This window comes from Macadamia integrifolia, chromosome 5, assembly GCF_013358625.1.
Source record: "Macadamia integrifolia cultivar HAES 741 chromosome 5, SCU_Mint_v3, whole genome shotgun sequence".
Lineage (NCBI taxonomy): Eukaryota > Viridiplantae > Streptophyta > Magnoliopsida > Proteales > Proteaceae > Macadamia > Macadamia integrifolia.
Window position 1 is genome coordinate 46919183 of NC_056561.1, and position 70823 is coordinate 46990005.

General features: G+C 37.5%; 7 protein-coding genes and 1 pseudogene across 12 annotated transcripts in view; 6 read left to right on the plus strand and 2 right to left on the minus strand.

Annotated features, from left to right (window-relative positions):
- LOC122079664 (ribonuclease J-like) overlaps positions 1-7297 on the plus strand; it is a 15383-nt gene extending 8086 nt beyond the window's left edge. For 2 of the 3 annotated variants that reach the window (XM_042646321.1, XM_042646323.1), the window contains 9 exons: positions 865-930; positions 1020-1112; positions 1628-1753; positions 1997-2110; positions 4114-4209; positions 4368-4465; positions 4571-5004; positions 5919-6385; positions 6798-7297. In XM_042646321.1, coding sequence (XP_042502255.1) covers positions 865-930; positions 1020-1112; positions 1628-1753; positions 1997-2110; positions 4114-4209; positions 4368-4465; positions 4571-5004; positions 5919-6385; positions 6798-6896 — 1593 coding nt within the window. In that variant the 3' untranslated portion in view covers positions 6897-7297. The remainder of the gene's footprint in view (positions 1-864; positions 931-1019; positions 1113-1627; positions 1754-1996; positions 2111-4113; positions 4210-4367; positions 4466-4570; positions 5005-5918; positions 6386-6797) is intronic. The other variant, XM_042646322.1, reaches the window with a different exon arrangement.
- A 4898-nt stretch (positions 7298-12195) lies between these two features.
- LOC122078235 (receptor protein kinase-like protein ZAR1) lies at positions 12196-15503 on the plus strand. Of its 3 annotated transcripts, none has more exons than XM_042644133.1 (3): positions 12196-12455; positions 12495-14045; positions 14639-15503. In XM_042644133.1, the coding sequence occupies exons 2-3, from the start codon at positions 12521-12523 to the stop codon at positions 15292-15294; spliced, it is 2181 nt and encodes a 726-aa protein (XP_042500067.1). In that variant the 5' UTR covers positions 12196-12455; positions 12495-12520; the 3' UTR covers positions 15295-15503. The 3 variants fall into 3 exon arrangements, with proteins under 3 accessions (XP_042500067.1, XP_042500066.1, XP_042500065.1); XM_042644132.1 differs by having other exon boundaries at positions 12196-12421; positions 12455-14045; XM_042644131.1 differs by having other exon boundaries at positions 12196-12421; positions 12461-14045.
- Positions 15504-19195: 3692 nt separating this feature from the next.
- Positions 19196-23003, minus strand: LOC122079004 (protein LYK2). The gene has a single exon (XM_042645216.1). The coding sequence runs from the start codon at positions 21556-21558 to the stop codon at positions 19495-19497; it is 2064 nt and encodes a 687-aa protein (XP_042501150.1). The 5' UTR covers positions 21559-23003; the 3' UTR covers positions 19196-19494.
- Positions 23004-24824: 1821 nt separating this feature from the next.
- On the minus strand, positions 24825-32209 carry LOC122078961 (annotated as a pseudogene).
- A 9003-nt stretch (positions 32210-41212) lies between these two features.
- On the plus strand, positions 41213-45771 carry LOC122080221 (uncharacterized protein At3g27210-like). Of its 2 annotated transcripts, none has more exons than XM_042647156.1 (3): positions 41213-41922; positions 44375-44458; positions 44907-45771. In XM_042647156.1, the coding sequence occupies exons 1-3, from the start codon at positions 41721-41723 to the stop codon at positions 45338-45340; spliced, it is 720 nt and encodes a 239-aa protein (XP_042503090.1). In that variant the 5' UTR covers positions 41213-41720; the 3' UTR covers positions 45341-45771. The 2 variants fall into 2 exon arrangements, with proteins under 2 accessions (XP_042503090.1, XP_042503092.1); XM_042647158.1 differs by having other exon boundaries at positions 41214-41922; positions 44378-44458.
- A 1994-nt stretch (positions 45772-47765) lies between these two features.
- Positions 47766-53627, plus strand: LOC122078134 (triacylglycerol lipase 2-like). Its single transcript, XM_042643995.1, has 9 exons — positions 47766-48080; positions 48293-48406; positions 49307-49447; positions 49548-49658; positions 49752-49895; positions 50929-51002; positions 51120-51199; positions 51681-51776; positions 52685-53627. The coding sequence occupies exons 1-9, from the start codon at positions 47766-47768 to the stop codon at positions 53326-53328; spliced, it is 1719 nt and encodes a 572-aa protein (XP_042499929.1). The 3' UTR covers positions 53329-53627.
- Positions 53628-56159: 2532 nt separating this feature from the next.
- LOC122078271 (triacylglycerol lipase 2-like) lies at positions 56160-61806 on the plus strand. Its single transcript, XM_042644181.1, has 9 exons — positions 56160-56416; positions 56654-56770; positions 57457-57597; positions 57698-57808; positions 57916-58059; positions 59046-59119; positions 59240-59322; positions 60084-60179; positions 61028-61806. Exons 1-9 carry the CDS (start codon positions 56207-56209, stop codon positions 61354-61356), a joined length of 1305 nt encoding a protein of 434 aa, XP_042500115.1. The 5' UTR covers positions 56160-56206; the 3' UTR covers positions 61357-61806.
- A 3322-nt stretch (positions 61807-65128) lies between these two features.
- On the plus strand, positions 65129-70312 carry LOC122078135 (triacylglycerol lipase 2-like; the record flags this gene model as incomplete). The annotated part of the gene is made up of 9 exons (XM_042643996.1): positions 65129-65374; positions 65597-65710; positions 66164-66304; positions 66413-66523; positions 66612-66755; positions 68044-68117; positions 68221-68300; positions 68985-69080; positions 69993-70312. Coding segments are annotated over exons 1-9 (1326 nt in total), but the record flags the coding sequence as incomplete, so codon positions are not given.
- Between the last annotated feature and the right edge of the window lie 511 nt (positions 70313-70823).

The window sequence follows — 70823 nt, forward strand, 5'->3', positions numbered from 1 at the left end:
AAAAAAAAAGAAGAAAAAAAGTATTGTGCAAGAGTTCAATGAGTTTACCCATATTGATGTTTCTTGTCTTTGCTTCTTGGGGTGGGTACATTGATCGATGAACAAGCATAGGTGGAATCGTTAGGGAAGGGTTTACTTTGCCGCTACAAAACTTACCAGCTGAATGTTCTTTCCACTTTGGATTGACCAGTATGTCATACGATTTTTTTAATCAGATTTATAGCATGGCAATTGCCAGTTTCATGGGGCTTGTATGCCACTCCTGGAGGAAGATTTGTTCATCTCTAGTTGCAAAAAGTGGTTTAGGAGTTGGAACTCCAATGGATTAGGGTACTTGAAGGTGCAGACCAGCAGTCTCGAAATGAAGAATTCAATTTGTCTAGGAGTAATGAACATAATATTAAACCTAATCATACATCCTGGGTAACGGGGTAATTTTTTTTGGCTTGGCTTCATATCAGAATGCAAACATGCAACTATTATGCATTTGACTAAGGGCAGCCTTGGTGAATTTTCATTGTGGTTTTTGATGATGTCACCAATGATTAGGAAGCTGGAGGGTAGAACATCCTGTGTCAAATAACTTTCGGATTTTTTCCCCCCTTTCTATTGTACTTGTACATGCAAGTATGACATATTACTGTGGAGATGTTGCTTGAAGCTGGGGATAGTCTATTTGTCTATCCTTATTTGATAATATCCTGACGTCTGCTTACTGTTCTTTATTAGCTTCCAATTATGCAATTTTCTTTATATTGGACCATATTTGCCATGAGCCATAATTCTGCAAACATGGTATATGTTCTTCTCCTTGTTTTTTGTTCCTCTCTCTCTCTCTCTCTCTCTAATTAGTATTTTGCACAGGTGAAAGTGGAAGATATTGATACTTATGCTCCAAAGGATTTGCTTATTGTTACAACAGGCTCTCAAGTAAGATAATCTAAATGAGTTAAGATCATATCCATCAGTCATGTGAACAAGCGATTTAGCTTGCATATATGACTCTAATATTGTGTCAGGCAGAACCACGTGCTGCTTTGAACCTCTCATCATATAGAAGCAGTCACTCTCTCAAATTGAACAAGGATGATGTAATTCTATATTCAGCTAAGGTAAATGTCTGTGTAGATGCTGCAAACCCCATAGTGTTAACTCAACTCAACTAAGCCTTTTCTCAACTAAACAGGGTCATCTGCATGAATTGTCATCATCACTAGTGTTAGTTATGATGGATAGTTTTTCCTCCGTCCAAATCATATCCAAATATTTCAGTTCATATGGCTGGCCTACACGTAATAAAGTGGTAATTTTGGGCTTCTTTTATGTATCATGGGTGCTATCTCTTTATTTATCTTCTGTATGGATCACCTTATTACTGGTAAAGAAATGCAATTTATCTCCAAACTGGGGAACACAAGCATTTGGCTTCCCACATTCAAATTTGATTGCTGGTATTCTTTTTCCCTGTTTGACAATGGTTATCAAGGCATTTGATTTATAAGTGAACATATTTTACCAGTGTAGTCTTCTGTGATCACATGGTTGATTATGTTATCCTGTATAATGCAATTTGAAATTATTGTGCTAGTATGCTGTAGAGGTTACTTATTTGATTTTTGCTTCCTAGGTAATTCCTGGGAATGAGAATCGAGTGATGGATATGTTGAACCGGATAGCAGATATTGGTTCAACAATTGTAATGGGAAAAAGTGAGAACCTGCATACATCGGGCCATGGATATCGTGATGAACTGGTGGGTTAATTTGTGCATTCTTGGTAGAATCACTAGTGTTCCTGCAATTTTGTTTTGTGATTAGACTTTCTAGTTACTAATGAAGACGAACAATTAGCTGGCTTTTGGTTCACTTGTTGGTTATAAGCCTCTTTATTTACTTGCGTTGTTCATAGGCCACCCTAGTTTGTGATCTTCCATTATATTTAGTTGACATTTTCTTTGTGGTGAGATTTTTTCTAAAAATAACATATACTTTTGAAGGAGGAAGTACTTAAAATTGTGAAGCCGCAGCATTTTCTGCCGATACATGGAGAACTCTTGTTCTTGAAAGAGCATGAATTACTTGGCAAATCTACTGGCATCCGGCATACTACTGTGAGTTCTGCCTTTTAAATGAATTTTCCAGATTTGGTTTGGCATAAATTCAATTAATTTGTGCCATTCATTTTGTTAGGTTCAAAATTTTAATCTCCTGTGTTCACTAGCTTGATCTTCGCAAATAAGTAAAAAAAAAAAAAGCTTGATCTTTGCTATACAGGAATGTAAATTATTCATAACTTGGATCTTTGTGGATCAGGACCCATAATGAATGGCTCATGAATCTTGGTTGAGTCAAGATTTGGGTATCTAATGAAATCCCGCTTTTTTTTTCTTCCTGCTAAAAGGTCATGTATATTAAAAGAGAAGAAAAATAAGTGTAAAGATTGCTGCTAGAAAAACCAGAAATACCAAACCTCAATCTCAGCCAGTTCCACCTACCTTTGGCATGGGCATCAGCAGGGGAGCTAACAGAGAACATAAAGAAAAATGTAGAAAAACTAATTAGACAAGTGGGATCTGGATCTTCCGAGTGCATCTGCTTGCAACTCCTCTAATGATATCCTGCTTTTGAGTCAGTAAATTGTCACATTAATTTGGAGGATTTTCTGCTGGGTAACCTGCATAGTATCTATGTAGGGTCAGTAGAAAGAAATCAAATTTAAGGAGTCTAGGGTTAAGGTTCTATAGAGAGTTGAGAAGTTGGGGGCATCAGAATTGAAGGATTCTAGGGTTAGGATTTCTTCATTATTATTATTTATTTTTATAGAAAGGGTTAGGATTTAGATTCTAATTAAACTAATATTTTTCTTCTTTTGGGAGGGGGGGTGTTGGGTAAGGGACTATTGAAGCTTAGATGTTTATGGCTGGCATAGGCTGGATAATTGGTGTATGTCTGTATGAGGCATTTCTACTGCTTTGTTGAAAGGTCCTATGAACTGGGCCAATTGGCTAAGCTGAAAGGTAAGGGGATGGGTTTTTCTTGTTGCTGAATAAAATAAAGTTGGTAAGGGACTTGAAGGCTTAAAGGAAACAAGGGTTTTGGGCCTTTGATGAAAGCTGGTTTTGGGGTTAGAACACACTCAAAACAGATTGATGTAGCACACCTTGGGCTTAATTTTTAGGCTGAACTACAAAGGGTAGGTGGTGGGAAGGGGTATGGTTGAATAGGGTTTACTAAAATAGAAGAAAATAGATGAATAATAAGATACTATTATGGGACTCTGAACTTCAAGCTTGAAGAAATAAGAAGAAAAGAAAGACGAGATGAGAAAGAGTAGAGGAAGCATGTAGCAGCCACACTGCCCAGATGTATGGTGAGCAGCCTCACAATCAAATAACCACTTTATGTGGGATGAACCAAAATTTGTCTGGGGTTACAGCCCTACTTATAGAGACCATCAACTCACTTTAGGACATCTAAACTAAACAACTGCCCCTTTAAGTTTTCCTAAAAACTGACACGTAAGAGAAAACCAGATAAATATGAAAATTGACCTAGTTGGCTGACTAATTGACTCAATTAAGGAATTCTATAAGAATAATAAGTATCCATATATTCTCCTTACAGAGTAAATACAGACTCGTCTAGATACCTATATGTTAAATTGTGTAATATATGCCACTGGGGGCATATTGGGGTTTTTTCCCTTCTACGAACTCTAATTAGTGGAATAAGTTAGAGGGGGGACATATATGTAATCTTTTTTCTCCGTTGCTTTATTATAAATTAAAGACTTGGCTGGAGTGTAATCTTCGTAGATGGGCTTCCAATTTTAGATCCTTTGATTTGATTTGGAATGTCATCTTCTTTGATGTTGGCTCCAAGTTGACCTTTTCCCTCACTGCCACCACCACTGCCCTGTAAGAGATTCTCCAAGGAATAGGCTCATAATTGTGTCCTGGGGTCTTCTCACTTCCGTCCTCTCCCCACCTGCCTAGAGCCTTGCTGTTTTTGCTTTTGTATATTCCCCCAGCCCTTCTTTTTTCTTCTCTCCTTTGGTAATGCATTTATTATTTACCAAAAAAAAAATCTAATACAGTATACTGACATTTTACAGGTTATAAAGAATGGTGAGATGCTGGGAGTTTCTCATCTTAGGAACAGAAGAGTGATGTCTAATGGTTTTATTTCCCTGGGAAAGGAGAATCTCCAGGTTGGTGATTGGTAATCCTTGAATACTCCTTTGATCATTGCCTACCCTTGCTGCAGCGCCCTCCCACCCCCCAAAAGGGGGGTGGGATGTGAAAAGGGAAATTATGCTAAATGATCCTAGTATTGAGATAGATTTAAATTGATCTTATCTCCTCACAGTTGATGTATAATGATGGTGATAAAGCATTTGGCACATCTACAGAACTTTGCATTGATGAGAGACTAAGGATAGCATCTGATGGTATTATAGTTGTCAGGTAGGCGTCTTAATTCTTGATGGATCAAACATGTCTCTTATGCTGGATATATTTAGGTAGATTTGATATCAGATATGATCTTGTTTCTCGCATTTTTTTTTTCAGCATGGAAATTTTGCGCCTAGAGAAAGTAGATGGTCTGGATCAAACGAGCCTAAAGGGAAAAATAAGGATTTTCACACGTTGCTTATGGCTTGACAAAGGGAGGCTTTTAGATGCCCTTTACAAAGCTGCTCATGCTGCGCTATCAAGTTGTCCTGTGAACTGTCCGCTGGCTCACATGGAAAGAACTGTGTCTGAGGTACTGAGGAAGATGGTGAGGAAGTACAGTAGTAAAAGACCTGATGTGATTGCAATAGCTGTTGAGACAGCTGAAGTTCTGTCTGATGAGCTAAATGCAAGATTATCTGGCAAGTCCCATGTTGGCTTTGGGTCATCATCATTGAATAGAGTTGTCAGCCCACGTCATAGGAAGAGGAGGCCAAGCAGGAAGCTTGAAGAAGCAGGTGGTGGTAACCCCCACTCAGAGGAGATTGCAGGTTGTACAAGTATTTTGTTTGAAGCTTCTGATTTCCTTGTTGATAGTAATATTGCACACATGCACGCACAAAGAGGGACAAACTCAGTACATACCTCTTGATTTAAGACACATGCACTATGTGGTAAAACCAATAATTGGTGGATATGGTACCCTATAGATTGGCCGCATGTCAAGCATTGTGGCATAATTCTAACCATATGGTCCACCATGTATTTTCCCATATATAGCCTTCTTCGCCATGTTTCAGACCATTTTGAAAGCCTTTTGTAAATCAATTTCTTTGGAACAACTAATATAATTTATCACAAGACTGAACACACAGCGAAGATGGAAGTAATTAAAAAATGATAATTTGAGTCATTAAATTTAAATAGAAAATGGTAACTTTTGAGAAAAAATATACGGCAAATGAAGATGGAAAAAATTATTTTAAATAAATTTGTGATAATTTTAAGCATATTCAAGGTTAGAAGAAGACTAAAATGATGAGAAAATGTTTACCACGTGATTTTTGTAGAATCCTTTTGATATTTGGGCCATATAATTTTGATCTGACCCCCAAAATTAATACTTTGCTGATCCGAGATTGCATCTGATTGTCAATTTGACCGGAGGCATATTATTCTGTGGCTCAAAAGGCTGGATTGTTGAGGAAAGGCTTCTTTGATGGCTGTGTAAGGAGCTTTATTGTAAAATGATATATCAAGCCTTAAATGTTGTTTTCAGAACATTGTTTTGTATTTTTGAAGCACATAGCCAACATTTTCTAGATTGTCAAGCATATCCATCACGTGCTTCACATTGGGGGTGTCAGGTTTTAGGATTTTAGTGTTGTAGCATTTTGCTTAAGCCTGCCTTGGGGTGTAAACCTTGCTTTCCTTTAAAACGCTAATTGTTGATCTGCATGTGCAGATGAGAGTGTTGAATTGGAACATGTGTTATCTGAGGAAGATGCAACTGCATCAAGTTCTGGCGAAGATGACCCATCTACGCTACTTACAGGAAGCTCAGATGCTTTTTTGAAACCATTTGTAGCACTGACATCATCTGCTGAGGACCAAGTAAGGGAGGACAATGGTTCCATTCCAGAAGAGTGTCCGGATATTAATAAAGATGGCACAGAAAGCATTGGGGGGGATTCTGTTCATTTGTCAAATCCTCAATTGACATCTCCCAGGTCTGTAAAACAGAACAAATGGGAGCCTGAGGAAATTATGAAACTAATCAGAATGCGGGGGGAATTGGATAGCAGATTTCAAGTTGTGAAGGGGCGAATGGTCCTTTGGGGAGAGATCTCTGCAAATTTGTTAACTCATGGGATAAATCGATCTCCAGCACAGTGCAAATCTGTTTGGGCATCCCTTGTTCAAAAATATGAGGTTTGTCCTGTGTCTTGCTAACTTAGTTTGCTTCTGATGGAAATATGGGGTATTTTAAAAATCCAGCGTTCAATGTTAGAGGATGACATATCGTTGGGAGGACATTGCAAAAAGTCATCTGCATGTTTACACATGCTTTGGTGGGTCTAAGGGGGATCTGTTCCTGCTATAGGAATCTGCTTTGATCGGAAGATTGTAGCTATGCAGCTTTCTGATCTGGCTGGAATGCCAAATTTAGATATAAAGTAAGTGATGGTTAGGATCCGATTTGTGGCGTAGAAGATATTTCTGATACCGCTCTCAAATCTAGTGCACCTGTGGCAGGGGCAGGGGAAGGGGAAATTTTCATCCGTTCTGTCTGGATGCGAGTACTTGTATTAATGATATTGTTTAACATCTACTCTTTCTGCAGCAGGAAAGCAAGAGTGGGAGGGAAAGCAAGGAGGATTGGCCCTATTTTTCTGAAATGGACAAGATTTTATCTGATCGTGAGGCAGGAATGACAAAATGAATGGACTTTGTAGAAACAGTTTGTCTTTTCAAAATTTTGGCAGTGTTCTTGGTCTTCTTGCATCTCTGGCTTGAATATATGTGATGATCTGGGATGACGAGAAATGAATGAACTTATTCTGAAGACAAAGCGCCTTTTAGCATATTCCCAGTTGGGAGGAATCTTAAATACTATGATGGATGGTGGCATCTGTATTGGATTTTGAGCAGCAGTTCAGGTTCGTGACATTGTTTTTCGGTGTACTGTTCAAAATTTTATAAAGATAAAAAGGCAAGAAGATATGCCAGAAACCAAGAGTGGCATAATTTGGCTTGAAAATGTCCTATGGTTGGTCGTGTCACATGGAATAACAATTTTGTTGTCATAATCTCTATTACTTATTACCCTTCTAAAAGATCAAACCGCGAGGTCAAGTGTATAAATGCATTAACCTTAAGAGATCTGTGAGGCCTAAGAAGCTTCATGTGTTCTGCAATCTGTAGGGATTACTCCTAAATTGCAAGAGTGAAAATTGAACTGAGGAATGGACTCTTCAAAAAAAGAATCATGGAAGGACATTGCTAAGCTTACACATTGTTGGATGCAGCTCACATTCCAATACAATCATACATGATCTTATGGCATTGGGAACACTTCACAATTGGGAGATGGGGAAAGAAAAATAATTTCCCAGCAGCTCTGCTTGCCCATGTGACACATCTAGTGAGGTTAGGATTTTGAATCATGGGATGTTTTGGGGTATATTCTATGAATAAATTTGATCTAAAAAACCCCATATCGGTATTTTGGAGAGAGATGATCTGATCTGGCCCATAAAGGGCAATTGGTACCGTAATTTGTCATCGACTACCGGCACCGGTGCTGATACAATGGGTTAAGGCTGTTATTTTCTCTCTCTCTCTCTCTCTCTCTCTCTCTCTCTCTCTTATTTTTCACACTCAGTCGCATTACATATGCATCATCATACCTTTCGGTGAGGGTTGGACAGAAAAGTGAGTAAAGCTTATGGCTTTGTATTTCCTGTTTTGGCTCAGCATCTGCAAATATATTTTGTGCTTACACACACCTGAAACCTCAAGTCATTGTTGGTGTCGTCTTCCATAAGAGTAAGTAGATGCAATATTCTGTATCACAGCATTAAATAAGTCTAAATTGTCAACTAGAGTCTGATAGTGAGGTCCAACAATAAATACCTACTAATACCTAGGTTTTGGTTCCTTTTACACATCCAGCTTACCTGTGCCAATAGCATCTCTAAATCCCTATACCCTAAATAGAGGTGCAAGAGAAGCAGTCAGGAAAGGATAATTATAAAGGTCATATCCAAAGGCTAAAAGTCAACAATACCCTTAGCTAACAAGATTCTGACTTGGACGTCAGAGTCTTCACCTACCAAAAACCTTTCAGGGGAGCTGTTAAGTTGGAGTTTAAGTTAAGCATTCAACACATGTCTAGACTCTAGAGTGAAGCCCCTTAAAAGCCGATTAATTGGACGTAGATTTTGAAAGAGATTTGATGTTAACTCGTATGATCATGGTTTTAAGTATCTCCGATACCGATACGATACCTTTCGATACGTATCTTAAATTTAGCCGACCGATACGATACACATCGATACGATACATGAAATTTTTAAAATCCTTTCGTATCGATATATATCCTACAATACATATCGATATGCATCAATACACCACCAATACACATCGATACGATACGATATGCCTCGATACGACTATGAAAATTATAAAATTGATGTAAAATATACGTTTCGGTATGTATTGGTACGTATCGGTGAGTATCGGTATGTATCGATCGGTACGTATCGGTATATATTGGCACGTATCGGTGAGTATCGATATATATCGATACGTATCGTTTGAGTATCGATACGTATCGGTGAGTATCGATACGTATCGGTGAGTATCGATATATATCGGTACGTATCGGTGAGTATCGATATATATCGGTACGTATCGGTGAGTATCGATACGTATCGGTGAGTATCGGTCATATAATGGCCAAGATGGGTAATTTTTCAGAAAACACACGATTTTTTGAAGGGTTTTTGTTCCAAAGTTATTGTTAGCCATATTTCTCTCTAACTAAAGTGGAAATCAATGTTGGGAACAAGGATTTTACATTTATAGGACAACTACAAACCTTGAATTCTTAGTACGATACCCTCAATTTAGTGTTTATGCATAATACATGTTATCAATAGTTTTTTTTAACAAATTCTTTATGCAAAAGTGTTTAAAAAAATGTTTTCTATCCATTTATGTGTGTATCTTTAGCGTATCTTAGTGTATCTCCGATACGATACGATACTCTCCGATACGTATCTTAATTTTGGCCGACCGATACGGCGACCGATACCGATACTTTAATCCTTGCGTATGATTTTGGGTTTCTTCACTCTTATAAGCCTATTTATTAGATTGTGGGTTTTTTCATTTTATAAGCCGATTTATTGAATTGTGGGTTTTCTCCTAAATGCCGTATCTAGTATCAAAATAATCGATCTTTGGTCTTAAACCTCGTGGAGGGAAGGGGTCTGGCGCTAGTGTGGAACCCTTTAGAAAAAGGTTATTTGATCCATAAAAAGTCCTCATGGATGTTGATTAAGAAGCATGACAGTATGTTAAAATTCCATATCAATCATATGTGGGTTGATCCCACATGGATTTTGAGATTGCTACCTTAGAAGATTAACCTTACACCACACGCGTTAGGTGTAAAGTTCTAATATATTCTATATTTTTAACGACTTAAAGCCCTAAACGTATCATGTACGAATACCATTTAACGAATGCTATAATTAATAGAAACACTAGCAAGTTCACTACCAAAACATATTTCCCTACCACTCTTGTCATTTGCTTTCTTTTTATAAGGGGACAATGATTAGTTCGCCATTTCCAAAGGAAACTATAACAATAGAATATAACTAGAAATAAAGAAGATGAAGAAGAATAAAGGGGTTATTGTAGCTTCTAAGCTCAACTTTCATGATTGGTCCTCTTCTTCTCTCTTCTCTTACTAACTAACAGTAATCAATTATTATGATTGTTTTTAGAAAGAAGTTTTGAAGAACAAATAATCCCACCACCCCCAACTTCTTCTGAAATGATAATTAGGATTTTAGTGCCTTGTATCAGTAATGTATCGGTCATCACTGATACTTACATGGATCAACCGTTTTGCCTTCAAAATATTGATACAAAGTTTTGTTTTGTTTTTGTTTTTGTTTTTGTTTTTGTTTTTTGTTTTTTGTTTTTTGTTTTTTGTTTTCTGTTTTTTGTTTTTTTGTTTTTTTTAACCATTTTACCCTCCCAATGAGGGTAGCATTGATACAATATACAAATTGACCAATATGACCGATTTGATCCCGATACCTAAAACTATGAAATGATAGATTAAAGAAAGATGAATAGAGAAAGATAGAAAGACAAAGGTATTCAAACTATGATGTTTCAAATGTGGGTTATAATAATATCAAGCTTAGAAGCATTAGTGTGAGGCGGTGGAGTTGGTTACTTGAAAGTGATGTCCCTTTGGCTTTTACTTTCATTGTCCCTATCCCCCAATTAACCTTTTGTCTGTCTTATCCTTAATTTTTCTGTTCATAGCATAACTTATCTCATATTATGTATCATCCTAGGGAGATGGATCACTACGCGGTTGCGTGGTTTCTGCACCAATGCTCGGCATGGTCATTGATCATGTGGGGTGGGTGAGGTGTTTATTTCATCACCCATTGTGTCTAAGCTTAGCGGCACCACGATTGAATGATGTTCTTTTTTTTCATCATCTAATTATGTATTAGCTTCTCTCTTCCCTTCTTAATGATTTGTTGTTGGACCAAGTTTTTCCACACCTTTCTACCAAAAAAAAGTTTTTCCACATCCACGGAGATCGGCATGGGGTCAAAGAGCGCGAAGGCAGTATTGGAGGATATCTAGAGGGATTCTAAATCTTAGGATGAGACGGTGAATCTTGAATTTGAATTGACTGCACGTATGTACATCTATAAGGATCCAATACTTATCCCTTTTGCCTCCATATATATATCCCTTTTCACTCTTTTAATGACAGGAAATGGGATAGATGTTGGATCCTCATAGGTACGTCCAACTGAACATTGTGAACCTCATCATGTAGGTAAGGAAATCTTTTCCATTTGTCAATTACTCTTAAAAAAAAAAACTCACAAATAATAGGCAATAAATATGAAATGGGCTATTAAATGTGATATATTACACATAAACAAAAATTCCCCTTTCTGTCTATTATTTATCAGAAAAAGAAAATTCCTTTTCTATATAATGTAGATTAACACATCCACATGATAGGGTAAGGGATCTTAAGGTTTGAAAACCTCCCTATTAGTTCAGAATTAATTGACTTATATGTACCACAATGGAACTGGTTGGTTGAGGATAAAAAAATTCAATAAATGAAGTCCAATATTTAAAGCTTATATCAGTTGGCACCATTAGTATACCCATTCTAGTGGCAGTTCTATTATTTGTCCATGGCAAGTCACTTCTACACTTCTACCAAAAAAAAGTCACTTCCACTCTACATTTAGAGCATCAGTGAACATGTAGGTTCATTTTCATTGAAATTTGATTTTACCATATGTCAATATACTGCTTATAAATTTTACTAATAGAGGTCAAATGGTTAATTCGGTTTGGTTTTGATTAGACAAAACTGGTTCAAGTTGACTAAATTAAAACTGAAGCCGGCCTAAAAAGAAAAGTTTCAATTTACCATGAATACATTTAAAAAATTACAGAAAAGCATGATTTTTGTTGTTATTATCAGTTTTTTTTTTTTTTTTGATAAGATTTTCATTTCGTTCGGTATGAATCAATTTTTAACGAGTGTCATAATATCCCAAACCGAAATCAACCCAATAGGGAATTAATTTGATTTCGTTTTGTTTGGTCTGATTTTTTCAATTTAACCGGTTTGATTTAGGGGTTGACACCACTAAGGTAGAGCATAATAATCCTCTGGCATATAGTAGTAGCTAGCTTAGCTAAGGTTAACTAAGTTTAATTAAGTAGTTACATTTAATGCACCGATCCCCATTTAATCCTTCTACTCCTTTCCATAGTTTGCTTTCCATCTCCAGATTGCTTTTCTTCTACTCCCTTTCTATCGAAGTCATTTTGGCGGGAAGCGGGTCCCATCCAATCAAAACACTCTCTCTCTCTCTCTCTCTCTCTCTTTCTTAAGTACCAGTAGTAGTAATAGTGGTAAGTGGTGTGTGTAATAAATACAGGCCAACCATGGCAGATGGATTGTACTCATCGGGCCCTTTGGTCCTCTCTGTCTGTCTCTCTCTCTCTCTTACCTTCTTCCTTGAAGAGATTGGAGTGGAAAGTTCAAATTTTTACTAAGATTTAGTTAATCTAACTCCACAAATGCCGGAGCAGAGCAGACCAGAGACTTGATCTCTGAAAAATTGATGATCCCTTCTCTGAACATTCCCACATTCTCATCCTCTAAGGTACAAGAAGAAGAAGAAGAAGAAGAAGAAGAAGAAGAAGAAGAAGAAGAAGAAGAAGAAGAAGAAGAAGAAGAAGAGAATTTAGTTTCTTCAAGACGCCATTATGGCTGTGGCTACTGATATCTTCTTCCTCTCCTTCTTCGTCATCGTCAGCCTACCTAACATTTGTCTCTCTCTCACCCCTGATGGCCTCTCCCTTCTGGCTTTGAAGTCTGCTGTAGACCAGTCCTCCTCCGACACCTCTGTCTTCTCCGATTGGAATGAGAACGACTCCGATCCATGCCGGTGGACGGGAATTTCCTGTATGAACGTTTCCGAATCCTCCGATCCCCGGGTGGTCGGCATCGCCATCGCTGCCCGCAACCTCCGCGCCTACATCCCATCTGAGCTGGGCTCCCTTTTCTTCCTTCGCCGCCTCAACCTCCACGGTAATCGCTTCTATGGCTCCATACCTGACCAGCTGTTCAACGCCTCTTCTCTCCATAGTATCTTCCTCTACGGTAACAACCTCTCTGGTGGCCTGCCTCCTTCTCTCTGCCACCTACCTCGCCTCCAGAACCTCGACCTCTCCCATAATTCTCTCTCCGGCTCTATCCCCAGGGATCTCGGCAATTGCGGCCAGTTGCAGCGCCTCATTCTCAGCGGAAACCAGTTCTCCGGTCACATACCCACCGGAATTTGGCCCAAATTGTTGAACCTGGTTACGCTCGATCTCTCGTCCAACGGCTTCAGTGGATCCATCCCCTCGGACCTCGGCGAGTTGCAGTCCCTCTCCGGAACGCTCAATCTCTCCTTCAATCACTTCTCCGGCCACATCCCTTCGTCTCTGGGACAATTACCGGCGGCCGTGAATTTCGATCTCCGACATAACAATCTCAGCGGCGAGATTCCTCAGGATGGGACTCTTGCCAACCAAGGCCCCACTTCGTTCCTCGACAATCCTTCCTTATGTGGGTTCCCTCTCCAGGATCCATGCAGAACTTCTAAATCTCCACGGTCCGCACAGAACACTCCAGGAAGTCAGAATTCAGCGCCGGCGTCCGGTTCCAACTTGAAGAAAGGACTAAAACCGGGTTTCATCATCCTAATCTCGGTAGCTGACGCCGCCGGAGTCGCATTCATCGGTTTGATCATCGTTTACATTTACTGGAAGAGGAAAGACTCCAACAATGGCTGTAGCTGCACAGGGAAAAGCAAATTCGGTGGCAGCGATAAAGGTATGAACAAATTTTGTCTTTGTTCTTGCTTGAAGGGCAATCCGAATAACGATTCAGAAATCGAGTCCGAGAAGGAAGGGGATGGAGGAGTAGAAGGCCAATTAGTTGCGATTGATAAAGGGTTCACATTCGAACTGGACGAGCTACTGAGAGCATCGGCTTATGTGTTGGGGAAGAGTGGATTGGGGATTGTGTACAAGGTGGTTCTGGCCAACGGAATACCGGTGGCCGTGAGAAGATTGGGTGAAGGTGGAGGTCAGAGGTATAAGGAATTCGCAACAGAGATACAGGCGATCGGGAGAGTGAAGCATCCCAACGTAGTGAAGTTAAGAGCTTATTACTGGGCTTCCGATGAAAAGCTTCTCATCTCAGACTTCATCTCTAATGGCAGCTTAGCCTCTTCTCTCCGTGGTGAGTCTTCAATTTTCATTCTCTACAACCTCGGTAGATTATGTGTGAAAGTTTGGCCAGACAACTCGAACCTCCCTAGCTGCACTCAGAGTCCAAACAGGATTAACCAAGTTTTTTGGACCTTGAGAGCGAGTTACACTGGGTTTGGGTTTGGGTTGAGGCCTCAGTCCGACCTAACCCAAACCAACCAAGACCAAACTTTAATACTTAATTTTTATATTAGATTTCAGGTTCCTATTGATATTTTATTTTATTTTTTATAAATTTTTAATATAAAGAATGTGAGTGGCAAAAATAGATCAGTTAAGATTAATTCAACCATTGCAAAAGTCAGGGTCATCCCAACTCAGCCCAGCCGGACCTAACAGAGGTCAATTAGGGCCGAATTGAATTAGTATGAAACCGACAAGATTGGATTGGGCATGAATTGAATTTTGGGAACCTACATTGAATTAACTCCAACCCGGCCCTGTTTCACCGTTACCGCACACTCTTTTATTAGAAACCCCTATTTGATGTTTGGAAACCTACGATGCCCGGTTGGTGCAAATTTGAAACCCAATAGCTTATGGCTTCCACTTCGTTCTTTCCAGGGAGAACGGGGCAACCGTCAGCGAGTCTAACATGGTCAACTCGGTTAAGAATCGCTAAGGAAGCGGCAAGGGGGCTGGCCCACCTACACGATTGTAGTCCAAGGAAATTCGTCCACGCGAACATCAAGCCCTCCAACATCCTCCTCGACAACGACTTCCATGCTTACATCTCCGATTTCGGCCTCAACCGTCTGATCAGCATCACAGGCAGTGACCCATCTTCGTCAGGAGGCCTGATCGGTGGGGTCCTTCCTTACATCAAGTCGACCCAATCCGACCGTCCCAATAACTACCGGGCCCCAGAGGCCCGGCTCCCTGGCGCTAGGCCCACACAAAAGTGGGACATCTACTCCTTCGGGATCGTACTTCTGGAACTACTAACCGGGAAGTCCCCGGAGGCATCATCGGCGTCGTCTACGTCTCCGACGACATCAACGGCGGCGGAAGTAACAGATCTGGTGAGGTGGGTGGGGAAGGGGTTTGAGGAAGAGAAGCCGTTGTCAGAGCTGGTGGACCCTATGCTGCTAAAGGAAACTCACGCTAAGATGGAGGTACTAGCCGTTTTCCATGTGGCCCTGGCATGCACCGAGACCGATCCTGAGGTTCGTCCCAGGATGAAGACCGTGTCTGAAAATCTTGATAGGATCGGCAATTGACGCCTTTAGATAGGCCGTTCATAAAACCAGCTTTCTTTTGTTATTTATTTTTTGGGCCAGGCCAGGCCAAGAGTGTACCTCACTATAAGCCGCCAGCACAGCCAAGGTCGTCTTCTTCTCGGCTGTTTTAGCCTTTTTGGTTGGTTAGGTTATTCCATTAATTTCTTGCTAGCGATATTGAATTGAAGAATTTAAATTCTGTTTCTATCCGTTTTTAATTTTAATGGAAAAAAGAAAATGAAGGAGAATATGCTGTTGCATGGGACCGAAATTCTTTTTTCCCACTTCTCGTATTGGTATCTCCTGTACCCGAAACTGATATTTTTAGTTGGTAGGAACTGGGAAGTGGTTGGTTTTTGAATTTTCACTCGATTCTGATCTAACACAGCCCGATCTGTATATGGCAGTGACTGATACAGCCCCCAACCAATACCTAATCTTGCTTTGGAATACATCCCATCTTTTTTTCCTTAATTTCTAAGGCTGTGTTTGGTTGCAAGAAAAATTTAAAAGGAAATGTTTGAACTAAAAAAATAAGTAAATTAGTTGAATTTCTTATTATAATTACTAATGATATATTTTACATGTAATTTTTAGATTTTTGTTTTACATTTTATAGTAAAAGGTTTTGGATGCAAAGTAAAGTGATTGCAAAAGTTCTTTTTTGAAGTTCGGAAAATTTCGCTTTCATTCTCTTCAATTTTCCTTGCACTCAAGTATAGTCAAGAAAATCAATAATCCCCAGATAAGATCATATGTTGCTTCTAAAGAACAATATTGGGATTTGGATTAGTCCTAACCTATTTCGATATGATTGGTTAAAATCGACAAGAATTAGCCAAAATATACTCTAAACCTAGAAATCTAAAGGGAATCACCAATCTAGATCGGTTGGAATTGGGATGAGCGAAAGTTGGAATACGATTCGAATTGGCCAATCTGGTTGATCAAATCCTGGTTTCAATCAATCTGGTGCAGGTAACGATCAAACTGATGTGGGCACCAAAATACTATGCTGCCCCTCCCCACTGTGCGATAAAGATGCTACCACCACCCCTTCTATTGGACTGTGGGTCTGGTGTCACGGCTACGCTAAATCGGAAGGGCTCTCTTCCCTTATATTTTAGTTTAACTACAATTTTTGGACATAGAGTGGACCAATACTTCCTTCTCTTTTTGGCAAATTTATATAATGTCACTCGATAAAAGGTAATGGAAGAATGTTTTATGTTCCAGAGTACAGGGGCTGCACTAACGCATGGCCTATCCAAGACTCAGAGTGCACTTGAAAACATCAACAACGTAGACATTTCTACCTTTTATAAGGGCAGGGTGGGGAGGTTATTTCACCCACCACTGACTCGATCTTCCACTCTGTAAGCTACTGGCCATAATGCTGGGCCATTTCACTCATACGGCCCATTTTCAGGCCCAGTCCCATTACTTTTGTGGTTATGATGCCCCAAGTCCATCCGGCTTTGATTAGTAACATACATGTGCACCGATGGCTGCAGGTTCCACCACAGCCTCATAATTTACACGTGGCAATTTCGTTAACACTAAAATTAACTATTATCCACATCAACATTTATACATGGTCAATTTTTTTTATTTTTTTATTTTTGGGTAAAGCACATGGTCAAATTTAGACCAATATGAAGTGCTTGTGTAATTATAGTGAAATGGAAAATTGTATGAAAAATCAAGAGAGTTCGAATAATTGAAAAATCAAGAGTTTTCGAATAATTGAAAAATTAAGAGAAAAGATTATAGATTATTTAAATGGGATTTATAATTAATATATATTATTAATAATTTAGGACAAAGTTTAATTTTTTTGTCCGAGAGCAGCCCCTATATCACAAAGGCAAGGAATGTGTGCCCTTATATCTAGACGTAAGGGCCATTTTTGGATAGAAAACACTTACCCTTAATTTAAGGATGATATTATCAAATCATCAGTCCACATGACAAACAAATAGAAATCGTGGTTGATAAAGGATCCCGCTAAGGACATGGGGTGGATTCTTTGGCTTTATTGGACTGCCCAAAGTCCAATTGGATTAAAACTTGCACCAGTTATCGAGTAGAGGGCAAAGTGAATGATATTATGAAAGCTTTAGACTTTAGAGAGCCAAAATAACTTTTGTTTGTCAATTATCATCATTCATAGAGGAAACTTGTTTTCAAAAGACTATTAAATAATCAATGAAACTAGAACCATCACAACACAAGATATCATTCAACCATGAGGAATTCATAGCATTTCTCCCATTTTGTATTAGATCGAGTTTTCCTTTATCTACATGAAGGAGGAATCCCTCACCACTCTATCATTGATCTCATTTGATTGATTCAATGAAGGGTGTTTGCGATTATCTACAATAGGGGATGAGAGTTTATAATGACACTTATGAGTCTGACCACAAGGTCAAATTTCCAGTGATGAGAGGAATCCTCCTTCCTAGGGTGAAGGAAGACTTTTACACTTTCTATTCTGTTGTGTTATTATTGTCTATTTAAGTAGATGGTAACTACAAAATGGATCTCAACAATGGAATTATATTTTTTGTTTTTTGGCTCTAGAACAATAGAATTATAATGGATATAGGTAAAAACATGAATTGAGAGAAAAATGCTCAAGTGGAGCTAACTGTGAAAAAAAAAAAAGGACTTTGTGTTTTATGTAGATAGTTATTCATTTGTTCTTTTAGTTTCAACCATAATTCACGCATGCATAGTAATTAACTAGACTTGAGAAGCATAAAATAATTAGGAGAAAGTTTCCTCCTACCTTGGGTGAAGGAAAACTGAATCTGATAGTCATTAACACTTCTCCTTATAGGATGAAATTTTTTAAAAAATGTCTATATCCACATTATGATCCTCATTTCACCTCCATTAATGCCCACGGTGAAGGAATATTTCCTTCTTCATGGGTGAAGAAGGAAAACTGCCTCAAAAAAATTATATGAGAAGAGGTTGCTATCAGACTGCATGTTGCCTACATCAAGTGCGGGAGCATCTAACAGGGGTAGGTTTTCCATGTAACAAGGGAATGGGTCGTGAGGGTGGAGATGAGGGGATGGGGCAATCATTTTACCCTTCCTAGCTATGTTTGGGTGTAGATGGCACTCAAGCAGGCAACCTTCTTTTTTCATAATTATATTCAAGAATTTTGGATAGTGGTTTTCACTTTCCAACTCAATTTTCTTGTCCCTCGAGCTTGGATTCATGGAGGCCCTTTAAAGATATGGTCTTGTATATCCTCCATTAATACATAATACTTTTCCCTCTCTTTCTCCCATGCATACTCTTTGCCGAAAATTTAGCTTCATCTTTTCGACATATGCGAAAAATTCGTGATTAAAATGATTACTAATTTGAAGGGGTAAAATGGTTGAAATTTTTTTTTTTTTTTAAAATGGCATTTGACAAAAAAGTGGAACGCATCTTCAGAAATTTGGGACAAAAATCAATGCAATTTTTCTAAATATTTTTTTGAAAGTTTGTAATATTCTGTACTTTAGTCCGTATTATTCAGAAATCACTGGCAGGATGTTCGAAAATTGATTTTTCCCTAAGCTTTTCAAATCAATTCAATTCGACCAATTTTTAACAAATCTATTTTTTATAAATTTATTAAAAATTTTATCACCTATGGTGGTTATGGTTATGATAGTGTCATCAACAAAAATGGTGATTGATTGATCCTTGTGTTAGAATGTAATAAATTTACTCTATAGTATAAGGTGTACTTATATCGAATCTCATACAAGCATATGTGCTTTATTTTAATGGCTTTAATGATTCTAACCTGACCAACCCTGAAATGGTGGCTAAAGGGATTCTTCCTTCTCCCAAACTGGGTCCTAATAAGAGAATTCAAGACTAGAAAAACTATCACCAATCCGAGGGTATTTTTGTAATAATGCATACTACTGCTCAGTTTGAGTTACTCACCCGCTATTTGAATAATCTGTACTTCCTGCTGACCATGATTTGCGAACAATTCGTTCGACGAAATGCCCCAACCGAATTTGCAATACCTATCAAACTTCAAACTTGGAACTCAAAACTACTCCATATACAGTATCTCACCACACAAACACATATCTAGAGACTTAGACTGCAAACTACTCCATAGCCCATATTCCTCCACGATCGATTGATCGATTGATTCGTAGTCAAACTGGGTATTTACAGATTGCTTGAAGTTGACTTCACTTGAGGTTTTGAAGAACTTTCGCAGGTCGTCGAGATTTGTTCACTATCCGGTAATTCATCCACCAATATCGATAACTTGTCAACGATCTCCCCAGCACTTGGCCTTGAAGATGGGTCTTCTTCTACACACGATCTTGCTAGATTAGCTAATGTCACTGCTGCATCGAATGAATAATTCTCTCCCAATGCACGGTCCATCCAGTCTCTGAGTTCATTCGCATCTTCCGACATTAATATGGAGTTGATCTTATCTGAAAGCCGAACAATTCCTTCTTCCTTGTCGTCGGCCCTGGTTAAGGGAGTTTGACCTGATAAGACCTCGAGCAAGACAACACCATAAGCAAATATATCAGTGCTCAATGAAACAATGCCCTGCAGCAGATACTCTGGAGCTAGATACCCTTTGTCCCAAGTGGTTGGATCTGATGAAAGTGTTTGAGAATGAGAATGAGAATGAGAATCCTCAGAATTGTCCTCCACACACTTTGCCATTCCAAAATTTCCGATCTTGGCATTGAATTCTTCATCTAAAAGGATGTTTCTGCTCTTGATATTCCTGTGGATGTAGCTAGGGTTCATAATGTTGTGCATGTACTGTAAGGCATTAGCCACATCCAAACATATCCTCAGCCTCTGGTTCCAAGTTAGGAAACAGTAACAAGATGCAATGAATTGGCTCTTCACTGCTAACCCACCATGAAGCCAGTCCTTCAAGGAACCATTCCTGGCATACTCAAAAACCAGGAATGAATCAGGCTCATCGATCAAACAGGTACCCAGAAGCCGAATTATGTTTGGCTGATTGTAGTGGAAGGTGTCATGGAAAAGTTCAAAGTCAATCTTGGAGATTGTTTCTGGTGGTACCCTCTTGATGGCCAGATTCTTCCCATTGAGGCGGCCATGAAACGTGGATCCCTCGATCAGATTGCTGGAATTGAAGTCCTCTGTCGCTCTTATTAGCTCATCAATGGTGTAAGTCTCTAATACCATCTTGTGGGGTGTGGTGGTCTCAAGGATCTGACTGTCAAAAGGATCTTGCTGGCCTTCGAACGATGATTTCTTCTCGCTGGTAGTTCTTATACTTAGCTGTTGCAGTTCCACATCCCCATTCTCAAAAATATTTGGCTTGTTCTTCCTCCACTGGATCACCAAGATCACTGCTGCAATGGCCACACCTGCTCCTAGTGCTACCCCACTGAGTGCAATATAGAGTACAATTTTCCACATTGTTGATTTTTTCGATTGATGCTTGCTGGGATTAATAACAGGGATGGTAGTCACAGGGTAACCCGAATTGGGTTCAGGGGTTTTAGAAAAAAGATAAAGGATGGGTTTATTCTGGAGAGGAATCAGAAGACTTGAAAATTGTTCTGGGCTTTCAAACTTAAAGCTTCCTGATTTGTTGTTTGCGGAGATTATAGCTTCTGCACTGGTATTAAACTTGGAGGCAAGGTTTGGGATTGTTTCACCTTTACTAATAGGATAAGAGAGAAGAAATCTTGTTCCTTGTGTGAGCTCTAATGGGGATGGGCATGCACATCTCAGTGGTATCAGTAACTGAACTTTGTCTTTGAGATCCCATGGAGGGATATGGGGGTTCTGTTCTTTGATTGCTTTGCAGGTCGTCAAGCCTTCCAGTGATTCTGCAATTCCATGAAAGCTCTCACCTTTGATGGTAGTCTTTGTAATTCCAGCCCTGAAGAAACTATCATCACATCTACAATAAATTGGGATCAACAAAGGCTGATTTTGGGCAAGAAACTTGGTATCCGCAGAGAACCCACTGGCATCGGCGATGGCTGTTACATTGAGGCCTAAGTAGTAGCTCAGATTAAAAAGAGATGAGTAGTTTGAATTGGTGTAGAACAAGGCATAAGTTTCACAATGGTCCTGCAAACCAAAACCATTGCAGCGGTAGCCCAGCGCTTCTGGTGAGTTATTCTCACAGCTTAGCAAGCTGTGTGCTTGAGCAGAGAAAGAAATGAAGATGAAGAAGAGCAGAGCTCTCAAGAAGAGCTTACTGGCAGTAGTTGCCATGACCACTTGCTCGACATACAAACCTCAACAACAATTAATAAAAAAAGAAGAGAATACAGGGAAGTGCTCTTCTCTCTGGGAATCCTCCAATTACTTACTTGGTCTTTGTTGAGTGAATATTTTGGATCAATACAAACTATTACAAAACTACAGATTTCAAAGGTGGTATTGAAAGGTTAAAAAGACTGGGAAAGGAGAGTATACTTCAAAGTTGATGATGAACAGGATTCTTGGGTAAATATCATAAGGAAATATTTCGGAGGCCTCAGGTTTGATTGATTTCATTGGCTTAAGTGTGGAGAGATATCCTTCCCAGGTTCTTCATCAACTCTGCATCAACCTCCTTGGGCTTCAAACCTGTTTACCACATTTTGGTGAGAGAAGTTATATAAAATTCATTCACAAATTGAGAGTTTCCAAGAGACCAAGACCCATGTATATGACCACTGCATATACCTATACATACATTCATGCATGGGAGGACATATATAATTGGATTAAGGTTGATGCATGTGGATTATGGAAGATACAGTAGTTGAGCAAACAGCAATGGCGTGGAAACTATGGAGAAGGATAAGATCTAAAAACCAGATTCGACGTCGTTTGTACGCTAAAGATGAGGCAGGAGAAAGGCATATGGGGTGAAGCATTTGCAAGAGTCAAATTGGCCATGAATGAACAAGTTGACAAACACCATTACCTAGTAACATAGAATGATAGAATCAGCTTAAAGTGGTCATGAATATGATTCTTCCCCCTTTATCAAGTACAGTAAGAGTAAAATTGAAGAAAGTTCTTTTCTCCTCTAAAAAAACCAAAATGAGCCTTCCTCTGAGGTGGTGATGTCACTGGGTGGAAATTAGTATAGAGACATGAGTACATGAGAGACCCATCACATATCAGTTTTTTCTATCAGAATTTGTTATGGGTTCTATATATAAAAGGGATAAGGAATTTCAAGCTAGATGGATGAGTTACCTGATTTTAGCAGTTTGATCTTTCAGTGATCTCAACATCTGACCATGGTTATAGGCTATACCGATACGATATGAGTCACTTTTTTGCCAATGCTTCTGATTTGTATTGGTATTATCAGACGATACGCCAATACCCGATACTTAGAACCATGCACCTGACTGGGCATCAGACCTGACAAGGGTTGGAGTTGGCTTATCTTGATTTTGATTAATGTTGATTAAGATAATTTATTTTGGAATCGGTCATGAATGCTCTTTGATCTTTAATTTTCAAATATTTTTTTCTTTTTTAATCAATAAATTAACATAAATTAAGTAACTTGCCTCGTATAGCTAGATATATAAACTTCTGAAATAAAAATTTAAAAAAACACTGTCACAACCTTTGCTCTTCTTCTTGATTCCATTTTTTAGGATTTCAGCTGTCCAACCTAAGTTTAAATATGACTTACAATTTTACATGGCAGCCGTCTTGACCTAATTAGCATCGAGGGAGAGGGTTCCTAATGCCACCAATGTGAGAGAAATCTCGCACGCCACACCAATCATGTGAAAAACAGTTTGAAGAGAGTGTCAATCTGAGTGCCACATAATGAGAATGTGAAAAGATATGAATAAGAATCTCCACACTGTTGACGTCGGAATCTTTTGCCCTTATCGTAGGATACTGTTCCAATGGTAATTGTTCTGTTTAAAATCTAAAGTAATAAACCCCAATTTGTTTTGTTTAATTTCCCCGTTAATCTCAGAGGAGAGAGAGAATGAACGAACGAATGATCAAACGACAACTGTTCACAGGTGATTTGCCACACACAGGATGATTAATTAAGTACTTCCATAATAATACACACGTAAGGTTTCAGGGTTAAAATGACTTAAATAACCATATTACATCTCCCATACCAAGGACATGTATCCGACAACCGAGGTCCTGAGCACGTGCACGTGATACCACGTGCCTGCCACTTTCTTCACTAACAATAAGGACCGACGACTGAGAGAGTCTCAGAGTAAGGTCCCCCACCCACCTCTCATTCCCTTGTCTCGGATTCATATAATAAGTCAAAAACTTGACATTTGGGCCTTGGGGTTGGCAATGGATCCGGCATGGTCGCACTAAATTTGGGTTTGGTAAACAAGATAACTCATGGTTTTAAGTATCGGTATTACATTCGAATATGTATTGATATCAACAAACTGATATCAATATGACCCGATATAATTGATCATATTGATATCGATATCAGCAGTGATTCATATATAAGCCTGACATTCAATCGCCTCTCATCAAGTTTGCTAATATCCAAAGTCCGAAAGACAAGCACAGGAGGGACAAGGGCAGCAGTTAGATAGTGAATTGGATCAGATTAAGAGGTCAGATCCATCTCCATCTCCATCATCCCATCCAATCCAATCAAATCCCAATTTCTATTATTACTGACCATTTCTGAATGTGAACCTGAACCAGAAAATCAACCTTTGAGTGAGTGGTGGAGAGAACCAGTGGGCTACCACCATTACCCTTCCATTATTCATGATGGTTTGGCCATTACAAAGACATGCAAAGCTTCTACAAGATTTAAGACCGTACAACGTGAGCCTTTTCCAGTTGCATGCATGGCCATGGCTATCCTTTTAATCCTAGTGGAAGATGACTAAACGATGTATCTGTTCCACATGGTGTTTGAAGAATCGGGTCGGTCGATCCGTACTGGATTTCTAGGGTTAGGGTACATTTTGGATGATCTGGCCGATTCTTTACCAATCCAGATCCCCGTTTCCATAATTTAAAACCTGGTCCAACAATTTTTTGGCTGACAGTGAATAACAGTGAAGATCCAATGACCGAGAGGGTCCTAGCATGCATCTCAGCTGTTGGATGCTCACTGCCTCCCTCCCCACAGAAGATTTTTGTGCACACAACCCTCTCCCAACGTTAGCTATGGGGGAAGTCATAGGTATTGCTGAGGAAGGTAGGGCTTGTTGGTTCCCAGTCCTGGTCATAATCAACTTGTCTTGAAACATACTAGATCTGTGGAAAGGTAAACCAAGTTTAATCCCAATGAGGAAATATATGAATACCATACATCCAAGGATTGAGATACATATGGTAGTTTCATGTACCTATATAGCTACTTCTTCATGTCTTCTTATCCTTACATGGTACAGAGAAATCTAGTTTTTGTTTTTGTTTTTTTTTTTTTTTTTTTTGCTAAAACAGAGAAATCCAGTTGCATCAGCCTTCTGCTAAACAATAATTTGTCAAACAAGACCAGATAAAAAATTGTATACTTGGAGGAAATAAAATCACAAAATCACTTAAATTTGTTATATTCTCAAGTTTCGTACATCATGTGGACCTTTGTATGCATGGAAAGTTATCGAGTGAGAACTTTCCAATCAGTTAACAGTACAAATTATTTTTATTTTTCATCGGTAATTCAGTAATTGTACACAACAAGATTATTGATAGAAAATGAATCACCAGAGTAACTTAACTGTATCAAGTAATCAACTCTTTTGCTGCGCTTCCTCCACACTCTTCCTCATAGTGGATATGACATGGGCTGGTTCCGGAGCTCCAAACACTGAACTTCCCGATACAATTTGCCCCTGCTGAAGCTGCTGTATCAGTGGTTGTAACTCCCAAGCCACCATCCACCTGAATGCCCAAGTTTATCATGCTTCAGAAATGTGAGAGTGAGAAGAATATATAGTAAACACTGTCAACATTAGCTATGCAAGCATTTTTGGTTCTGGTCCTTCTGGCATTCAAAAGCAAGAAAATACCCTGTACTCCACTGCCCAAATAACTCAAAATTGGAAGCAGTTATAAGGGGTACAGCCCACTGTCTACAAGATCCACTCCAGCAGACCAAGCCTGATCAGATGACTGCAACCACCTTTCAGTGATTATTGTTATTTCACCTTTCAAAATTGATTATTGTTTACACACACACACACACACACAACCAGCTGGTGAAAGCAGACAACTAAACCAATCCAGAAGAGTCCAGTCTGGTTCTTAAAACTGTGGCTGAGTGTTTGGGTCCGGCTAGAGATATGTTTCCAAACCAGAAGGTTCTAAGAAAGACTGAACCAGAATACATGATATAAAGTCTAGACTCTAGAGCACCTCTTTTGGCATCGATTATGCTTAGCCATCTCACAGCGTAGCTGGCAAGCTAAGGACAAATGATGTTGTGGGCCTCATGTAAAGATGTTCAGGGGCCTTTCTGTTGGTGAGATCAAAAGAGACTGGAAGTTTTTCACTTTAGTTCCAAGTCCCTCTTTGCATAGCATTTACTGACCTTGTGTACGACATTCTCTCTCTCTCTCTCCTTCTGATTACCTCCTCACATGGATAAAATCTACAAAGATAACTATTTTTTTCACATGAAAAGAATAAGCAGAGATCTGGAGAGCAATATTATAAGCTATAAATAATTTTAGATGATAATGAAGTTAAAGTAGAGATCCGAATGCTCCAGTACAAAGGGGTGATTTGATTCAGATTGAAGGAGCTTAAAAGAGCCAGGGGTTGGCCTAAAACGACTTTAGGAGAAGTGGTGAGGAAAGACATACATAGCTTAGGACTACTAACAAATATGGCATTGAATAGAGCTGATTGGAGGAAAAGGATCCATGTAATGCCCCCATTTAATTGAGATAAGGCTGAGTTGAGTTGAGTTGAGTTGAGTCAATGAAGTTAAAGGCCCGAGAAGATCTTACCTCTATATCAAGAGAGGGGTACTTCTTTCTCAATAAACGGACCTGAATGCATAAGAAACACGTAAGGGACAACGATTTTCACAAGAGTTACGATGAGCATGTAATTAAGAAAGGAACTGACCTTATCCATCATTTCTGGCATGAATTTTTTACCACCAAATCCAGGTTCAACTGTCATTACAAGGACCATTTCAACAGGATTTTCACTCTCAACCTGCAGAGCAAGATGAGGCAAATGTATTATTTGAGTTTATAGCTTTGCCAAACCAAAAGGAGCATTAAGCTTGACTAAAGGACACTGCTTAGACCTGTCTTGGATTTTCAGTAAGCAATATTTTGTTATTGAACAGTACATTGGCTTTAGGCAGTAGAACAATAGAGCCGATTAAGTTGAACTACTAGCACAAGTTGTGTGAACGACAATTAAAATAAAATAAAATAAAAAGTTTCTGAACAGCAGAGTCTCAGGCTAACATTAAATCACTGTATCTGGGAAACTACTGATGTTATTGATAAGGAGAATAAGGTATTGTAATTGGTTCATAATCCATATCAGCAGATCTGCCCAACACAGTAGCCGTCAAGTTTCGAAGACAAAAAATATCAAGTACACACTTTCCGAACTGAATAGCTTCATACCTTATAAAATATCCTACCCTTTCATGGATAGTTTAACATATCAGAAACTACTATTGGATAACATTGCTCCTTTTCTCTTTCTAATTTGTATAGCTTCATAACTTGTAAAATTCTTATATTTTTCACCTTCTCCCTAATAAAATCCAACTCTCCAAAATAAATTATAGTTCAAGACTTGAATCACTTGACAATCCTGTCTCTTGTGCCATAAGAAGAGACAATAATATTTTGTTTTTGGATGCAGTGAGCGTGCTCCATGGCCAGGAATGAGAGGGGAAGCTAGTCCCACATTGGTCGGATAGTGTACGGCTACATAGCTTATGACCTTGGGAGGGCCTCTTCACCTTGAAGCTTGGGCTCTTGGGTTGAACGTCGGTATCAGAGTGGGGTGTCCAAGTACCGACCATGTGAGGGTCCATAGCTCAAAGCTGTGGGGAGATGATGCAGTGAGTGCACTCTATGCAAGGAATGGGAGGGGAGTCTATTCCCACATCGATCAGGTAGTGTACCACTACTAAGCTTATGACCTTGGGAGAGCCTCTCCACCCTGAAGCTTGGGTTTTTGGGTTTGATGCCATCAGATTCTCAAGCAAAGGTGAGAGTGCTAGAAAAAATTTACTTAGCAAGTCTTCGTGTTTTTTTCCTTGAAAATTTGTTTTAAGAGACTCATACATGCCATCATAGTTTTGATCCATTTGAGTAATCCCTTTCTTTATCTACTAAATTTCTATCATCACCTATAAAAAAGCTATTAATTAGTCAGAAAATAATCTTAATTTAAATTTGCAAACGTAGGCAGGCTCACAAAGATATAATTCACAGCAAGCCAGGTAAGAGAAATTTTCTCAAAAACATGTGGTTTACAAGACCCAACAATGAGTAGAAAATTAAGGAAGAGGAAGGCGTAGGCAGGAACAGGTAATCCATACAAGAGGATAGATTTCTTCAATTGTAGTTCCAGGTTTAACTGCTACTGCAGACCGCATGCCTTTTTCCTTGATTTTAAGAATGAGTTCCTGCCAATTATCTGCAATAATTTTCTATATAACTGATTAATTTATGAAGAGAAAAGAGATGAAGAAGAGAAGATAAAGGGACTGCAAGTAAGCTAATAAGCTAGAAAATGTGAAAACCCACCTTTGGCTGCCTCATAATGAAAGGTAAAACCTGAAGCACCAGCTTTTCCTAATGGCTCCACATAATCAAGAGGATTTGTAACCATCAGGTGGCAGACCAGGAATATCCTACAAAATAAGATTACCAAATATTTTTATAAAATTAAAATTAAGAACTTCCCATTAGCAAGGATGATCTAAGAACTGCAGTGAGAAAGAAGGCATTACTTGGTGTGCTTCCTCAAACTCTCTATCACTGGAGCTCCAATGGTAAGATTTGGAACAAAGTGCCTGGCAAGAATGAAATGTTTGTTAGCAACATTCCCTGCACCATGAAAATATGCTTTGATAACATAGACAGTTACTTTCTTTTACCTGATACTTTTGAAATCATCTCTAAAATTAGAAAAGAAGTAAAGGGCAATAATCAAGATTCAGAAGCCAAAAATATTATTACTTAGTATTTCTTTTATTTTTTTAACTTCAAAATTCACATTTACATTAGTTTAAATTTCAAAACATTGTTAAAAACTTAACTTATTGACATAAACACCCTTTACTGATTTTAATCTCATACTCTTCTGTACTAAATGTACAGTCTTCAGATATAAATTCTAACCCAAACAATAATAAGTGAGTTAAAACTGCAACAACCAAGCCTCATCCTAACCACTTGTGGTTGACAGCATAAAATACTCTTTCAGCATTCAATTTATTGAAGTCCATATGTTAAAATGTTCATATATTTTCACATATTACCTGTTCTCACCAGTGTCTTTAATGGTATTTATTCCACATGCCTAAGCCATATACTTCCCCTCTTCTGGTTGCCTATGGGTGGTGGCGTGGTGCTACTTCTGGGTTCCCTCAAACTCTTTTATTCTTATTTCATTGTCATGCCACTCATGCATCTTCATATCAGCTACACTTATGTTACTTATATGTTATTTATCTACTGCCCGACATTCCAATGTTTCATATAGAATTGCTGATCTTATAGACATTAAGTCAAAAGAACAACAAATAACAAATAGTAATGATTAAAAAATCTAAAATGCAAGCTAAATTTCTCAGCCCAAGAAGGCTAAGAAGTACGTACATGATCCTAAATCCAGGGCTACCGCTGACATTTGTAATGAGCTAGTTAAAGGGTGGTGAAGAAGATGTACGCAAATGAGCTAGGAAGAGGGAGAAGAAATCTAAAGACCTAGATCATGTTAGATACATTAAGAATGGTGACTGAGCAGTGGGAACCTGATAAATGGTAAAATGGTGGTTTTCATATAGACTTTAATAACAGTTGTTTTACTAGGTTTTGTCAAGAGTCTTTTAGGGTCTATATTGCCGATTTAAATTCAATTAAGTCGGTATCATTGTGTAGTGGTCTGATTCATGAAAAATTAATCCCCCCTTACCTTTTCCCTCCAAGTCCTAATGGGAGAACTCTCAAGAGTCTCCACATGTTTTCAGTCTTCCCATTAGTAAGAATGACAGTTGTACTACTTAACATATAGCGATGAAGTTTATATTGTTCAAAATTCTGGACATTCAGTAACAGCAGAGCTGCTGCTCCTGCAGGAAAACTACATCTCCTTGATTCTGTTATGCAATTGACTGCTTTTTTTTTTTGGCTGATGTCTGTATTCTCTTCAATTCTGGTTGTTGATTTCCCATTTTCTCTTCAGCTACAAGTTAATGCCTTTTTTTTTTCTCATTTCATAGATAGATATAAGTCAATATTCAATACTATAAATTAGGTGATATTTTATTGGTTTGATTGGAGTTCCAGCTATTGTTTGTGCAATTTCAATCAAAGTTATTGATCCATTATTGTTTCTTACATGACCTGCGCCTCTTACATTGCTTTTTGGGTCTGTTAGGCATCCATAACAGACCTGAAATCACTAACCACTTTATTATTTTGTCTTTATCTTTTCTAACTTATCCATACCCACCAACACCCAAGAAATACCATATACGTCAACCTAATTTCAAGTCTGAAACAGATCCAAGAACCTGCCGAAGTCACCATAGTTCTAACTACACCCTTCCCTTATCCATATACCAACCGATTACCATTCATTATTCATATGCCTTGATTATTATATTCTTCATAAGTGAATCTGATTTTCTTCTAGGGCACCCTTGGCAGAAAACTACTTTTATCTTGACCACAACCCTATTGACCCCGACTAAATCCCCCTGCAGAAGATCAAATCATTTCGCAACCATCTGAGAATCCTAAGCAATCTGGCCCAATTCAACTTTGAAATGACCCTTTGAAGTTATGTCTAATTAAATGAGAAGTTCTATTGACATAAGGCAGTGCACCATCCTATAGTTAAAGGGTCATAGGGTTCATGTCTCATAAGTTATAACCATCCTATATTAGTTAAGTTCATGGCTGCAATGGGGAGGAAAGATAATGAAAGCTTGTCATCTATGGTAAATGATTTGTGGAACTCCTAGTAGTTGGTATAAGACTCATTGAAATTCAATTGATTTGCGATACAGAAAGCAAGTATAGATATGTCTAATGGAACTCGATCATTTGTATGCGACCAAGTCTAAGTGGATTTTAGTATGATCATAATAGGACAAAATGTTCAATTCAAAAGAATAAAAATCAAATAGAAAAAGATAGAAAATCCAATCTTGAATATACTGACTTTCTAAGAACTCTCAATACATGGTAGGGTGATTTTCACCACCTCTCAGACAATCTAATTAAGGTGAAATAGCAGGAAATGATAAAAAAAAATTATAGGTTCAACAATTTCGATTGATATCTTGTCCAGCACTCCCATCTGGATTTTTTAATCTCCATGTTTTCTCCCAATCCTTTCTTTTTGTATCCATTTCCATGTAATGATAGTCATGGGTCATAATCACTTCAAAAGATAAAATTTCCTAAAGGCAAATTATCCCAATGAAGGTAGCAGAGACAAGACAACTGCTTTCTTATTCTATAACTATTCTTAATAGGAACTTTAGGAAAGAAGCACTTCATCCTATGTTTCTCATAGACCTTGGGATGATGAAATTTGCATTTTGCGGGCATCTAGAAACTGCAAGAATCTGTAAGCAAAACACGTAACTCATGATCAAAATGCATAAGGCATGTCAAAGTCCAAGGTATACAGGTTGACCTACCCATCCTGCAAATAAACCAACAAAACGGCCAAGCATTGTTGGACAATTGGATCAACATTGCAATTCAAAAGATAAGGATTTATATTGTTCAGGTAATGAATTAAGAAATGTTTTTGAGAGAGAGAGCAAAGTGACTCTTAATTGATCTGCTTCTGTGTAGTCGTACATAGAGTCATAAACAAATTGTGATGAATAGAATGAGAGAAGGTCTATAGATCACTATCAGGCAGACCATTAGGATAGTTGAAAAAAACGTCTATGCAAGATCACACAATCAGTAAGAGATATTCCAAGTAGTAGGCAAGAACAATCAGTTCAAAGTAGGTCCTCAGATAATTTAGAGGGGTAGAGAATATCTGATTTTAACTGGCAATTATGAGTCCAACTACAATCCATATCTCATAAGAGTTCAATCATTCAAAACCCCCCCCCCCCCAGATATCCAAGATTTGAACTCCTATTAGTCAGGAGAACTGGACTAAGGGATACAAAAACACGCAATGGTGAGATTCTGGGAAGAATTTGTTCGGGCTTCAGAGTCAGATCATATCCACAAGCCCTAATTTCCAGGTATTTAAGATAATTTCAGTAACAATCGAAACAGCCTGATGGGCTCGGCAGCTGCAGCATGGGAGATGAAGATGAAACATCGAAGGTAGGTTTGAGTAAAAAATTTCCAGAACTCTAATTAAAGATGAAGATATCATCATCAAATAATAGAAGAGAGGATCAATGAAAAATGGAAGAGAAAGGAGGGATATCAGTAGCAACAACCAAGAACCAAAAACTAAATCGAACGTACCATGATGTCCATGTGAAGCCAGTCGGCGCCGCATTGGCACATGCGGTGGGCTTCCGATGCCAAATTTGCGAAGTCAGATGAAAGCATCGATGGTGCGATTATAGCTGTTGCAGCCGCCATTTACGAAATTAGTAGTAACGGATCTCTTCTTCTCCTTCTTCTTCTCCCTCCACTTCTCTTCTGGAACGCGGGAAAGGAAATTGCAGACACAAGGGAGAATGGCAAAATTTAAGTTGGAAGTTAGGTGTCTGTTGTTATAGTTAGGTTTCTCTCTCTCTCTCACAGATGGATATGCCTACGGGCCTACGGCCCCACATAATAATTCGGTTGGACAAAAGATTCGGGCAATTGCTCCTGGGCAGCCCAGCCGTTGGATAGGAGTTTGGGTCCGTTTGGTGTATAATCACATGTCGGACATGTGAGGATTAACACATTTTTTTTTTCTCCAATCCTTGTAATGGTGGAAAGTGAGATTAGTGTTGTTTGGATCTTCACATGTGCCTAGTGTTGGTGTTTGATGTCTTGTATTCCGTCGCAGTTTAATCTAGAGAGTACTGGTGCAGCACCTAGACAGGCAGGATGGCGGTCCCGCTAGCCGGTTAGCGGGCCGTGGGGGTTGCAAGGGGGCAGGAGGCCCCCCTGCATGGCAGGGGGTGTAGGGGGGCGTAGCCCCCCGCTCGAATTTTTTATTTGAGGGCAATTGTGTACTTTCCGGATTAGGGTTTTTTCGCTATATATTTGTAGCGAGGGTTTCTTTCTCTGTAATGCAAGCAATACGGAGAGGTGTGAGGAAGAGCGCTGTAACCCTATTCTCCATTGATAGTGAAGCAGGATCTCATCTCACCGGGGACGTAGGTAACCTTGCCGAACCTCGTAAAATCTGTGTATTGTTTGTTTTGTTTTTTCCATTATCTTCTGCATCGTTTTAGGGTTGCGTTTCTACACCTAGGGAATACAATCTTATATGATTTCAATATATCACAAGGGGAGGGAACTCTGCCAGTCTTGTATAGGAACACCAAGGCATAGCTGGATGAGAAAATACTCAGTTGTGTGATAGGGCATCTGGGTCTTTTCACGCCCGATTGTGTCAGGGTGTTATCTACGGTAGACTAGCAAAGTTCTTTTCCTCGCTTTTAGGTGACTCATAAATGAGCTCCCTTCCTCATTTCCTTTGTGTTGGGCTGTGTGGGCTCCTCCTACATTGGCCAATAATTCATCGGCTTAGTGACTTGGGGATATCATTTGCCGTCAGTTTTCTATCACAATCCCACCTCTTAATAATCGTGTTAGAATACATACCAAGAAATATGAATAAAAACGAATAAATTCATACAAGATGATATAGAAAATTTAGCGAAGTTCACACATCGATGTAATGTATTACGTTATTGAACGAAGAAAAAAGATAATTCAGTATATTGGAAGAAAAAAAAAAAATTACAAGAAGATCTCTCAAACGTATGTAAAATCACATACGTCATTTTCCAAAAAAAAAAAAAAATACATACGTCGTGTCATAGAAGCTACGGCAGACTGAGGGGCTCTATCTGTCACTTTGGCGTTGGTGTATCGCTCAGGTTATCTAATAATGTTAAAGAGCACTTCCTTAATTGGACTCTGGCCCATAGGTAGGTAAGATTAATAATTGAATTACAATAAATATGGTTGTGGTTATCTCTTATTTGAGTATGGTGTGTGACATCTTTTTGTAACGAACTAGACAAATGTCCTCTCCACTCCCCATCCTTTTCTTTTAAAATGATTTTAAGGAAATAATAATGAAGGCTCATAGAAGCTTGTTGACTTTGATTTATATCGACATTTAGTCAAATAGATGGGCCCTTTTGAGCTGCTTTGTTATGTCACACGTGTGTTAATAAAACCTGAAACCAACCACAACCACCCATCCAAAGAAATCCACATTTAGGATATGTTTATGGAAGTCTCGTTTCAAAACACACGTAACCCTATATGTACAACCAGTGTCCTCTGAATTCGACTCTTTTCCTGAGCGTACACGTCGATCCATAATTAATTCGATGAACGTTATGTATGTAGGTGGTGATCTAACGTTATAAGAGAAGATGCGAAGAACGTGACATTGATAAAGACGTTAAGAACCATTGAATCACTACTTGAACACGTGGTATTTATCTGCATAATTATGGGTAAGACTTGGGTGATGAACACTTAGGAAAGGAGTCGGTTCCGTATTCTCTTATGGGTAAAAGAAGTTTAATGGATTCTCAAATTTTCATTTTGAATTGAAATTAAAAATGAAAAAAAAAAAAAAAGAGCATATGACGCCAGAGTACAGATTCTAGCGTGCACCTTCTCACATGATGCTTACATTGATACATTTTCTCTTGTTTCTACCCAAAAAAAAAAAAAACTCTTGTTGTGACTCGTATAAGTCCTATGTGAATGGTATCATTCTTTCTACTATCACCAATGCGATGGGTAGATTTCTCCTTACACTATCATAGTGTGAATCATCTCTCTTTAATTAAGTACATGAATTGAGTAATATAATATACATATTATACACGGATACAAGCTTTAGGTTTTATGGCCTTTGAACTATTAGATGGAGGAAAAGGATATCAGACAATTGGTTTGGTCTAATTTCGGTAGATTTTTCATCTTTCTTCATATATCTTTTTGGCAGAAAACTGATAAGGAGATCAGTTTATACCAAAAAAAAAAAAAAACCTATCCAAAATCAATAACTATCAATTTTGTTGGTTTTGATCTGCTATTGATTTTTCTAACGTTCCCTATTATCAGTCTGGTTTTGATTTTTCATATTTTTTATATATATTAAATGAGAAAAAGTGATATTAAATTTTGGGAGAGGGTTTCTTACGCAGCCAACATGGGAAGGAATCTGCACATTGCCACCATTTAGTAATTTAAAAAAGGAATCAATTCCTTTGAACCCTATTTTCAAAATTGATAAATAAATATAGAAAATGCAGCATGGCCCTTACACTAATGCACTGGTAGCAAAAGCATCAACATGGGTGAGATTTTTGCATCTCATGTGGGGGCAGGGTGATTATTTTGCATCACACTGTGTTTCAACATAAGAGTCACATTGCCCTTGAAGCTTCTTTTTCCATAAAAATAAAATAAAAAATATGTGTGAGATCCTCCTCACTTTTGTGAGAACATATGAAAAAAAAATCCACACACTGACAATGTGTGAAACTTTTCTCCTTAAATTTTATCGGTTTATGATTTTGATTGAACCGTTCGATTTTGTTCATTTTAACCAAAACCAATACTAATACGACAAGGGTTTGGTCCAGTCGATATTTAGGTTTGATCCGATCAACTCAACTAATCCAGTCTCGTTTTTAACGCCGACATAGAATTATAACTCAGCTTCCAATAATACAAAAATATCACTAATATTGTTTCTTCTTTTAAGATTTATTATTACTATTATTATTATTATTATTAAGATTTATAAGTCATAGGTTGGTGGAAGATGGATAGGGACAATGGACACTAGAAAACCATGGGCTATTATGCTGTAAGCCTGTAACCTTATATACGCTAGGTTGTGGGCCTGACTTTTAGTCGGTGTGGCAGACACATCGTGAATTAATATCTTTGATTTTAATCAAAAGTAATAAGATTGCTACGCTGGCCTTGTATGATAAGATTCTTTTATGTCCTTGTCATTTAATAGATAGTGGGGATCATATTGATATTTTCTCATATTTTTTTTTATCGATGGTCCCATGTGAATCCCAATTTGAATTATACCATTTTATAATACCTCACTGATGTAGCATACATATTCCTTCTTACATTGTCATTACAGGAAACTCTTTCCTTAAAATTTATGAAAAAAAGTTACAACAATATTATTGTGTGTACATTTTTCATCTCGCATGAATTATTTTTCTCTTACTAAGAAAATGTGGTTTCAAATGGATGATATTTTTTTCAAAACACCTATTGGTGTGACATTCATGTTCCTCCCCACACAAGTAGCGTGAGGAACCCTCCCTCTCTATCTATATGGTCATCCTCACAAGACAATGACAAACCACCCATAAAAAAAAGATAACACACAGTGCCCTTGACTCGTACTCCCCATAAATATGTTTATGGGTAGAGGTTGGGCACACTACAAGCTTCTTAGGAGCCAACGACCTTGAAGTGGTGGAGGAGAGAGACAAACACAATGCTAGGCACATTGCTAATGTGTCCAACATTCACCTGATGCTTATTTAAAATTAATGATAAGTTTGATTATGTTTTTTTCCTCCGTCTAAAATTGTTCTTTAAATTATTTATTTATTATATTTTACGTGAAATAAGTAGTGACAAGAAAAATCTTATTTTTTTAAGAAAATCTTACATCTAAAAAAAAGCTTTTCTTACATATATATATATATATATATATATTTTTTAAATTATATTACATAGCATGCCACTTAATTAAAAAATTATTCTGATTTTGGTTTTCGTATCACGGATGTTGGTTCGCGCTCTATGGCGCAAAATTTGAATTTGTGACGCGCGATCCCTGGGCGCCGTGGCCCGAGGGGCTCTGCGCGGACAGGCCGCCACCCCCGCCCCCGCTCTTCCGGACCCAGAGGACGAGGAAAAAAAGAATGCGCTCAGGCCGGTTGTAAACCGGGCTCTGCGCAAACTCCTCTGGCACTACTGTGCCGTTTATTGCTCTAGTTGCGATGACGCGGGAGCGCGCAACTAGGTTGCGCGCGCCTTACTCAAATAGGGGCTTTAGCTATAGTGGGGCCCTTGCTTGTTAGGTTACGGGCAAAGCAATCTGACGCGTTGCGGCGCCCTACCTTGTCCACTGAGGCTCCAGAGTTTGCTGGATCGAAGTAGGAAATTCTCCATCCACCAGCCAACAACAGAGGGGTTCGATTCCCGTTATACGCGATGTGGCGAAAAAGACTGAAAAAACGAGATAAAATTGGTGGATTAAGCCAACCTTGATTCCTGCAAGTCTGCAACCTATATAAGAATTTCCCATGAGAGTTTTTTTCTTCTTCTTAATTCTAATTTCTGAGGTCCCAGCCAAGTCCGACCAAATCAGAAATCATTGGAAACAAAGCTATCATTGATCGTTGGGTCCCTTGGATCATTTGATCTCTATATATAGTTGTACTGTTACTGGAAGACAAGACAAGTGAAGTGCATGCAACCGACCATCCATTAAAGCTTTGTTGGTGATCCGTGGCTGAACAGGAACGCTTCCTTTTCACGATGTAACAGTACATTGATGACTTTAATTCCTAGTTATTTTAGTTTGAATTCAAATGGGGATTTAATCTTGTTTCATCGCCCTTTCTTTCTTTATTTATTTATTTAAGGAAAATCATAGTTTACATATTTACTCAATTATAGTGTAAATCTGATTTCTTCCCCATCCCAATCAAGCACCAGGTCTACTTTTATCATCCAAAAATAAATTATCAATCCAACGATTTGATACAAATAAACTACACCTTTATTTTAATTAAAAAGTGTTTTGGAGTTTCACATAGATGATGGAAATTAATTTCATATTAAATGTGAGTAATTCAATACGAAGATTAATAAGTATTTGAACATTTTTTTCTTTAACGGTTAGTTTTAAGGATAAGTTTTAAATGGTCTCTAACAAGTGGTATCAAAGTTATGTTTGGTAGGGTTAGGCCGTGGGAATCCGATGTGATCTTGATAGATTTCACGTGGAGGGAGAGATTATTGAGATTCCATGTGAAAGGTGGAAGCAAGAATTCTACATTGGAAGTTGGTAGCTTGATATGGAGACTTTTAGGTACTTGAACATCTTCTCCTTAACGACTAGCTTTTGGGGATGAGTTTTATCCAAATCCCTAACATGAAGTAATTTTTGTTAGATTAGTTCTAAATTAATTTTGAAAGCAATATTTTCTTGGTGTTAGGGTTTTTCTCAATGAGGATTGGATAAATCGGTTTGACTGGAATCAGAATCGGCCTTGACTCGACTGATTCCGATCCGATTCTGAATCTTGACACCATGGTTGGGGTTGGAGAGAGAGATATGATCCCTTCACCTCCATGGTCCCACTAACCATCTTTGATAGTATTGTCTTCAAAATTGACTGGTACCTTTTTTCTGAGCATTTGTATAAAACTTTTAAGTTACCCAATCATATCCTACATCATTTGCTTTATATGTTACCATACATGAGGTGGGCCAACATAGATAAAAGAATTTATCTAATAACCCTCTACTTTTTTTTTTTTTTGGGGTAAAAACGACCTTTTCACTTGTTGGTGAATGATAGAGGTGTTTAAATTTACGGAGCAAGGGTTGACTTGGGGTTTAAATCTTCTACTGTGACTGATAGCCATAATTCAACCGATGAGAGGATTTTGATATGCATCCCCAGCTATTAGATCTTTACCATCGCTCACTACCTCAATACAAATGAATTTTTTTTCGTTTAACATGCTGTCACCTAATGGTAAAACAGACACACCCTTCAAAAATTACCAAGTGGCATTTTGGTGATACTGAAATCTTGTGTTTAAATGGACTCCAATATCATTTGCTCCATTGGATTGGATTAGATTGATAAAGGTTTTTCGACTTTATATGATAATGAAACTCACCTGCCAAACACTTCAATTGTAGGGTCACATCATGGTAAATGAATAAAAAAATATACTTGTATTTTAAGAAAAAAGAAAAAAAAAAATTCACGATGCCATGCAATTTCACTCTTATATATAGTTGTTCTATTATTTTCTCTCTCCTACTTTGAACAAGTAAATTGCATGTGAATGACAACTTTTTCTTTATCATTCAAATTCAAGGGTCTATTGGCCATTACATAGTAGACCTAGATCTGGGCCAAGTACAGACTTGCAGAGGAGTCAATAGGGGTCCAAGACTAAACTTATTGGAAAGAAAAGAAATTGATGCAAAGTAAGTACCAATGCACTTGATAAGAATTGATGCAAATTCCCTTTTCAAAACTGGTTGATGTATCATGTCAATTCCTTCCCACATTGATATCGTGGGGAAACTCTCCCTTGAATTTATGAACTAAAGATAAGATATCAAATAAGTTAAGCAGAGTAGAAGCTATCATTACTCGCTTACGTTGCACACCATCCTATTAATACATCACACTAACCCTGCATTCCGAAGTTATAATCTATTTCAAGGATCTCTATTCTTTTTGTTTAAGAGGTAAATAACTATTTTAAGGTTATAGTTTATGAACTAGAAGTATATAAAAAATCATCTATTTATTTATTTGGCTTGGTAAATGGAGGTAAAGTACCATTTGTCTCTTTATAATAATAATAATAATAAAAAAAGAAAGATTAAACTAATAGTAAGATTGTAGATGATCTAAAAAAGTGTCATTATCATATGTGGGTTTTGAGAGATGTGGGTTTGAAATGGTTCTAACCTTTGGCATTTTGACAACTCAAACTTTCTATCATCATCTATGTTTTTCAAATACTGAATAAATTTAAATTTGAGACTAGACGAACTTATTAAAATTTAGGACAATCTATTTCAGGGGTGGTCAGCAAATGTAGGCTGCTAATACATAAATTATTTAAACATTGAAGTAAAGGAAAAATTCTTTCAACCATATTTATTTCATTATGAAAATTTTTATGTAAGAAAGTTGTCCTCTATATAAGATATAACTAATATTTTTATTATAATTTTTTTTGCATTTTAGATTAAAATTAATAAAAGTGAAAAATCTAATTTTATAAGAAATTTTTTTTTCCAAAAGTTAAGAGAATCCTAAATGCAAATCCAATACATAAATACGGATCCCTAAATCCTCCCAAACCCTTGAATCACTAATTAAACATCTAATTAATTGAATCACTAATTAAGCACCCAATTAATTGAAGAAGATCCTTTTCTATCCACCTTCACCCCACCAAAAAAATGTTAGGTGTTTTAAAAAAGAAAAAGGTAAGGCTCATGCCCTACTTTACTTCCTTACACTAGTCCAAGCAACCCATAAGGGTCGAAGGATATTGTTTTTTTTTTTCTCTGATAATTGATTTGCATGTTTGTCTTGCTCTATGGGCAATGATGAAATGAAGTGGGAAACTTGGGTGGGGGATCCATGTGAATGAACATGCTATTTCCTTTTATATTGGAAAAGGATAGGTATGCTGCCTTTTCAAAATCATTCATACACTTAAAAAGGGATGTAAACTTTCAGCCCAAAAATTGGTCGAACCGATCGAAACCGACCTATTCAACCCAAATCAAATAAATTGAAAATGAAAAAGTATTAAAGAAATTCAATTACAAAGGTAATTGGGAGAAAAAAAAATCAAAATTGAATCAAACCAACCCAATACAAACCGATAATAGTCTATTAATCCAACCTGACACAAATCCAACATAGATTCTCTTCTTTTCAAACTACTTTGGTTTGATTCATTTGAGATTGAAGACCAATTCAACTTGATCGAACTAATTATTAACACCCTTAAATATATTATTTTCTTTCTCTGCAATAATCATGTGTCTTTTGTTTTTGCTAAAAATCATGTGAGTCTCTTTGTATAACGAACTGATACCACGAAAATGCACTCTTCCCATCCCTATGACTTGACATATAAGAGAATATACTCTAATTTTGTATCAATCGACCATCTTTTCCTCCCTCTCCATATTGACATAAGAGATGAGTATTTGTACTATCCTTAGAAGATATGAACATTAACGTAACTTTAGAACTCCCTCTCCATATTGACATAAGAGATGAGTATTTGTACTATCCTTAGAAGATATGAACATTAACGTAACTTTAGAACTCGATGGTCATCCCATCTTATGTAGAATTATGAAAATTGAAATGGAATATCGAATCAATCAATGCCAATTCCAAACTCTTGGAGGCTATCTTTATCATCATTTATGTTTTTGTTTATGATCCATTTTAAAAAATATTAACGAAAATTATTTTTGACTATAAATGAAAACCGTTGGTAATTATTGAGGATATAATAATAAAGTATGAAATAAAAACTGTTTAAACATTTCCCAAAATCAGAATAAATTAGCTTTTTTTTTTTTTTTGAATTTTTTTATAAAGAAATTCAGTTTTTAATTGTAAATTGTAATTGTAAGAAACAGATGAGACCAGAGAAAGGAATCAGATAACCGTAGAGTCGGAATGGAAAGTGGAAACGCCAAATAAAAGCCAAAAGCCAGAGCCGCCCCTGCACATGAGAACGCAAAGCCAACTCCCAAAAAGCTGCTTTTCTTCCTACGGTTTTCAGAAAATTTACAAATCGTTTTAATGTCACTTCCACTTAATCAGAAGGTTTTATTCAAAGTAAAGATACTCTATTATCTCAAGATGATAACAAAAACCACAGATTAGTAGCTCTTTAAAAGAAACGACCCTAGGAGCTAGTAGGTATAATAAATGTTGGTGGGGTTTTAATTTGATAATATTTTCTTCAATCCAGTCCACTGCCCTTTCCATATGACTTTGCTTTCAAGGCCAATCTCCAAACCCAGATTTTCTTTCAAGGTTTTTTCTTCGATTTCCAGCGCATAAATCCAATATTAACAAAAAAAAAACCCATCTTCCCCTGTTCTTGTTCTGCTACCATTTCACTGTGTGTCCGTGTGTGTGTGGGTGTGTGTGAGTGAGATGCTTACTAGTTAGTCTAAGCAGAAGAGAGGTCTTCGACTTCAAATCTGATAAGAAGGGTATCTGCTTCAACATGGGTTCTTGTGCTTCAATCAATAAGAACCCAGATTCTACCATGAAACTCCGGTTCTCGATTGCTTCTAAGGATGATAAGATATTGATTCCTCCACCCACCGAGGAGAAATCTGTAGACGGTGATCACCGCATCGCTGAACTGGGTTTCAAGTCTCAGTCTTCACCGCAACGAGCCTCCTTGACGAGTTTTAAGGATTTTGGTATGATCCTAATTTATAGTAGTTGGATGCATTTAGTTTTCTTCGATTTAGAAATTTTCTAGTTCGTTTAGCTTGGTCTTGTAGTATCATTAAAATAAACCTTGAGAAGGGTATTTAGTTTTTGTGTTTTTGGTTGAAAGTTTCCTTTTCGTTTTTTTAATTTTGGGGGTCCCCATTGATTTTTATAATCCTTGTTTCTATGATCTTATTATTATTTTTTTTTTCCAATTTTGAAGTTTTGATGAGGTTCATATTTTTCTTTCCTGTTTCCTTGCATATTCACTGGACTTGTTAGTATTTCTTTACTAATACGCATCTAACGTAACTGCAAAGTTTCATTAGCAGCACTCTGGTATAATGGGCTGAATTTCTTCAATCTCAAGAAAGTATCTCTGAATAAGTGACATAAAGAATCATTGATGGATTGAAATTTATTACCTTTTTAAGATCCTGTGGTTTACCATTGAAATTTTACAGTTTGATTTGGGTCTTCTAGAAGATGATTTAAGGTTAGCTTTACTGTTGCAGAAAATCTTCAACTTCTTTTGAAAATGAAGATTGTGTTTATTGTCTGAGAACTCATAAATTTTGTAAGGAAAAAACTCCTTCTACGGTGGTGAAGATGCTTTCATTGATTCCTTTACTGGTGGCTACTTCTGTAACGTTGAGCTTTTGGTTTGGTTGTTCTGATCATTCCATAAAAAGTGTATCCTCCCCTGAATTTCCAGTTATGTATTTTTTTCCTCAAGAAATTAACCATCCAACCAGTTTCCAAACCTTTGTCTTTTGATACATTGTGAATTAGGTTGAAACTAAATTGCTAGAGCTGCCAGTGTTGTTTTAATTGCTTCTTCTTATGGATTGGACAAGATGATGAAACACATTTTCTGCAGCAACAGAGTTAATCGGGCTTCTACCAAAATATGATCAGTCTGGTTTCTAATTTTTCCTTTGTGAACCCTACCCACAAGTCAAGCCTAATCTGTTCTTAATTATTAATTTTTCTAATATTTTAGCTACTATATCTTGGAAGATCAAATTAAGAATGCCTCTCAGGATTTCTGATTACAATCCAGGCTTGATCTACTTTTATTTTATTATATTTTACAACCAAATATATACTTTGATTTCTGGTGAACAAATATTGGGGTTACATCTTTCTGTTTTGGGACAAGGCTGAGTTTATTGTTGTTTATTTTGTATCTTTCTGTTTTGGGGAAAGGGTATGTTCAGGTTTAGTTTGTTCCAGCTTCATGGCCCAAGTTTTCTTTCAAAGCTGGAGAGGATTCAATGACTTTGCCAAGTCTTACTTGGAAATGAAGACTGATTTGCTGGTGAGGTTGAATTCAATGGAATTCTGTCCATTATAAAATATCTGTGACAATATTAATTAGATGTAACCAGAACCAGAAACAAGAAGAAGAAGAGAAGAGAAGAAGGAGAGACCGAAAGCTGTCCAGAAACAGAGCAGCCTGCGATCAGTCCAGAATAGACTGATCGCAGGTCAATGTAGTGTATATATATTGCATAAAACAAAGAAAAAAAGACAGAAAAACCCCTCACTTAAGTCGCAACCGTAAAACACTTAAATCTGGACCCGATAGGGCCAAAAGGCCCCTATCGGGTCTTGGTTTTGACGCTAATCCCTTATCGGGATTAGCGCTAATTCTTAACAATATCAAATCTCACCATCACTGCACTCATTGACGTTTACTATTATGTAAGAAGTAGCAAAAACTTGGTCCAAATTACTCCAAGAAGTCCTCTTATTACTTCACTGTACCATAATTACCAGGCTGGAGATGAAGGGAACACCCTTCTGTTGAAGAGAGATGAATTGCAGATAATGTGAAGTTGATTTGGGGATTATTATTATGATCTATCAGGAAATATGGAAATGAAATCATGTTTTGGTTTTGAGATCACAACTCCTTGAAAACAAAAGGAAAAACTGTCAAATGCCTAGTGGTATATATCACAAATCTGGAACAGGGTAAACCTACATCTGATATTACTTAATGTAATTATGGCTCTATATGGCAGACAAGGACAACTGTTGCACATGCATCATGAGGCATGACAAATTCCATTTGACCTAATCACCATAAAGGGTGATCAGGATATGGCAATTTTGCCTACGATAGAATTTCTGTTTGTGTGATTGTCTGTAATTGTTTTCATGTCCAATTTCTGAATTTTTCCGGAAACTAAGGTTCTCCTAGAACTGGGATCTTCACTATGAACAGTCCCTTTGCAATGCTAAATAGAACATCTGCATCATCAGATTCTATCTTTAGTTTTTTATTCTTATCCGTTTCCTCATCCTCATCCTTCAAAACACATTATCTGCATCCTATGTGAACTGTTTCAAGCTATCAATGCCTAAATGTTTTCTTATTCTTTCTCTTTGATTATGTGTGGTTTCCATTTGAAGTATATCATTTTCTTGTAGCAGGTAGTAAAGAGGAAAACTTTTTTGACTCCCAACCTTGGATAGAGTCAGATTGTGAAGAGGAGTTCTTCAGTGTCAATGGTGGTAAGATAGTAATAATTTGAACTCTTTCTGCATTTTTCATTTTGTTATCTCACATGGAGTTATTTTTTTCGAGGTCTCAGCAACAAACTATAATTGTCTGTTTTACTTTCAAACTGTACAAGTGTACAAGTCATGCACCTGAGAATCAATTCAGACCATTTATTGGCAGGCCACCTCTTTAACAGGGCTTGCCTAGGGATGGTACCAGTCAAATAACTTAACTGTCTCTCCCGGTGATAAACTTGGACAGGCGGAAATGTGATTTCTGGTTCTGGAAGTGTTTATCTGGATGGTTGTAATTGTTTGATGGCTATGGCTTTTGCCTAGTGATTGCTCAATTTTATGACTCCATCACAAACAGGGGAATTTTTGTGTTTGTTAACCATTCTTTAATCTTTTTGCTGGGATTTCAAATTGGTTTTATGTGAGGTCTTTTGATTCTATGCAGATACCCCATCTCGTGGTAATACTCCAAACCATCAGAGCGGCTTCATGGGAAAACCACGACTAAATAAAACCCTTATGGATGGAGCTGCTGGCACCAGAACTGAAGCATCTCCAACTGACAAGAAAAAGAAACTAGCTGAGCTTTTCAGTGAGAGTTTTTCAGATGATCAGCATGTGGACCAAAGTTTATCGAATGGAATATTAAAACCTAAACCAATCAACTTGGATCTCCCTCCCAGATCATCTAACGGAACCCCGTACGTGTCTGGATTGAATTCCGTTTGCAGTAGTGAGAGATCTCCAAATAAAGATTTTAAATCTGACAAAGATAAATCAACCAGGGTTGCACAGTGTTGCCTCCCAAATTTTGTTCGGAGCTATAGCTTTAGTGACAGGAAGAAGAGATTGAGCCCTGGGCTCAATGGTGGAGGGTAGCAAAAATTTTCCTCTGAATCCTAGTGAAGTGCTTCTCTTTCTGATTCAGTGCAAGTGGACAAAGCTATCTGGAGTCTCCAAATTTACAAACCCAAGTAATCTATCATTCCTTTTGGCAGAGTTTCAGACAGATACATGGAAAGCATGGTATTTGTCGGCAATTTCTGTGAGCCTTTGAGAGATGTCCAGATATGATTACAGTGTATAAACTGAGAAAAATAAGAGTTGGGGGGGGGTGTTATGTGCCATAGGCTCCATCGAAAAGGCTAGTCATTACAGTTTTTTGGGTGATGCTGTTGTATCTTTTGAAGTTGATTTGTATTTACCCTGTAAACATATTACAGAGGTCCTTGTAATGTAGGCAGATGCAAGTATGACAAACAATTATATACAAGAAGGTATGTATGCAAATTCTCTAGTATATGCTTTTCCATGATTCTAATCTGCAGCGGAATATATAAATACAGTAGGTTTCTGTATGTGTGTTTGTTTTGATTCGTAATGGAATGTAACAAATGGATTTGTTTCTGTCTGTTTCAGGTTATTCATCGTATTTCATGCTTTTTTTTTTTTTTTTCGATCATGAGATGAAAAATTCTCATTTCTGATCCAAAATGCTTATGCTGTAGATTCATCACCATCATCATCATCTCCTCTGTGTGCAGTGGATTGTATAGGAAGTAAGAAGTAACAGATAGCTGTGTTGTGACAGCAACATTCAAGAGAGATAGTAATCACTTATTTTGTTGTGGCTGCTGCACTCCCAACTATAATCTGATGAATGAATTGTCTCCCCCTTCTGTCTGCTAAGCATTGGTTGAATCTCCTCTGTGGTCATGAATGAGATTTGGTATCTTGAGCTTTTATATTTCGACACTAGAACTGCCTTGGTTGTTGTCCTCTAGTGCCATGAAGGGGGGATATCAAGACTTTTTATCATTCATCACAATAACTGTGGTTACGCATGAGAGGATAGGATGGTATGACAATGCCTACTGAAATCTAAGAGTATGGAGTGATAAACTAGAAAGGAAAGACAAAAGAGATAACCTTAAATAACATTAACGGAAAGTTCTTATACAGTGGGTGAAGAGAATCTACAATCTAGTCACTGTTCCGTTTGTCCCTTTATTATATGAAGTCTAAAATGCCCACGGCACTAATCTAATTAGGCACCGTTTGACAACGTTCCATTTCTACCATTTTTACGTTTTCTTGTTCCCAGAAAAGGAAAAACAGTCTAACAAGCATTTGATAAAGTTGTTCCGTTTCACCTGTTTTTAGGAACATAAATCAAAATTTATGTCTATTTACAATTCTAGAAACAACTTGGACAAAACAAATCGGACTTGTTTCGTCGTTTTTAGAAACGAATTTGAGAGAGAAAAAAAGGCTATTGTGCTTGATAAATCTCTCAACTATTTAAACATAAAAGAGGCAACTAGATATTTTCTCCCTTTTGGGCATCCAATGATATTATTGGGTTTTTTAGTAGTATTATGTCTGTAAAAAACATTTCGAGAAACAGGTTTATCAAATACCAAAAAATCCATTTTTGTTTCTGAAAACATGAAAAACCATTTCTATTATTTTTAGACGTTATCAAACGGTGCAAAGTCTCATCCAACTACCAGAACATATGGTTAAAAGGTTCTTTCTTCACCATGGGTGAAAGAAACTGTGTCCAAATGAGGTGGGTTTCTTTTCACCTGAAGCCTTTGAACCCTTAAAAAAAGGTAATAGGAAGTTGAAAAGGAGAAGTACCAATCCAATTGGCATCCACCCCATAATTTTAGGTATCAGTTGTATCGTTCAATTCGTATCGATTTCAGCTGATATTGATTCCGATCTGACAGGGGTCACTGACATGGTATGGATTAAAGGTAAAAATGTGAAAAACAAGTATGGTATTGATATCTTTGCCGGCAAAATCATTAGATATGTCATGGTATAGTTTTCGTATTGATTTGATACTAATACTTTTTCGTTAAAAATTGATGCCAAAGCGACTCATATCAAACCATGATCCCCACAAGTATGCTTTTGAATTTATGAGACTGAGCCGCAATGAGAAGAGCAGTAAATCCCGGATTTGGCTCTTCTATGGCGCAATGCGGTGTCCCGTGCACATCCAACGTGTAAAAATACCTTGGACTGTGTGTGATTGCCTTGAGTTCCGTGCCAAGACGTTTTTGGCCGTTGAATGTGCACCGAACATTGTGTTGCACCATAAAGAAGTTCGATCGATAAATCTCCACCAGAAACCGAAACCATTGCTTACGAAACTCAAACCATTTTATTTTTAAATTCCTGATCTCCCTTCCTTTGCCGCAAGCACCGGCCACCCATGGAAGCGAGAGAACACTGGGCTTCCCCTCCCTCCCTTTTAAAAGAACAAACCAAGATAGCCTCTCAAGTAAGAAAAATGGGATCTTTCATGTTGATCAGATGGGTTGCCTTGAGGGTTTGTTTCATAGTTCTTGTGGTAGAGCTTCACTTGGCTTTGGGATGGAGACATCATCATGATCCCTTATTTGATATACTAACCGGCGGTGGTGGTGATGAAGATGATGTGCATCATCCTTCAACTAATCCATTCAATATTGGCGGTGAAGTTGAAAATGATATTCTTAAACCCTTGACCAATTTACTCGCCGGCGGTGAAGCTGATAGGATTGCCTCGGAGGGCTTGTGCAAAGCTTCTATCATTCCACATGGTTATAAATGCCAAGAGTTCCATGTTCGTATAATTTTGGATCTAAAATGCATTCTGAAACAAGAAAATAGAGAAAAATTGGATTTCAATATATGTTCTAGACCCAGAATATATTCTAAGAATGCAAACAGAACAGAGTCCATGCATGAAGATAATAAATCCATTAACATCAATACATCAATAAGGATCTCCCTTAGCATTAGCTTATAATTTGATTTGATCTGATATGTGTCCAGGTGACAGGATTAAATGGATACATAATTGGGGTTCAAAGGATTCCAGAGGGTTGTTCAAGTAGGGGTGTTGCAAAACATAAGCCACCTGTTCTTGTACAGCATGGTGTACTGTTGGTATGTGAAATCTTCATCATTTTACCTTTCTTGCTCCTCCTTTCTTTTCATTTCTTTTCTTCTTTCTTGGATGAGTTGAAGGCTATGTTTGGTACATATGCATTCTCAAAATGGATTTTAGGTCTAGAACACATTCTAAAGCAACAAAATAGAGACGAATCACTCTTCATATATGGTTTCATCGCAACACGTGTCCTTTTTTTCCCACAAGTACCCGTCTAATTCACTTTTAATATCATCATGAAGAAGCATTTTTGAAAGCAAAAGAACATGTATTATCACGAAACCATGCGTAAAGCCTTCATGTAAGTCATGTATGGGATCCACAACCCTCTCCTATTGAGCCTTTTCCTTCAATTGGTGTGATACTGTTGGTGTATGATATCTTGTATTCCGTCGCAGTTTAATTCAAGGAGTACTGGTGCAGGTGCCTCGATTATCTCGAATTTTTTATTTGAGGGTAGTTTTGCACCTTTTAGATTAGGAGTTTTCGCTATATATTTGTAACGAGGTTTTCTTTCTCTGTAATGCAAGCAATTTGAGAGAGGTGTGAGGACGAGCACTATAATTCTCTTATCCATTAATAGTGAAGTACAATCTCATCTCACCGAGGACGTAGGCAATCTTGTCGAACGTCGTAAACCTGTGTGCATTGCTTATTCTTATTTTTCCATCATCTTCTGCATCGTTTTAGAGTTGCGTTTCTACAGTTACTAGTATCTTGGTCCTCATCATCTACCGATGAAGCTAATGAAAAAATTGCCATGTGGCAAAAAGAGCACCTAAGGGCCCCACCAACTACCTAAAGATTCTTCTCAAGTGGGGTGGGGTTGCTGAGCTCATCAAACTGCCATGTGGCAAAAAGAAAACCAAAAGTAACTTTATTTATTTTGGTAACAGGATGGGATGTCATGGACGGTGGGCTCTACTAAAGAATCCTTGGTGTTTGCATTAGCTGATAGTGGGTTTGACGTATGGGTCTCTAATACAAGAGGGACTAGATTTAGCAAGGGACATGTCTCTCTTGATGAAAGCCAACCGGTTTGTAACACTTCTCTCCCTTAATTTTTCTGCTGTTCTATACTTTAATTTCTGCAAAAATTCCTTTGTTGATCTTATACTTCATTAATGAAAATCACAGGAATACTGGGATTGGTCATGGGACGATGTCGCAGAGAATGATATTCCTGCTTTAGTTGACTTCGTATACCATCAAACAGGCCAGAAGCCCCATTATATTGGCCACTCCATGGTCATAATCCTTTCTTTTCTTCTTCTTCTGCTTCTTCTTCTTCTTCTTTTTCTTCTTCAAGCTCAGTAATGGGTTATTGGTCTTTAATTGTAGGGAACTGCAACTGTAATGGCGGCCTTATCAGAAGGGAAGTTGACGGGCAAGTTGAGATCAGCTTGCTTGCTTAGTCCCATTGCTTACTTGAACCATATGACCACTGCTATTGGCATATTCGCTGCCGATGCCTTCGTAGGAGAGGTATTAACACAACTTTTTTTTTGATTTTAGATAATCAAAGCTTTACTGATAAAAATGAATAGCATACGTGGATTTTGAATTACAAGATTCGAGAAGTCATAGAGTGGAAATTGGCTAATCAGTCCTAACATAGGCCAGGCCTCCAAACTCTTTTCCTTGGAATAAAAGGCAAAGGTACATGATTCTAAACTTGATGACAAATGTGTGATATCCCGCATTATAGGGATCATTGAAATTGGTAGGTTGGTGAGCTTGTCGATGAGACTAGGAATCAATACTTTGTTGTTAGATTCAACAACTAAATGGTCCCAACTATATTCAATAGCTTGAAGGATGCTTGTCTGAATCACCGTTGCCTATCAATATGGTTGAGAATATTTATTGCCAATTTAAAGACACCATGTAGTGATTTACCATTACAATCACGAATAATAATCCCAAGACCTCCTTTAGCGTTATCAAATACAAGGGATGCATCACAATTAAGCCTTACATAACCTCTCGCAAGAGATCCCCATGGACTCAGAGACTATGATTGCACTATTCTTGACGAAGACAATGATGCCAAAGATGAAGCATACTCATGTTTTAGCACATAAGACATGATGAGCGAACTTGACACCATGGTTTCAAAATTGGAGTTTGTTTGATTGAATTTGAGACTTAAATTTGATACATGGTCAATCCAGACTATTGTGGTTCAAAAACTCAGAATTACTATCAAAGTTGCTATAATCTTTTAGGAACTGGCGACGGAACCCTAGAGAAAACTGTATGGAGAGAATGGGTGGGAATTGAAATTGGCCACAAATGATTCAACCGGTCCAATTTCAATTTTTAAATCTATGATCCAGACCATTCCCTAACATCTAATGGTTGAAGCAGCCACCTATTTCTCCATGTGTGGCAAAATTAGGGGCATCATATAGAGAATCTCCCAGATATTCCCATTAAGTATGAGAGAGAGAGAGAGAGAGAGAGATGATTTATAAATTTTATTAGTAGGTAATTGATTCTATTTTAACTTGGGCAGTTACTCGAATTACTGGGTTTGAAGGGGTTCGACCTAGGCACATTTCTACCTATTGAAAAGTTTGTGCCTTATGGGTAAGTCTAAGACTCACCTACCTAAACTTTTACTAAATACTAAAAAGATGGTGAAGTTGTTATTATTATTATTATTATTATTGTTTTTTTCTCATTTTTATAACTGATGTGAAACAGGAAGTTTGCTGCTATGCTACTCAACGGAATGGCCATGCGTTTGGGGATTGATTTTAATGATTTAAAGGCGAAACTTTTCAGTAATAAATCTCATTATATATATTATTTGCTATGCATTCTCGAAATAGATTCTAATTTAACAATCCGGGCTTCAAATTTAGAATATAATAAGTGTTATTGCCTATTCAAAATTAATCCCCAAAATCCTAGAATTGGCTCATAGATATGAAAACCTAACGATCAAGTCCCCAAAACCCTTGAAACAGTCTTCATATTTGAAAACTTAATGATTCAATCCCAAAAAAGCCTAGTATCGGCCATTCTAGAATGGCGAAAAAGTTGGTATCAATCATGGATGATTTTAATGGGTTTTGATTTGCAACAAGAAAATAAACAAGAATCGGATTCAAAATACCTTATAAATCCATATTGTATTTCAAAAATTTTATAAAAAACAAAACCTAATTAGTTAGGAACGAAGATTGTAAACTATAGTACCCTAGCATTGCTGATGATGAAATATATAATTTTAAAGTTGTGATCTCATGTCTGATTTGCCAGCCCAAAATTGCTGTCTCAACTCTACTGCATTTGAGATTTTGCTAGATCATGAGTTGCAGCCAACCTCAATGAAAAATATGGTGCATTTTGCTCAGAGTAAGTCGTTTCCCCTATGATATCTTTAATGTCTTCACTGATGTTTCTTGATGAGCAAACATTTCTATACCAAAAATAGATTCTACAATAAAAATTTAATGTATCAAGATCTATCTATGTGCCATGGACAAATTCTAAGTAATAGAGAAATGAATAAATGCTGCTTAGAACCCCAAGGGGTATCCGAGTTGGCAAGGAACCTTCAACTTAGGAAGTGTGTGGTTTAGAGCTCGACTCCTCTTACCTCTTTGGGCCACTCAAACGTGGTGTTTAGTGATCTTCACTGCTTTCGGTAAAAGTTGAATGATTCACATTCAACTCAACCCGAGTATGACATGATCCATGTGGTTGTAGGGTCAGTACGGCCTGTTGGACTAGTCAGGCTGAAGGCTTGGATACCCATCATTAGGTGAAAAAAAAATATGTTGCCAAGAACTTTAAACGACTCCAAAAATCTATTTAACGTGAAAATTAGATGGGACCCAAATTTTGGATGAATAAGCTCATGTTTTAAAAAGGAATCAGAATAAGTTGAGTTTGATCTCATTTCCAGTCAATTTAGAGCAATCTATTCATGTTGGATTTGTAGGGTTCAAGTTGATTCCCCAACTGATTCAAGTTGAATCATAATCGAAATCAGCTGGATCTTGATTATGGATTTAAACCCTAGGAAGGTCTATGGAATTATGAGAAAATAGTACTAAGGAAAAAGAACGTTGCCTAGTTGTGTGGCCTCTGCACTCAAACACATAAGTGTGCAAAATTATTAGGGCTACCTTATTACTAAATTAGGGAGAAGGTTCCCTCTGACGCTGGAGTATTAATTCTGGCAATTGGAGAGTCCCCATTACGTATGGTGATTATTAATGATAATTAACAAGTTTGATATTATTATGTGGTTAATGCAGCATTCAGAAGTGGTATAGTGAGAAAATATGACTACGGGAATCCGGAAGCGAACATGGAGCATTATGGGAAACCAGAGGCGCCGCGATACCATCTGAAGAAAATACCAAGAAACCTACCGTTGTTCCTTAGCTTTGGAGGCAACGACGAGCTCGCCGACCTAGTAGACGTGAAGCGTTTACTGAGAGAACTCAAAAGCCATGACAGAGACAAGATTACAACTCAGTTCATAGAAGAATATGCACATCTGGATTTTGTTTTCGCTACTAATGTTAGGGAGAAGGTCTATAATACCTTGATCGACTTCCTCGGACGTCATAATAACGAAGTTCATCCACATGAACCAGTAGTTCATAATCACAATCACAATCACTACCACCTAGGTGGAGGAGGAGGAGGAGGAGGAGGAAGCCATAATGTTCATCTCCATTCCTCTGGCCACCACGGAGGAGGAGGAAGCCCTAGTGTTCATCTCCATTCCTCTGGCCACCACGGAGGAGGAGGTGGAGGTGGAGGAAGCCCTAGTGTTCATCTCCATTCCTCTGGCCACCACGGAGGAGGAGGTGGAGGTGGAGGTGGAGGTGGAGGAAGCCATAATGTTCATTTGCATTCCTCTGGCTCCCACCACCAAAAAATAGAGATGTAACTAAGATAAACTAGTTATAGCTATAGCTAGGCAGCTAAAAATTATTACTAGTTTCGATCCAAATTACCAGTTCACCACCTTAGTACTACTCCATGTATGTATACATAGAAGAGCATTAGCCAGCCATGGTGGGTCCGAGTTGTGATGAGCTTCATTTTGTATTTTATAATTTTTTTTTGGAATTTTTTCTTGTGAAGGGTTGAATCTCTTTTTGAGATACGTAGGAAGAGAATATATGGCCTGTGTTGTAATTATCGTTGATGATGTTATAATATAGTTAAGTCTTGCTTCTTCCTTCATTTTGAAATGTTAATATATTACAAGGTTTTCCCATCCTGACAAGAAAATTTCAAGATCGTATCAGTATTGTTGAAATTATCGATACCAATATAACATCGATATGAATCAGTCAACACGGTCAAAAAATGTTTTTTTTTGTCCAAAAATAATTTAGGTGTCCAACCGTCAATCGGTCAGTTTAATCCGATTTCAGTAAAGCTTTGCATGGAAAACACTCTCCATAATAATAAATAATATTTATCCCATGGATAAGTGATCATTGTTTGGTTATCGTAAAGCTCTTGCATTAGTGCAGGGCCTAATGAGAGTGCATACAAGCCATCAATATGGGTGAAATTTTTTTATTTCATGAAAGACAGATTAGTGTTTTTCACATACTCTTGTATCTGGATTTAAGAACCACACGACCAAGCTATGTTATTTTTTCCTTATCCAATTTTTTGATGAAACTGAGATGCAAAAAATCCAACCTCAGATATTTACTTAAAAAAAAAAAAAAAAATCCAACCTCAACTCCCTTGATTAGCTCATGATTCTAAGTTTAACAATGCTTGAGATGAGGCTAGAATATCTTAGCCTACACTTAACCTTGACGGGCTCAGCTCAGCTCAACTCAGCTTGACTCTAAAAGCGTGAGGTTAGTCTAAGCTAGGCTGAGTTGGGGTGGTCCTTATTGACCTAGTCTATGCCCTTGTCCTTTTCTACACCACAAAATCTAATTGTATAATATTATATTTGTCTGATTGTATTATATGTTAAAAATTTACATGCAACTAATTCCCTTTATTTAGTATAAAATTAGGTTAAATAAATCTTAACTTGATATATAATCATGGTTCTAAATATTGGTATTGTATAGGTTATATTGTATTGATATCGGCTGAGATCAATGTTGATACCTGATCGGTTAAAAGTTTTAGTTTAGAGGTAAAAACGTAACAAAAATGTTCTTTTTGTGAGAAGTCAGGATACAAGTGATTGATTCACACCAATCCGGTCCGATCCAGATTAATACCATACCTTTTTCTTTTTTGGTAGAAGGATTGGTATCATACCGATACCAATAACTAAATATTGGTATATAATCAATGGCTCTCATCCTAGCATAAATTACATATGTATACTATATGATTGTAGTTGTATATATAGGGGCTTGAAAAGCTCAACCCTAGACCAGCTAGCTATTGAAAAAACTGACTCAAGCCTTGGGTTAAGAGAGAGAGAGAGAGAGAGAGAGAGAGAGAGAGAGATCACTTCTTGAGTTGTTGTTGCAGGCTTGCAGCATTCCCAGCTATAATCTCATGAATGAATTGTCTTCCCTTCTATATGCTATGCATTGGTTGCATCTCCTCTATGGCTATGGAGGATTTGGTATCATGAGCTTTGGTCATTCATCGCAAGAACTGCCTTGGTTGCTTGTCCTCTAGGGCCATGAACGGATATTGGCCATCAAAAAGAGTTTTGATAATTAATCACAAGATTTGCCTTCACTCATCCGAGGATAAAATGGTATGAATGATAGGATTTCTCTCTATGGAGCTCAGGGATCAGAGAGTGATCCCACAATTAGAGTGACCTCAGGACATGTGTCAGAGTTAACCCAGCTATGGGATCACTCTCTAATCCCTGGCCTCTATGAAGAGCCGAATGCCAATTGAAATCGAAGAATATGGTAACTTAGAAAGGAAAGATGAAAGAGAAATCTTAAATAATATTGGGAAAAAGTTTTTCTTCATTGTAGGTTGAAGAGAATCTAGTCAGTATTTCCTTTGTTCCCTTATTTTATGAAGTCCAAAATGGCCTCCACATTATTCTAAGAGTCTCATTTAACCACCTGAACCTATGAATTAAAAAATTCTCCCTTTACCATGGGTGAAGGAAAACTTGATCCATAATAATTGCCCTCAAAACCCAAATGAGGTGTGATTTCAGTTCAATCAATAGATGGGGCCCTTAGCACCAGGCCAAAGGTGGCTTGGGAACTTTTTGCCATTTTTTTCTTCATTTGACCCACAAAACTGAGGCCTCGCCATTGGGCATCTTTTGTGTAGGTACTTCACGGGCCGGCCCATGAAAACTCTTACACAAATCCAAATTTCACTGGGCTGGGACTATGCTTGGAATATATATAGAAAATAATTTGGGTAAAAAGTAACAAAAGCTGATTAATAAATAAATAAATAAAAAGGTATATATATGAGTATATCTGTCCGATCCAAGGCCGATTTTAACCGATCTGAATGGTATCGGATTGAGACTGATACCGATTGGACTCTTGCAAATCCTTTTTTTCCGGGAGGTCCATACCTCATACTTCATAACCATTTTGGGAGAATCACAGAAACGTCGCTTTGAATTTTTTTTTTAAAACCTATTTTTATTCTTAAATCCTCTCCTTAATTTCCTTTGCCACAGGCACCGGCCACCCATGGAAGCGAGAGAACACTGGTCAACCCCTCCCTTCCGTTTAAAAGAGAACGAACAAACCCAAACAATCTCTCAAATCTTCTTTCCTCCATGAAGAAATTGCTAACAGTAATATAAAAGAACAAAAAGAGTAGAATAGAATAGGAGAGAAATGGGTTCTTTCATATTGGTCAGATGGGTTGCTTTAAGGGTTTGTTTCATAGTTCTTGTGGTACAGCTTCACTTGGCTTTGGGATGGAGATATCCTCCTCCCTTATTTGCCAATTTATTTGGTGGCGGTCAAGATCATACGGAGTCTGCTTGGGAGGGATTATGCAAAGTTTCCATCATTTCGCATGGTTATAAATGCCAGGATTTCCATGTGTGTATTAATTTTTAGGCTGTATTTGATATACATTCTCGGAATAGATTCTAGATGTACAACAGATTTTCTAAAACAGAAAAATAGATAAGAATCAGATTTCAAAATACTTTCTCAATCTAGAATCTATTTTTAGAATACATGCAAAACACAATTGATATCATGCATGAGGAAGTACCTTATAAGGATCTCCCTAAGCATCACCTTATAGTTTGATTGGATCTCATATGTGTTCAGGTGACAGGTTTAGATGGATACATTATGGGGCTTGAAAGGATCCCAGAGGGCTGTTCAAGTAGTGGTGATGATGCAAAGAAAAAACCACCTGTTCTATTACAGCATGGTGTATTGGTGGTATGTGAAATCTTCATTCACTTTAACAGTCTTTTTCCTTTTTTTTTTTTTCCTTATCACATGATTTGAAGGTTGTGTTTGGTATATGCATCCTCAAAATAGATTTTGTGTCTAGAACATATTCTAAAGCAACAAAATGGAGAAGAATCAGGTTTCAAAATGCATTCTAGCCCCAATATCTATTCCAAAAATAGATACTAGATCTAGACTCACCATATATGGAGAATGCACTTTCAAATTATTCAAGGATTTAAATCACCTACCTGAATTTGTATCCTACACCTATGGTAATGCTCATGTAGTATACTCTAGATTATAACGACTCTTTACGTACGATTTCGTGATAATATGTATCCTTTTTTTTTTTCCACAAATGGCCCCTCTAAATAATCTTAATGTCAACCTGAAGAGGTATCTATTAAGCAAAATAACTCTAGAAAAGAACAAAAGTATTATCATGAAACCCTAAAGCCACCACAGGGTTTTTCTTTGAGTGGATTCTATTTGTGTGGATCAATCCCGTCGAGCATCTAAGGGACCCACCACCCACCCAACACCTAGAGATTCATCTCTAGTGGGGTTGCTAACTGAACTCATCAAATCCTGTCCTAGAGAAAATCCAATAATACATTCCTTGCTTTTCTTCAGTTATAGCCAAGTTACTGTGTCATTTATTTTTCTGACAGGATGGGATGACATGGATGATTGGCTCTCCTAAGGAATCCTTGGCGTTTGTATTAGCTGATAGTGGGTTTGACGTATGGATCAGTAATACAAGAGGGACTAGATCTAGCAAGAGACATGTATCTCTTGATGAAAGCCAACAGGTTTGTAATACTTCTCTCCCTCACTTCTTCTGTTGTTCTAAACTTGAATTTCTGTAGATATTCTTTTGTTGATCTTAGACTCCATTAGTGAAACTCACAGGAATACTGGAATTGGACATGGGATGATGTCGCCAAGAATGATCTTCCTGCTATAGTTGACTTCGTATACAATCAAACAGGCCAGAAGCTCCATTATATTGGCCACTCCATGGTCATACTCTCTTCTTCTTCTTCGTCAAGCTCAATAATGTGTTAAAACTCATAATCCCTTCTTCTTTTTCTTCAAGCTCAATAATGGGTTGTTGGTTTTATTGGTAGGGAACAACAATTGCAATGGCGGCCTTATCAGAAGGGAGGTTGGCGGACCAGTTGAGCTCACTTTCCTTGCTTAGTCCTGTTGCTTACATGAACCTTATGACCAACGCTATGGCCGTACTAACTGCTAATGCCTTCATAGGAGAGGTAAGATGATCAAATCACTACATACACCGATCGATATGTATAAGACAACAAAGGTGCACCCCTACACTGTAGAAAACAAAATTTCCTTTTTTTTTTAGGGGTTGGGGGCAAACAAAGTTTTCTTGATAAGAACCAGTAGTACATATGGATTCTGAATTACAAGCTTTGAGAAGCCATGGAGTGAAAATTGGCCAAACAATCCTAAACATCAAGATTCTAACTTCGATGCCCAATGATTGATATCTTGGATAACCTAAATCATCAAAATTGGACATGTATCCATTGGTCCTCCCAAATATTGATTTGGTCATTTTTCTCAGGTTGACTGAGAAGGTGCATAAGAAAAACTTTGCAATAGACTATAATACTCCGCCATGCCCATGATGGATTGGTTCCAATGTAAATTGCAAGAACTCATATCTGGGAAAGAAATTTTGTTCGTAAACCTTGCCCATGCTGAGTTTGGATATTACCTAATTGCCAAGAAACTTTAGAAAGAAGTGCCATGTAGTTTTGGGTCTCAAAACCTCAACCCACAACTGAATTTAACTGGTTCAATTTCAATTTTTAAATCTATGATCTAGACCATTCCGCTAACATATAATAGTTGAATTTTTCTTTTTCATCTTTGTCCATTGTATGAGAAAATTAGGGATTGAATCCTCTCCAACACCAACGATCCATCCAAGGGCTCGGGTACCATTTTGATTGCCTCTTTCATGATCTTTTTCTGGGAAGGCTTGGACACATATCCCCAAGTGGAGGTGTTAGAATGCATGACCAAGCCCTCCCAAGGTCATTGGAGGGTGTAGTCCAAGAAGAGCCTGATCCGAAAATTAGTGCAACATATGGAGAATCTCTCCAGACACGCCCATTTAGGAAAATAATTACAAAAACAGAGAGAAAATAGAAATAGGTTTGATCAAAATGCTTTATACATTAGTAGCTAATTGATTGATTCTATTATAAATTTTTAACTTCGGCAGTTAGGTGACATGCTCGGTATGGAGGAGTTCGACCTAAGAAAAGTTCTCTCTGTTAAAAATTTTTGGCCTAATGGGTAAGCCTAAGACTCCCCTGAACTTCTATAAATAGAACTAAAAAGATGGTGAAGTTAGTTCTTTTTTTCTTATTATTTTTCTTCTCTCATATTTTTTTTTTCATACTTGGTGTGAAACAGGCAATTTGCTGCTCAGTTATTCAGCGGAGTATGTAAGCGTATAGGGGGGATTGATTTGGATAATTTAGTGACGAAATTTATCAGTAATAATTCTCTTTATATATATTTGATTTAATATGTATTCTTGGAATAGATATTGGGTCTAGAATGAAGATTTAAACTTATAATAGAGTCTTATAGGTCACTGCCAATTCAAAATTGCTCTCAGCAAAAACCTTAGAATCGGTATATAGATCTGAAAACCTAGTGAGCCAGTCCCCCAAACCATAGAATGATTGCTTTAGAATGGAACCAGCATCGATAATTCCCTTTCCAAACCAAGATGGTCCCCATAACCCTTATTGACTCTCATATCTAAAAACCCAACCATCATGCATTTGTATTTGATATTTGGATGGATTTAGTTATTGGTACTGATATCGGCAAGGATCGGTGTATATCAGTCACTTTTGCCCTTACTTTTTCAAAAAAAAACAATTTTTTTTTACTATTTATCGATCTGGATTGATCAAGTACCAATATCGGTCTTGATCTTAGTTAATACAGATACGATACGACCAATACAATCAATATAATATTGATACTTGAAACCATGGATATCAGTCATGGTTGACTTCGATCCAAATGGGCTGACTTGACAGATCCAATTCCAATTTTTGAGACAATGATCTAGAATGTATTTTAAAACGAGAAAATAGACAATAATTGATTTCAAAATACTTTCTAGACCCAGAATCTATTCTAAACATAATTAGTTAGAAAAGAAGATTGCACACTATAGTACCTTCCTATTGCTGATAAAATATATAATTTTGAAGTAATGATTTAATGTCTCATATACCAGGCCAAAATTGCTGTCTCAACTCTACTGCATTTCAGTTTGCGATGGATCATGCGTTGCAGTCAACATCAATGAAAAACATAGTGCATTTTTCTCAAAGTAAGTAGTTCCCCCTATGATATCTATAATGTCCTGTTTTTTTTTTGGGTAGGATAATTCACTAATGTTTCTTGATGAGCAAACATTTCTATACGAAAAATGGACTCTACAATAACAAATTTAATGTATCAAAGACTTATCTTTTTTTTTTTCTTCTAATGACGGGTATCAAGGCCTTCGGCTTGACTAGTCTCGTGGGTCCATACTGACCCCACAACCGCATGGATCGGGTCATACTGGGGTTGAATGAGAACCGTTCAACTTTCACTAAAAGCAGAGAATAACACTAAATACCCCCGTGTGAGTGACCCAAGGTGTGCCTAGTGGGAGTCGAACTTAGGACGTCCGAGTTTACGGCTCCTACCAAGTTTGTTGCTCACCAGCTGCGCTACCCCCTTGGATTTTCAAAGACTTATCTATGTTCCATGGAAAAATACAAAGTAGAAAAAGAAGAAATATTGTTTTATGTGGCAGATAATTATTAGGGAAAAAGAATGATGCCTCGTCATGTAACCCCTGCATCAACACATAGGAGTGGGCAAAATTACTGCCTTGCCCAAGTAAAAAAAAAAAAAAAAAAAAATCTCAATCATATTGATGCCCCTACAAGTGTCTTCATTGATCTCCACTCTAGTGCAAAGGCTCCGTGACATGACAACGATCTCTTACCCCTGTTATTATTAGGGAAAGAGTTCCCTCCAAAGCTTGACTACTAATTTGGGCAATTAAATGAATAGGGGTTTTAGAGAGGGAGAGAGAGAGAGAGGGTGGATCCCACACTGAACCGTGTGCAAATCTTTTACCCTTATCAATGATAAAATAAGTTTGATTTTGTGTGGTTAATGCAGCATTTAGAAATGGAGGATTTTTGAAAAAATATGACTACGGGAGTCCTTCTCAAAACATGAAGCATTATGGGAAACCAGAGGCGCCTGGATACAACCTTTGTAACATACCTAGAAATCTACCAATGTTCCTCAGCTTTGGAGGCAACGACAAGGTCGCCGATGTGAAGGACGTGAATCATTTACTGGAAGATCTTAAAACCCACGACAAAGACAAGATCACAACTCATTTCGTTTCTAAGTATGCACATATGGATTTTATTTTCGCCATGGATGTCAAGGAACAGGTGTACAATACCTTGATCGACTTCCTCAGACGTATGTCATCATAATATAGTAAGAATTAAAACGAAAAAAAAAAAGATCTTCTCCAACACTAACGATCCTCTAATCATTCATCAAATGACTAGAAGAGTTGAACATGCATCCTTAGATGTTGAGATGCATGTGTGTTAAAACCTACTTATAGCTAACTAGGTAGCTACAAACTATACTACTAGTTTCGATCGAAATCCACCCATCAATAGATAATTGGATTATGGATTATTGGATTGGAGAATTAAAGTTCCATATCCATCACCAGTTCACCACTTTATATGCATATATGTATAAAAGTATAGGCCATGGTGGGTCCGAGTTGTGATGAAATTTTTTATTTATTTTTGGGTGGGGGGAGTTTTTTCATGTGAAGGGATGAATCTGCTTTGTAATATATAGGAAGAGAATCCTGGGTTGTAACTATTGTTGATGATGTTTTAATATAGTTGAGATTTTTATTTTTTGGGATGAATGAAAATATATTCAGTACGAAAAGAATACAACACTTAGAAAGGAGGGGAAAAAATAGAGTTCAAATTGTCTGGAGTGAGCGATGAGGTGCAGTAAGCATCCAACGGCTAGGAGGGTCTGGTCATGCACCCTAGCCATTGGATGCTCACTGCATCTCACCGCCTCACTGCAGACAATTTTGACGCGAAAAAATGGACAAGCTAACTTGGGCCACCTGGGGGGAATTACATGAATGAAGGAGACATGAAAGCCCCAACTAGACGAGAGGAAACGATTTATATAGGAATCTGGGGCAGCAAGGAGATCACTTCCTAGTCTTCCCTCGATGTCAACCTCAAAGCAGTTTGAATTTTTTGATGAGTCCTAGATTTGACGGAGCAGATCCTCGGGTTTCTCTCATACCAACTATGGTACACTATTGTGCAAAATATGAATTTCCCTACTCTCACAACCAAGGTTCTAAAACTTGGGATAGGTCTGGATTGGACCATCTCAGGCATATTTACCCTATTTTTTAATAAAAAGAATTTTTTATTACATTTTTACACTTGGACTGTACCCATGTATCTAGATTGGAAAGGTCAGGATCTAGAATTAGTCAAAGATGATACAAATCCAATACAGCCAATATTGATTGATTCGATCTGATTTTTAGAACCATGCTCACACTAGGAAAAGAATATGGCGCATATTTAGTCAATATAGGATGTGTTTGGTAGCCAAGAGAGGAAAAGAAAAGAAATGAAAAGAAAAAAGAATCTAGAAAAGAGAAGAAAAAAAAAACAGAAAGAAAAAATACGAAAAAAAAATTTATGTATGTTTGGCTACCAATAGAAGAAGAGAAAAGATTTTCTTTTTTTTTCTTGTGTTTTCTTGTATTGTAGGCAACACTTATCTTTTGGTAGTAAAAGAAAACTTCGTCATTACCAAGTTGAATATTTTTAGAGTTCAAAAAAAAAAAAAAAAAAAAAAAAATTCCAATCTCTTAATTCAGGACATACTTTTTCTTTTTTAGTAGATTTGAGAACATATTAAACACAATGAGAATTTCTTAAACTAAGAAAATGGTACAATTTTTGTACTTTTTTATTTTTTTTTCCTTTCTTCTCTTGATTACCAAACATAGCCACAGTTAAGCCTTGCTTTGTCCTTAAATTTGAAAAAATAATATATTACAAGGTTTTCCTACCCCGACAAGATCGTATCAGTATTGTCGATGTCAATATGACATTGATACAGATACGGATTGGCCGACACAATCAAATGTAAGTTTTTATTTTTTATTTATTTTTTATTATTTTTTATTGTCAAAAAATAATTTTTGACTAATAACGACTTGTACGCATAAGGGTGCCCAATCGTCAATCTGTCAATTTGGTCTGGTTTAGGTAAAGCACGTCATTAGAACTCTTATGAACACTAGCTTATTCTTGTGATGGAAGCTTTGGCTAGAAAAGTTGTCGCCTAAGAGAAGAGGTTGTGGGATCATGCATCCTATCTTATTTGGGTGAGTGGGTGTGTTGTTGTATGAGTAACTAGCCCTTACCCATTAGCCCTACTAGCGGATAGAAAATACCGAGAAAAAAAAAAAGTCATTGGAACTCTCTCCCTAATAATAAATTATGTTTTTCCAATGACAAGAGTACGATGAAATATGCATAATATCCTCCAAAATAGGCCTGATCTCCAAAGGTGATTATGAGCATTCCGTTGAAGATAAATGATAACATTCTTGTTGGCCAACTCCACAATCAGCTTGTCAAAATCTTTTGAAGTGGCTTCAAGCAAAGCAATTCGAATAGCAATTGATTCACCAATAATGGGTTTTGTGAAAGAAGATGGAGATGATAATGCGACTTACACTGCCCAATATCATTTTGAACAATGAAACATATTCCTCTTGTTGTGGTGTTTGGAATCAAACTTGCATCATAATTGATCTTGACAAAGTGTTGTGGTGGTAGAATCCAAGGTTGGTTCAAAGGCATTGAGGCATATACTCCTTCATTGTTTGAGTTAGAAACCGACATTTGAAACTCAAGGAAAGATTTTCATGAACTAGAGAGAACATCTTGTGGCTGCCAATCTCGTTTTCCAAAAACCATATCATTTCTTGCTATCCACAAATACCAACAAATAAACGAGTAGTAGGTCATAACATCACGTCCTACTTTCTTCCCTTGCAATAAGAAAGAACTCCACCTTTGTATCCATTGAGGTAGACCATTAGATGATAGATTACCAGCAACAAATTCCAAATTGCATCCGAATATTTGGGCTTCCTATTGATACTCTTATTTAGTGTTTCCATTAGTCCTTACACTGTGTATATTGTCTTTTAAGTGGGGTAGCATAGTTTTTTCATATCTATTTGTGTCTTGGTGTAGAGCCACGCAAGTAGACAAGGTTCTTTCTCCCTTATTATTATTATTGAACATTACCCAAGTATTGCATACCTCCGAACACATGGGTAAATAAAAACTAGACTGCTAAAAATGTCGATGTGCTAGCTCCACTTCTCCAAGTGTCTAGACATATGCAACATAGTGTTCTTTCTCCCATTATTATTATTATAGAAAAAAGTATCAACCCGTCATTTGCATCTATGATTATTTTTGGATCCCATCTCCAATGAGAGTTCTTCAGATGGTCAGTCGTCAGCCTGTTTGTATTTGTCATTGCGGTCGAGCCCCACCGGACTGCCTAGCCCTCGCAACACCTTCACTCTGTCCGGCCTTGCACCATAAACTCCTCTTGTTGGTTGTGCGAGTCCTCCATCACCATATCTGTTCCTGAGATTCCATTCCCCTAGCTGCTACCAGCTTGACTGCAACCCAGGCAGCAGTCAAGTTTCGCTCATTATTTCTTTGGGTGCAATCCAACGTGTGGTTAGCATGGTTCGAGGAATTGGATCGAATCCTCTTATCGGCCCTATCTAATCTCAATTCTTGACCCAGATCGTATTGATATGGACGAAAGGTAAGAAGGTTAAAAAATAGGGTTTTTTCAATGACGATAAGGCTATTTCTGTCCGATACGGACTGATCTGGATTGGGATTGAAATAGTATTCGCCCTGTCCAATCCCCATATCGATTTCGATATCTACAACCTTGGTGTTTAGTGGCTACTTACAAGGAAAAATAAATAAAAAAAGCCATTCTGATTCATCCTTAAATTCGTCTCCTTTCATTTGCCGCAGGCAGCGGCCACACAGGAGAGGAACAAACACTGGGCCTCCCCTTCCTTCCTTTCGAAAGAGTTACAAATCAAGAGTCTCATCAGATATTCTCTCCTCCCACCAAGAAACTACTTATATGGGTTCATTCATGTTGATCAGATGGGTTGCTTTGAGGGCTTGTTTCATAGTTCTTGTGGTGGTGGAGCTTCACCCAGCTTTGGGATGGAGAGAGAATTTTTCAGCGGATACTTTGGAATGGAGAGATGATAATAGTCCCCTAAGCGATTTGCTCCGAGGTGGTGAAGATGATAGTCCGCCTGTTTGGGAGGGATTATGCAAAGCTTCCGTCATTCCACATGGTTATAAATGCGAGGAGTTTCATGTACGTACTCTTTTATGTTGTCTTTGGTATGCATTCTTGGAATAGATTCTGAGTCTAGAACATATCATGAAACAGGAAAATAAAGAAGAGTCAAATTTCAGAATGCATTCTTCTGCAAACCCAGAATCTATTATGAGAATACAAACCCATTCCCATGCAAGAATAAAGATTTCCTTAATTAAGCATCAGTTTATAATTTGCTTTGATCTGATATATGTGTAGGTAACAGTTAAAGATGGATACATTTTGGGGCTTCAGAGGATCCCAGAGGGTCTTTCAAGTAGTGGTGTTGCAAAGAATAAGCCACCTGTTCTACTACAGCATGGTGTATTGGTGGTATGTGTGAAGAAATATTCATTCATTTTTCTTCTTAGATTTGCTGAAGGTTGTGTTTGATACATGCATCTTTAGAATGGATTTTAGGTTTAAAACACATTCTACAGCAACAAAATAGAGAAGAATCAGATTTCAGAATACATTGTAGCCCCAATATCTATACCAAGAATGAATTCTAGACCTTCACTGCCCAGTGTAAGGAGAGTGCCCTTTCTACCAAACCACCTTCATGTACAGTTACCACAACCCTTTTTTATTGAGGCTTTTCCTTTAGTTGGTGTGTTAGCAGCCATTCAAACTTGATAAAACCAATGATCAAACAGCCATGTGGCAAAAGAGCACCTAATTAAGGGCCCCACCCACTATCTAAAGATTTTTCTCCAGTGCGGTGGGGTTCACCTCATCAAATCTTGTAACATTATGTTTACTCTATATCATTTAATTTGATTACAGGATGGGATGTCATGGCTGTTGGGCCCTCCTAAAGATTCCTTGGTGTTTGCATTAGCTGATAGTGGGTTTGACGTATGGATCTCTAATACAAGAGGGACTAGATTTAGCAAGGGACATGTATCTCTTGATGAAAGCCGACCGGTTTGTAACACTTCCCTCTCCCTTACTTCTTCTTCTGTTGTTCTAAATTTGAATTTCTGTGCATGAAGTCTTCCTGTGTTGATCTTATACTCCATTTATAAAATCCAGGAATATTGGAATTGGTCGTGGGATGAGGTCGCCGAGAATGATCTTCCTGATATAATTGACTTCGTATACAATCAAACAGGCGATAAGCTCCATTATATTGGCCACTCTATGGTCATAATCTTCTCTCTCTCATTCTCTCTCTCTCTCTTTTTCTTCTTTTGCTTCAAGCTCAGTAATGGGTTATTGGTCTTATTTGTAGGGAACAACTACTGCAATGGCGGCCTTATCAGAAGGTTTGTTGGTGGACAAGTTGAGCTCAGTTTCCTTACTTTGTCCCGTGGGTTACTTGAACCGTATGACCAGTGTTGCTGGCATTCTTGCCTCCGATGCCTTCATAGGAGAGGTAACATGATCAATCCACTCCATACATGGACTGATATTATAAGAAAAGTTACGCACATGAGATTGGATCTGCTGTTTGTATGATCACTTGATTCTATGGATGAGCATCCAACATCTGTCCCTTTCATTTTTAAGTATACTTTTCTTCACCCATGTAATGACAGAAAGTGGAATAAGTGTTGGATGTTCACTCTTATGATTACCTGATCGTACGAGCAACGGATCCGTTCTCTATGCATGTCTACCCAATCGAACACAAAATTTACTTTTTATTTTACTTTCATTGAACTTTATTTTATGAGTTTGGATCACCAACCTATACATGAAGGATTTAACGTATATTTTGGTGACCATATGTGTCATTTTGTTCCTATAATGCCTTTCAATGTTGTCATAAATGAGAGCGGTGAATCTTCATGTACGTGAATGTCCCTGGTCCGAGGATATGGCATTTATTAAATGAGGAGAGAGAAAATAGATACCATATCCAAGGACCAGGGACGTTCACGTACATTCATATAGTGAAGATTCACCGGACCCGTCATAAAGAGTGTTAAAAGGATGAATGTGAAAAAAAAAAAAAAAAAAAGACATGTATCATCAGATAGGTATCTTTACTAGAGATAATATTTAACATTCTAACCAGATGAGACCTTAGGTTTACTAGCTAATTATTTACAACTAGGCTGTGAAGTTGCAAATTTACATTTGCCAAGTAAAATTGATGAGGTTAGATTTTATGGACTTGTAAATCTCATGGTGCCTCACTCATTTCAAGTTTCAGCCTCAATAAAGTTGGTCACTTGGTAAAACAAAGCATTGAACAAGTCCAAGAGTGGCTAAGGACTATGAGGTGCATGGACATACATGCAAGGACATATGCTTTTAGATGGGAGGATGTTTGATTGAATTTGAGACTGAAATTTGATATATGATAAATCCAGACTATGATCAAAATCCCAGAATCAATATGAAAGCTGTTAGAATCAGCAAGGAACATGCAAAACCCTAGAAAAAACTGTATGAAGAGGCCAATTTGTATGGGTAGAAATCGAAATCGATCATGGGCAATCCGATTCCTATTTTTGAATCTATGGTCCAAACAATTCTTCTGGCATCTACTAGTTGAAATAGCCACATTAAGAAAATAGTTACAAAAAAAAAATTTATATATGTATATATATTATATATATATATATATAAACAATGGATAAAAAGTAATTATATTTTCATCAAAAAGCTTTATATATTAGTAGCTATTTGATTCTGTTGTGTTTTAATTTGGGCAGTTGGGCAGATTGTTGGGCGTGACTAATTTCGACCTAGGCAAAATTCTAGCTATCATAAAGTTTTTGCCTCACGGGTAAGAGCTAGTAACACTCCCCTAAACTTCTACTAAATAGTACTAAAAACTTTCTTTTTATTTTTCTTCTCTCATATATATATTTTTACTTGCGGTGAAACAGGAAGTTTGTTGCTATATTACTCAACAGAGTAGCCAACCGTTTGGGGATTAGTTTGGATTCTTTAAAGGATAAATTAACCGGTATTAATACTCATTTTGTTATTTATTTAATATATATTCCTCGAAAAGATTCTGAGTCCAAAATAAGTTTTAAAATTAGAATCAGGAGTTGAATCAATCACAAAAACCCTAGATTCGGCTCACAGATCTGAAAACCTAGCAATCTAGTCCTAAAAAATCCTAGAATCGGCCATCTTGGAATGGCTAGAATTGGGATCGATCATGGCTGATTTTGATTAGAGTTGGCTCCTAAAACCTTAGGATCTAATCTTAGATTTGAAAACTCGCGATCCAGTCTATAAAAAACCCTAGATTTGTCCATTTCTCTATGGTCAAGATCGGGATAGTTCATAGCTAATCCGATCCAAGTCTGCCTCCAAAACCCTAGAATCAGCCCTCATATCTGAAAACCCAATTATTCACTCCCAAAAAAATAAATAGCATTGGCCGTTCAAAAACGGACCGAATCAGGATCGATCATGGCCTATTTCAAGCTTATCGAATTCTAATTTTTGAAACAATGGTCTAAAACCTATTTAAATATATATATATATATATATGTATATATATGTTCTAGACCCATAATTTATTCAGAAAATTCTACATAACCTAGTAAGTTAGAAAGGAATATTGCACTATAATGCCGTATTATTGCTAATGAAATATATAATTTTTAAAGTTTTGATTTCTTGTTTGATCTGCCAGGCAGTAATTGTTGTCTCAACATTGGTGCACTTGATTCAATGATAAATAATGGGCTTCAACCAACCTCGATGAAGAATATGGTGCATTTTGCGCAAAGTAAGCTGTTTTCCCTATGATGATATCTTTAATATATTCACTAATGTTTCTTGACGAGCAAACATTTCTACAATAAAAATGGACTCTACAATAACAATTTAATGTATCAAGAACCAATGTGGGATTATAAATGTATACCTCCCTCTCACAACCTATCCTCTGATACTATGTTGGAGAATCCAACCCAAAACCTCAAGGCATTAGGTGGAGATGACTCATCAAGTATATGAAGACACCAAGGACTAAACTTAACCATTGTGAGACTATCCCAATTACATGTTTAAGAACCCTAGAAAACCCTAGGTCAATCCCCACTCCCCACTCCCCAATACAATTAATTGGAAAATGCAAACAAATGATCATTTAGGAATCTCTTCCAAACCAATGGACTTTGTTTCCATTAAAAAGGGGGGAGGGGAAGGACTTAGGCCATGCTCCCTTGCATGTCTATTTCTCTCCTTTTCCATATGAAATGACAATTTTATCCCTTAATTTGTAGAGGAAAGAGGTAGACACAAGGAGCGCCTGGGTAAGATGCACTCCCAGACAAAGAATTACTTTTAGAAGTAAAAAAAAAAAAGAAGAGAAAGAGAAAATGAAAGGGGTAGTGGAATTAAAGGCATTTTTCCTTTATGAACATGAGAACTGGGATAAGATCATTCGAGCTAGGTTGATCGCAATTCCAGCTGATCTGGCTCATCCAATCTTTGCACCAAACCCTTAAAAGGCATTATAAAACATAATTCAGGGTCTTTTAAATCTTTGAGGGAAAGTTGATAACAGTTAAAAGACTCGAACTTGAACTTTTTCTACACCACAACTCACCAATTGCACTAGGGAGTTGTTGTTGTGTTGTTAAACCTTACTTATTAATAAGCAAGTTTGATGAGTGAAAATTAAATTGTGGTGCAGCATTCAGAAGTGTTAAGGTGCGAAAGTATGACTACGGGATTCCTGATGCGAACATGAAGCATTATGGTAAACCAGAGGCACCGGAGTATAACCTGAGAAATATACCGAAAAACCTACCGATGTTCCTAAGCTTTGGCGGCATAGACGAGCTCGCCGACGTGAACGACGTGAAGCATTTACTTGAAGATCTCAACACCCACGACAGAGACAAGATCACAACCCAATTCGTGGCTGAGTATGCACATCTGGATTATCTTTTTGCCGTTAATGTCAAGGAGAAGATCTACAATCCCATTATCGACTTCATTAAAGCTCACTCAGTACAACCAGTAGGAAGAGGAGGAGGAGGGGGAGGAAGAGGAGGAGGCCATAATATCCATCTCCATTCCTTCTCCCGCCAAGAAAAGTTCGGATTAACTAAGCTTAGATAGCTGCAAACTGGTATATATTACTACTAGTTTTGATCCGACCTCACCCATCAAGGGATTATTGGATAATCAAAGGTTCATATCGACTACCTCTTTAGTATAAAGAGTTGTAGGCTAGAGTTTAATCCATGGTTTTTTATAGGAAGAGACCCCATCAGGGCTGAACAAATAGCTTGGGTTGTAACTTGTAACCATTGTTGATGATGTCATAATATATTATGTGGTTTCGCCATTTTGATCATGTGGGTCCCATGTAATTGATACAGTTATCTCCATCATCATCGGTGTGGCCATGGCCACATGACATTTATCCTTGTTGATTGAATTATCACATCATAAGCACTATATTTTTCTCTTTTTCTTTCCTTTCCTTAAAAATTTATCAATCTTATTTGAAAGGGTA

What these genes read in the sequence shown, in the direction of transcription:
- LOC122078235 (XM_042644133.1), top strand. Translation starts at nt 12,521, where the DNA reads ATGGCTGTGGCTACTGATATCTTCTTCCTCTCCTTCTTCGTCATCGTC. An exon ending in CTTAGCCTCTTCTCTCCGTG is followed by an intron (nt 14,046 to 14,638) that starts GTGAGTCTTCAA and finishes CGTTCTTTCCAG; the next exon opens with GGAGAACGGGGCAACCGTCA.
- LOC122078271 (XM_042644181.1), top strand. Translation starts at nt 56,207, where the DNA reads ATGGGTTCTTTCATATTGGTCAGATGGGTTGCTTTAAGGGTTTGTTTC. An exon ending in ATAAATGCCAGGATTTCCAT is followed by an intron (nt 56,417 to 56,653) that starts GTGTGTATTAAT and finishes ATATGTGTTCAG; the next exon opens with GTGACAGGTTTAGATGGATA. An exon ending in CTAATGCCTTCATAGGAGAG is followed by an intron (nt 58,060 to 59,045) that starts GTAAGATGATCA and finishes TAACTTCGGCAG; the next exon opens with TTAGGTGACATGCTCGGTAT.
- LOC122080221 (XM_042647156.1), top strand. Translation starts at nt 41,721, where the DNA reads ATGGGTTCTTGTGCTTCAATCAATAAGAACCCAGATTCTACCATGAAA. An exon ending in GACGAGTTTTAAGGATTTTG is followed by an intron (nt 41,923 to 44,374) that starts GTATGATCCTAA and finishes ATTTTCTTGTAG; the next exon opens with CAGGTAGTAAAGAGGAAAAC. An exon ending in GTTCTTCAGTGTCAATGGTG is followed by an intron (nt 44,459 to 44,906) that starts GTAAGATAGTAA and finishes GATTCTATGCAG; the next exon opens with ATACCCCATCTCGTGGTAAT.
- LOC122079004 (XM_042645216.1), bottom strand. Translation starts at nt 21,558, where the DNA reads ATGGCAACTACTGCCAGTAAGCTCTTCTTGAGAGCTCTGCTCTTCTTC.
- LOC122078134 (XM_042643995.1), top strand. Translation starts at nt 47,766, where the DNA reads ATGGGATCTTTCATGTTGATCAGATGGGTTGCCTTGAGGGTTTGTTTC. An exon ending in ATAAATGCCAAGAGTTCCAT is followed by an intron (nt 48,081 to 48,292) that starts GTTCGTATAATT and finishes ATATGTGTCCAG; the next exon opens with GTGACAGGATTAAATGGATA. An exon ending in ATTATATTGGCCACTCCATG is followed by an intron (nt 49,659 to 49,751) that starts GTCATAATCCTT and finishes CTTTAATTGTAG; the next exon opens with GGAACTGCAACTGTAATGGC.